The sequence below is a fragment of the Schistocerca gregaria genome, chromosome 11 (genome assembly GCF_023897955.1).
Source record: "Schistocerca gregaria isolate iqSchGreg1 chromosome 11, iqSchGreg1.2, whole genome shotgun sequence".
NCBI lineage: Eukaryota > Metazoa > Arthropoda > Insecta > Orthoptera > Acrididae > Schistocerca > Schistocerca gregaria.
This window is the reverse complement of record NC_064930.1, coordinates 69,804,251-69,876,339: the sequence shown is the minus strand read 5'-3', so window position 1 is coordinate 69,876,339 and position 72,089 is coordinate 69,804,251. Positions and strand designations below refer to the sequence as shown.

The following is a 72,089-nucleotide window of genomic DNA, read 5'->3' as shown; positions in this document are numbered from 1 at the left end:
TATCCTCTCTACTTCGACCATCATCAGTTATTTTGCCCCCCAAATAGCACAACTGCTTTACTACTTCACGTGTCTCATTTTCTAATCTAGTTCACTCAGCATCACCCGACTTAAATCGACTACATTCAATTATCCTCGTTTTGCTTTTGTTGATGTTCATCTTAGACCGTCCTTTCAAGACACTGTCCATTCCGTTCAACTGCTCTTCCAAGTGCTATGCTGTCTCTGACAGAATTACAACGTCATCGGCGAACCTTAAAGTATTTATTTCTTCTCCATGGATTTTAATACCTACTCCGAGTTTTTCTTTTGTTTTCTTTACTGCTTGCTCAATATACAGATTGAATAACAGCGGGGAGAGGCTACAACCCTGTCTCACTTCCTTCGTAACCACTGCTTCCCTTTTGTGCCCCTCGACTCATATAACTGCCATCTGGTTTCAGTACACATTGTAAATAGCCTTTCGCTCCCTGTATTTTACCCCTGCCACCCTCAGAATTTGAAAGAGAATATTCCAGTCAACATTGTCAAAAGCTTTCTCTAAGTCTACAAATGCTAGAAACGTAGGTTTGCCTTTTCTTAATCTAGCTTCTAACATAAGTCGTAGAGTCAGTATTGTCTTACATGTTCCAATATTTCTACGGAATCCAAACTGATCTTCGCGGAGGCCGGCTTCTACCAGTTTTTCCATTCGTCTGTAAAGAATTCGTGTTAATATTTTGCAGGTGTGACTTATTAAACTGATAGTTCGGTAATTTTCACATCTGTCAACACCTGCTTTCTTTGGGATTGGAATTATTATATTCTTCTTGAAGTCTGAGAGTATTTCGCCTGTCTCATACATCTTGCCCACTATAGTGTAAAAAAAAAAAAAAAGAAAAGAAAAGAAACCTTGTTTCTTGTGAGCATTTGACACGTTCCTAATTATAACGGTTTTCCGTGCTATTGATCAATGGAACACGTAGCTAACTAACTAAGCCAGATTTCATCACATTGTCCTAACGGATACATTCATCGCACTTGTCATATCGATTTCTGCGGTTATTTCAAGCACCGTTGTTTGTGTTTCAGCACTGTCAACACTCCATAATCGCCACTGCTCTCGGGGTTAAGTTAGGGCTGTCGGCCTCTGTGTTGCCCGAGGTGAGAGGTAATGTCTAAAATGTCGTATTCTCGGCACGATCTTGACACTGTAGATCTCGGAGTGCTGAATTCCCCAATGACGTCCAAAATGGAATGGCCCATGCGTCTAGCTCCAACGACCATTATGCGACCAAAGTCTGTTTACTGCCGGTTTGCGGCCGTAATCAGTCGTAGAGCTTTTCACATGCATCAGCTGAGGATAAATGACAGCCCTTTTATACCTCGCGTAGGCGATACTACCCCCATGTGTAAATGACCATATCGCAGGCCCATAACTTATGTCACCTCATTGTTTATTCATACACTACTGGCCATTAAAATTGCTACACTAAGAACAAATGCTGATGATAAACCGGTATTCATTGGGCAAATATATTATACTAGAACTGACGTGTGATTACATTTTCACGCCATTTGGGTGCATAGATCCTGAGATATCAGTACCCAGAACAACCACCTCTTGCCGTAATAACGGCCCTGATACGCCTGGCCATTGAGTCAAACAGAGCTCGGATGGCGGGTACAGGTACAGCTGCCCATGCAGCTTCAACACGATACCACAGTTCATTGTGACGAGCCAGTTGCCTGGCCACCATTGACCACATGTTTTCAGTTGGTGAGAGATCTGGAGAATGTGCTGGCCAGGGCAGCAGTCGAACTTTTTCTGTATCTACAAAGGCCCGTACAGGACCTGCGACATGCGGTCGTGCATTATCGTGCTGAAATGTAGGGTTTCGCAGGGATCGAATGAAGGATAGGGCCACGGGTCGTAACACATCTGAAATGTAACGCCCAGTGTTCAAAGTGCCGTCAATGCGAACAAGAGGTGACCGAGACGTGTAACCAATGGCACCCCATACCGTGACGCCGGGTGATTCGCCAGTATGGCGATGACGAATACACGCTTCCAATGTGCGTTCACTGCGATGTCGCCAAACACGGATGCGACCATCGTGATGCTGTAAACAGAACCTAGATTCATCCGAAAAAATGACGTTTTGCCATTCGTGCACCCTGATTCGTCGTCGAGTACTGTCTGTGATGCAGAGTCCAGGGTAACCGCACCCACGGTCTCTGAGCTGATAGTCCGTGCTGCTGCAAACGTCGTCGAACTGTTCGTGCAGATGGTTGTTGTCTTGCAAACGTCCCCATCTGTTGACTCAGGGATCGAGACGTGGCTGCACGATCCGTTACAGCCATGCGGATAAGATGCCTGTCATCTCGACTGCTAGTGATACGAGGCCGTTGGGATCCAGCAGGGCGTTCCGTATTACTCTCCCGAACCCTCTGATTCCACATTCTGCTAACAGTCATTGGATTTCGACCAACGCGAGCAGCAATGTCGCGATACGATAAACCGCAATCGCGATAGGCTACAATCCGACGAAAACGTGATGGTACGCATTTCTCCCCCTTACACGAGGCACCACAACAATGTTTCACCAGGCAACGCCGGTCAACTGCTGTTTGTGTATGAGAAATCGGTTGGAAACTTTCGTCATGTCAGCACGTTGTAGGTGTCGCCACCGGCGCCAACCTTGTGTGAATGCTCTATAAAACTAATCATTTGCATATCACAGCATGTTCTTCCTGTCGCTTAAATTTCGCATCTGTAGCACGTCATCTTCGTGGTGTAGCAAGTTTAATGGCCAGTAGTGTAGAATAGTTTAAAGAAGAGTTTAAACAAGAAAGGAAAAAGAAAGCAAAAATCGTCAGATCAGTGACAAGAATCCAACGGCCTTGGCACAGTGGCAACACCGGTTCCCGTCAGACCACCTATGTTAAGCGCTGTCGGGCTGGGCTAGCACTCGGATGGGTGCCCATCCGGTCTGCCGAGCGCTGTTGGCAAGCGGGGTGCACTCAGCCCTTGTGAGGCAAACTGAGGAGCTACTTGACTGAGAAGTAGCGGCTCCGGTATCGGAAAGTGAGGTACATCCGGTGACGCCTGTGTACTGAGGATGACACGGCGGTCGGTCGGTACCGTTTGATCTTTATGGCCTGTTCGGGAGGGGTGAAAAAAAATATGACAAAGACAGATTAGAAGAAATGGATTCAGGCTTTAAAAGGAACAACATAAGAGACTTTCAAAGAAGTTTTAACAGGATTCCAGTCACAAAGTGTACATATTGGAGATAAAAATGGAAAAATGGTTTTAAACAATAAAGAGAACTGCCAGATTTTACCTGAATACTTTGAAAATCTATTAAATTGTGAAGGACCTAATGACAGGTTACCATTTCAAAAACCACTACATGAAAATGCACCATTGGAATCACCTACAGTGGTTGCGTGCTTATGGAATATCGTGTCAGTTATGTGACTGGATTTGTAATTTCCTGTCAGAGAGGTCACAGTTCGTAGTAAGTGACGGAAAGTAATCGATTAAAACAGAAGTCATTTCTGGCGTTCCCCAAGATGGTTTGCTGTTCCTTATCTACATAAACCATTTGGGAGACAATCTGAGCAGCCGTCTTCGGTTGTTTGCAGATGACGCTGCCGTTTATCGACTAATAAAGTCGTGAGAAGATCAAAACAAACTGCATAACGGTTTAGAAAAGATATCTGAATGGTGCGAAAAGTGGCAGTTGACCCTAAATAACGAAAAGTGTGACGTCATCCACATGAGTGCTAAAAGGAGCTTGTTAAACGCCGGTTACACGGTAAATCAGTCTAATCTAAAAGCCGCAAATTCAACTAAATGCCTAGGAATTACAATTACGAACAACTTAAATTGGAAGAAACACACAGAAAATGTTGTGGGGAAGGCTAGCCAAAGACCGCGTTTTATTGGCAGGACACTAGGAAAATGTAACAGACCTGCTAAGGAGACTGCCTACACTATGCTTGTCCGTCCTCTTTTAGAATACTGCTGCGCGGTGTGGGATCCTTACCAGGTAGGACTGACGGAGTACATCGAAAAAGTTCAAAGAAAGGCAGCACGTTTTGTATTATCGCGAAATATGGGAGAGAGTGTCACAGAAATGATACAGGATTTGGGCTGTATACCATTAAAAGGAAGGTGTCTTTGGTTGCGACGGAATCTTCTCACGAAATTCCAACAACCAAGTTTCTCTTCCGAATGCGAAAATATTTTGTTGACAACGACCTATATAGGAAGGAACGATCACCAAGATAAAATAAGGGAAATCAGATCTCGTACGGAAAGATATAGGCGTTCATTCTTTCCGCGCGCTATACGAGGTTAGAAAATAGAGAATTGTGGAAGTGGTTCTATGAATCCTCTGCCAGCCACTTAAATGTGATTTGCAGAGTATCCATGTAGATGTACAGTAGAAGACATAGAAAAGATTGTCAAAGCACTGAAGAATAACAAAGCACCAAGAGAGGATGGGATAGTAGCAGAAATGTGGAAACTAACTTGCTTCTCCGCATGGCCGAAAATTCTCAAAGTATTTAAAGACATTTGGACCAAAGGAATCATACCCAGTGACTGGTAAGAAGCAATGATCCATTCTCTCCATAAAAGACGAGATAAAACAGACACCAACAACTACACGGGTATATGCTTGTTAGCAGTAACATACAAAATACTGTGTAAAGCACTTTTAAATCGAATAGAGGCACAAGCAGGATCTAATATAGCAGATTACAAGCAGGATTTAGAAAAGGTAGATCATGTGCAGAATAGATTCTTGACTTAAAAACAGTTTTGAGAGTGAGAGCTGTACACAATAAAAATACAGTACTAACTTTCGTAGACTTCAAGAAGGTCTATGACTCAGTTGACAGACAAACACTGTTCCAGATACTTCATGAATCAGTGATAGATGAAAACACCAGAAGACTTGTTGAACAAACGCTCAAAGATACAACACCATGAACTAATTTTCAAGGCGAAATTTCTGAATAAATCAAAATCAAAACAGGAGTTCAACAAGGAGATGGACTGTCTATAATTCTATTTACCTTGGTTTTATATAAAATAGTAAAAACATGGGAAAGCACATTAAAAAACAGAGGCACAAGGGGTATAAGCATGGCGCAAGGAAAGAACAAATTTGAAGTGAAATGTTTAGCCTTTGCGGATGATGTGGCACTGATAACTAAAACCCGAACAGATGGAACAGTTGTGCTTGATCTGTTACAGGAGATTGCTGAAAAGACTAAGCTAAAAATATCCCCTGAAAAACCGAGTACATACAACACAAACATAATACAGAAAAGTTTATGAGAACAAAGTATGGAAAAATTAAAAGAGTTGATAAATTCAAATACTTCAGGGAGTGGGTCCTAGCCAGTGGACTGGGTAAAACAACAAATAAATAAAGAATAAAAAAAGTTAGAATTTGCGTATAAATTAACACAGAACTACTAGAATAAGAAATCAATATCCATACAAGTGAAGATTAGACATTATAATTCAGTTATTAGCACACAAGCAAGATATGGTTCAGAGCGCCTAACATTGAATAGGAAAGGCGAATTAAGAGAACTAGAAAAAAGAGAGAGAAAAATACTAAGAAAAATTCTAGGTCCTGAGAAAAACAATGATAATAGGTGGATTAAAAGGAGAAATGAAGATTTATACAAAAATGTAGAAAAGATCACAGATAAAATGAGGAAGAAATGGCTTAAATTTTATGGATATTTAAAAGAATGAAAGAAACGTGGATTTTTAATTACGATAGTAAGCTGAAAAACTGTGGGATGGATAGAGGCAGTAAAGAAAGATGCCAACAAAATAGGTGTTACAGAAGAAATAATACGTGACAGGAACCACTTCAGGCTACTGATAAAAAACCCAGACTATGAAGAAGATGAGCCAAAACCTCGACCCAAGAGAGTGTGGACAGATGAGCAGAGATGAACAGTTCGAGAGAAAATGAAGAAGTACTGGGAAGAAAGGAAGAAAAAATAACACCACAAGTCTTAAGCTGTATGCGGTACATAGCTGGCCAAGTTCACAAATAAAAGAAAACATAGGATATGATAGTAAGCTTTCTCGGCATAGCGGTCTGCCAGTTCAGTTTCTTCAGCATCTGCGTGACTCTCTCCTATGGGTCAAACTTGTGATCATTCGCGCTGCCCTTCTCTATATACATTCAATATTCCCTGTTTGTCCTATATGGTATGGGGGTCATATCTTGAGCAATATTCTAGGATGGGTTGGAAGACTGATTCATAAGCAGTCCCCTTTGTAGACTGATTCCATTTCCCTAGTATTCTACCAACCAACCAAAGTCTTCCACTTGGTTTACCCACAACAGAACCTACGCGATCGTTCATTTCATTCCGCTGCATTGTGTTGGATCCAGTTATTTGCATGACATGACGTATTTTAGTTGTGATTCATTGATATTACAGTTATTAGTTACAAGGTTTTTTTCATTTTGTGAAGTGTACAATTTTACAGACCTGAACATTTAAAGTAAAATGCCAATGTTTGTATCGCTTTGAGGTGTTATCAAGACCTCACTGAATATTTGTTCATTTTACTTGAGACAGTTTAACATTACAGATAATTAAATCATCTGAGAGAAGTCTGAGTTTATTAATAACATTATCATTTTATTAATAATATTAATATTGTACACATTAGTATAAACACATCAAAAAAGTTTTGCATCACCTCGGATCCGAGAGTTCCGGAACTTTTACAGAAAATTGGAATACGTATCAACATAAACATCATTTCCGCCCTTTTTATTGCTCATAAAGACTACAGATTGCATGTTGTACCACCATACATGGGGTCCTTCAGAGCTGTTGGTCCAGACTGCTGTACACACCGGTAACTCTAATACTCAGTAGCCCGTCCTCTTGCATTGATGCATGCCTGTATTCGTCGTGCCATACTATCCACAAGTTCATCAAGGCACTGTCGGTCCAGGCTGTCCCACTCCTCAATGGCGATTCGGCGTACATCCCTCAGAGTGGTTGGTGGGTCACGTCGTCCATAAACAGCCCTTTTCAATCTATCCCAGGCATGTTCTATAGGGTTCATCTCTGGGGAACATGCCGGCCACTCTAGTCGAGCAACGTCGTTATACTGAAGGAAGTCATTCACACGATGGGGGCGCGAATTGCCGTCCATGAAGACGAATGCTTTGCCAATATGCTGCCGATATGGTTGCACCATCAGTCGGAGGATGGCATTCGCGTATCGTGGAGCCGTTACGGCGCCTTCAATGACCACTATCGGCGCACGGCGGCCCCACATAATGGCACCCCAAAGCAGCAGCGAACCTCCACCGTGCTGCACTCGCTTTACAGTGTGTCTAAGGCGTTCAGACTGACCAGGTTGTGTCCAAACACGTCTCCGACGATTGTCTGGTTGAAGGCATATGCGACACTCATCAGTGAACAAAACATGATGCCAATCCCGAGTCGTGCATTCGGCCTGTTGTTGGGCCCACCTGTACAGCGCTGCATTGTTTCGTGGTTGACAAGATGGACCTCGCCACGGACGTCGGGCGTGAAGTTGCGCATGACGCAGCCTATTGTGTACAGTTTGAGTCATAACACGACGTCCTGTGGCTGCGCGAAAAGCGTTATTCAACATGGTGGCGTTGCTTTCAGAGTTCCTCCGAGCCATAATCTGTAGGTAGCGGTCATCCACTGCGGTTGTAGGTCTTGGACGGTCTGAGCGAGGCATGACATCTGCATTTCCTGTCTCTCTGTACCTCCTCCATGTTCGAAAAACATCGCTTTGGTTCACTCCGAGACGCCTGGACACTTCCCTTGTGGAGAGCCCTTCCTTGCACACACTCACAATACGGATGCGATACAACCGCGGTATTGACCGTCTAAAGTGCGCGTCATTTACGACGGCGGCCGAGTTTAGGTTCGTTCTGCGCATCTGACGTCACAAAACAGTCAGCCAATGAACAGAGAACGACGTTGCCAGAGTTCGACTGCAGTGCAGAGCACGGACGAGTGTCTTCAGTTTTATAAACATTCAGTCATAAATAAAGGAACTGAACGAAAGCAATGTCTTGATAGCAGACTTTCTTTTATAGAAAGTTTGGAAAAAGCACACTTTATACCAATTGCTTCATATTCTATTACGATACCAAGGAAAGGTGTTTGTATAATTCTCACGAACCGCTTTTCTGCAATAAAGAACAGCGGTAATTGTTATTTCCTATTTTACTTCATAATCATACCAACAGTGTCTGTCGATATTTTGCGTGATATTTTAAAGCCCTCTGGGAGATGTATTGAATGACGAGCTGCGTTACCGCAATGGTTAAAGTGTGCCGGCACAATAGCTCAGCGTGTTCAGTCATAGGGCTGGTTGCCCTGTGAAATAAAAAAAAAAAAAACTGGCTTAATGAATCAACAACGAACTGAGACAGGTGTCTTTCGACGTCCGCGCAGAGCAAATACAACGAACTAAAACGAACAAAATGAGACTAAACAAAAAAAGTGTTTGGGCTGCTACGCAAAAGGTTCTGAGTTCAAACCTCGATCAGTGCTTGATATTTTCTTTATTTAAAAGCAATATCGAAGTGTCTTACTTCAAGAATTTTATTCGTTTGAATGTAATTTTTTCAAATTTCAAGTGGCAACTAAAATCGACCAATACGGAAAGTATACGCTATGGACTTTTACCTCTGCAAACTCTTCGAAATTTCGTGCAGTGGTTTACTACATCGAATGATAAAGTGTGTCAAAGTAGTCGAAACACCATGTGTTGTGCGAGCAGTGTAATGATGACAAAATCGCGAACATCGCGGAATGCGGGGAGCACGTCTCTGCAGCAGCGGAAGGGTTAATGCGGCCGTGGTGTCTTTACTTCATAAACTGCGCGATCCCCCGTAAACGTAAGTTTGCGAACTATACTATACGAGGTGCATTCAGGTTCTAAGGCCTCCGATTTTTTTTTCAAATTAACTACTCACCCGAAATCTATGAAACGGGCGTTACTTCTCGACGTAATCGCCCTGCAGACGTACACATTTTTCACAACGCTGACGCCATGATTCCATGGCAGCGGCGAAGGCTTCTTTAGGAGTCTGTTTTGACCACTGGAAAATCACTGAGGCAATAGCAGCACGGCTGGTGAATGTGCGGCCACGGAGAGTGTCTTTCATTGTTGGAAAAAGCCAAAAGTCACTAGGAGCCAGGTCAGGTGAGTAGGGGGCACGAGGAATCACTTCAAAGTTGTTATCACGAAGAAACTGTTGCGTAACGTTAGCTCGATGTGCGGGTGCGTTGTCTCGGTGAAACAGCACACGCGCAGCCCTTCCCGGACGTTTTTGTTGCAGTGCAGGAAGGAATTTGTTCTCCAAAACATTTTCGTAGGATGCACCTGTTACCGTAGTGCCCTTTGGAACGCAATGGGTAAGGATTACGCCCTCGCTGTCCCAGAACATGGACACCATCATTTTTTCAGCACTGGCGGTTACCCGAAATTTTTTCGTTGGCGGTGAATCTGAGTGCTTCCACTGAGCTAACTGGCGCTTTGTTTCTGGATTGAAAAATGGCATCCACGTCTCATCCATTGTCACAACCGACGAAAAGAAAGTCCCATTCGTGCTGTCGTTGCACGTCAACATTGCTTGGCAACGGGCAGCCGTGTGGTCGTCCGTCAGCATTCGTGGCACCCACCTGGATGACACTTTTCGCATTTTCAGGTCGTCATGCAGGATTGTGTGCACAGAACCCACAGAAATGCCAACTCTGGAGGCGATCTGTTCGACAGTCATTCGGCGATCCCCCAAAACAATTCTCTCCACTTTCTCGATCATGTCGTCAGACCGGCTTGTGCGACCCCGAGGTTGTTTCGGTTTGTTGTCACACGATGTTGTGCCTCCATTAAACTGTCGCACCCACGAACACACTTTCGACACATCCGTAACTCCATCACCACATGTCTCCTTCAACTGTCGATGAATTTCAATTGGATTCACATCACGCAATTTCAGAAAACGAATGATTGCACGCTGTTCGAGTAAGGAAAACGTCGCCATTTTAAGTATTTAAAACAGTTCTCATTCTCGCCGCTGGCGGTAAAATTCCATCTGCCGTACGGTGCTGCCATCTCTGGGACGTATTGACAATGAACGTGGCCTCATTTTAAAACAATGCGCATGTTTCTATCTCTTTCCAGTCCGGAGAAAAAAAATCGGAGGCCTTAGAACTTGAATCCACCTCGTACTATGGCACTGCTTCTCTTGGCACGTGCAACTGTCAACGCAGCAATCTCCCGCATCTGGGTGGGCATTCGCCAACCACCAAGATAAAAGAATTCAACTATAGACATGGTTGAACCACTGACAACATGGGCCATGCATCTCCGTCCTGGTGGAATGACTGGAACTAATCGCCTGTCGGACCCCATCTGTCTAATAGGTGCTGCTCTTGCATGGTTGTTTACATCATTGGGCAGGTTTAGTGACATCTCTGAACAGTGAAAGGGACTGACACAATATCTGCAGCCAATGTCTATCTTCATTAGTTCTAGGAAGCGGGGTGATGCAAACCTTTTTTTGATGCGTATATAACAAGAACGGGAAAGGATCCGATACACGGCACACCTGTGGTTACTTCCACATCAGCTGTCTATGACCATGCTTCCAAGACAACTTGCTGGCTCCTACCCATCAAAAAGTCCCCAATCCAGTCACAAATTTCGCTTGATACGCCATATGAGACTAAGTGTTGATATGGTACTGAGTGAAATGATATTCTATCTGTCTGCCTTGATCCATGGTTTTCAGTACGCAGTTTGAGAATGGTGTGATATGGGTTTCACGTGATCGATGTGTTATGAATCCACACTATCGAGCATGGATGAAGTCATTTATTCAAAATATTCCGTCGCGTTTGAGCTCAGAATATATTCAAAGTTTCTACAAAAAATCCACGTCAACGATATCGGACAGTAGTTTTGTGGATCTCTTCTGCCACTCTTGTGAACGTGTTTGACCTGTGTTTTCTTCCGATTTCTGGGCACGGGTTTCTTGTTTGAGGCATCCACGATACATTAGGTACAATTAAAAGAACGGCTAACTCAGTATGTATATGATATTGATTCCATGGCGTCCTTGAATCTTGTTCTGTATCAACGATTTCAGCTGTTTCACAGCGCCACTGACGCTAATACTTACTTCATCCAATACTAGGATTAAATTAAGGCAATGTTCGTGTTAATCTTAGTAAAGGAATATCTGAAGACAGGGTGAAGGATTTCTGCTTTCACTTTGTAACTTTCGATTTCAGTTCCAGTCACGTCCATGAGTGACTGGGCACTAGCTTTGGTGCCACCAACAGCCTTTACAGACGACTTTAATTTCTTTGGGCTTTTGAAAGATCATTCGACAATATTCTGTTACGGCAGTCTTTGAAGGATACACGAATTACTCTCGTGGCAGACAAATACGTTTCATTCAGCATGTGTCTGTCTATTTTTCAGACTTATTGAGCAATAATCTTCGTTTCTTTAGACATTGCTTAACATTGACTGTGAACCATAGAGGGCCCTTCCCATCATGAACTGTTCTCATGGGTACATATGTACCCACTGCATAACCAACTATTCACTTTTACCATAGTTCCTCTACAAGCTCCTGTCATGAGCTCACATTTTCTCGCTGAGATATACAATGTGTCCCACTCAGACCTCCGTGATTTCAAGGGTTCAGGAGCGAAAAGACATGGTAGATACGACAATGAAAAATGCATCACATCGTAGAGCATTTCAAAGAATTTATGTCCCCACGTCAGAAGTGCCAGAGTGCAGCATGGTCGCATGAAGTGAAAATGGCGACCCCACACCAGTGTGCGCAAGCAGTAGTGGGATTTGCAGAAATAAAATCGCTGATTACTTTGCAAAGAAATTATCTTTGGGTGTGTACGAATGTGATCCACCTAATGTGAAAACAAGTAAGGAATGGTATAGGAAGTTTCTGTTCTGAAACATTCTTGCGATGCATGTTACGGAGTTTCAGAAAAGACAGTGTAGGAGATCAGACAAACGTTTCTCAGTAGCTCACATAAGTCAAATCGTCAAGCATCCAGGCAACTTGATGTACCTCGATCAACATTTGCATCGTGTAGTTCACCAGTGTCTTCATATGTGTGTTTACAAAGTGCAAATTCTGCAAGATCTACCACTGAACCACACTGACAACAATTTGCTGTAGATATGCTGCAGTGTATTCACATAGCTGCCAGCTCCTGGAAAGATGTTTATTCTCAGATGAGGCAACCTTTCATCTATCAGGAAGTGTTAATAGGCATAATGTTGGGATTTGGGTTTCGCAAAATCAGTACATGTGAACATGTTCGTGATAGCCCTAAACTAAGTGTCTGGTGCAGGCTAATGCACAACAGGACTGTTGGGCCGTTCTTCTTTGCAGAACAAACAGTGAATGGGTCAGTGTATCTGGACATGATGGAGCAGTTTCTGTACCTTCATATACAAGACTTGCAAGCCAACATCCTTTTTCAACAAGATGGAGCTCCGCTGCATAGGTCACGGCTGTTCGCAAGTTCCTGGATAGGAAATTTCCCAGTCGTTGGATCGGATGCGGTGGACCCATTGCCTGGCCACCACGTTCACCCAACATTACACGGCTTGATTTCTTCATGTGGGGATTCGTGAAGGACCACGTGTATGCGACCAAAGTGGATGATATTCCTATGTTGCGACGTCGTATCACTAATGCGGCTGCAACAATAACAGAGGAAATTTTGGAAAGAACTTGGCAAGAAATTGGATATACACTCGATTTTCTTTGTGTTACAAACGGTTGACATGTAGAGGTGTACTGATGATGAATAAATAAATTCTTTGAGATGCTCTACAGTGTGGTGCATTGTTCACTGTCGTAACTACTGTGTTTCTTTCTTGGTTCTTTGAAATCAGGGAGGTTTGAGTGGGACACACTGTACATCTAATGTAGACTGAGATATTTATCTAGTCTACTGAAGACATAAATTTTTCTACTTGCTTTAGTTTCCCTTTATGCTGGTAACTATTTTTCTTACAACTGCTTTGTAATGCTCATCAGGCATAAGATATCTAACACACTCAATAACCCCCCACACCTTATGCACATCACTGTGGAAAGTAAAACCAGACATGACTGAGCAGAACATATTTGAAGCCCACAGAGAAACTGGACACTCCCATTATGTCATAAACATATGTTTTGTTCCATTAGGAAAATTTTGTGAAAGTCTGCGACTGTGAAAACAATGTTTTTTTTATAAATAGCTTTCCTGATACCAGTCATAGTTTTTTATTTATGTTTTACATGATGCGTTCTGGGAAATAATTCCCATTTTCATCTGCATTATATATATATATATATATATATATATATATATATATATATATATATATATATATGGGCATTTTTCGTTTTTTATGTGTGAGGTGGTAGGTAGCAGAAAAGTTATTTATACAGTAAATAAATCCATGTCATGAACAGTCTATAAAATAAGTGACAACATGCAGAGACAAATATTTTTCTGCATAACAACTGACAGTAATCGTTTCTATCAATTGAAGGGATTTTTTCTAGATTGATAACGTGCATTTGCATTGGAATAGCAGTGAGAGTCCTGAAAACGAGTAATAAACTCTTAACGCTTTGATGAAACGTTCGCAAGAGGCGCCCAGAGATATATTGGACATGAAAGACAAAACTCCCGTCGGATTTTCATCTGGTTTGTCGAGTGAACGTTGCTTGTTGGGCCGGAACCTACGTTGTATCAGCATGCTAGACCTTCATATTCTTTTTTTTGGCAATAATATTTGCTTCATTATTGTCCATTATCATATTACTATTCTTCTTTTTTAAAGGTATCTCGAATATAAATTTCGTTAGTAAGGAAGCGTGTTGCTTCAGTAAATCGTCTGACAGAAATAGATTCGAAACCTTACAGGGGACAGTCATTATTGAAAACGTGGCGCCAATTTCTACGGCAATATCTGTAGATTATTCTCTTTGAACACAAGAACTGCTATTGAAGGGCGTGGATTTTTGTACTTCCCCGAGCTCGCTTCCTTACACATCTGAATTTTGTTCTGGTCTCATGTTATCCACATAATGTTTGTAAAACGAAAGAGGTATCGCTTACTTTTGGATAGAATTATTCTTATTTTGCTAATGAATATAAAATCTTACTAAAATCATAAAGATTTCATGTGAACTCCTGGAATCCCTCATACTAACTAACTATCGAACTTGTATATCGATGTGGTTTCTAAAGAACGCAGCAATATTTGCTATGTAAATGAAGTGTAAATTTAATTCTGTAAAATAAAAACAATGTGCGATTTTAAGAAACAATTTATAGTATAAGAAATGGCCGCTTTCCAAAATTTCCTGTTTAACTGCGTCTTCTTATGAAGGCAAAGATAAACAGCGTGTAGTTCCCCCCTCTGGTTTCGAGAACAGTACTATCTGCGCAGCAGGAACCTTCGATTGTTTTGTAATTCTGCCTACTCGTTGTTTTGTAACTACGCTGAAATGTCTGGAGACGAAGCGTGAGTAGAAAATTGCACATTGTTTCTTCTGTTTTTGGCACGCTCGAATGTATTGCCAAAAATATTTGCGTAGTATTTCTGTACTGTCGTATAGCGTGTAATCTTTTTTCGTTCCTCTGTGCCCCTCTCGCAGTATCCCATCGCACCTGAACTTGAATAGGCGCCATCTTGGCGTTTTCAGTTTTAGTGCAGATCTCGTGTTTATTGATTAGCGAACTTTCTGGAGTGTCGGTGACTGTCACAAGATTTGAGAGCGCTCAGAATTGCTAACCTTTGTGTAGGGTTAACGTCAAACACACAACGTAGTAATACACAAATTCTTTCATAGAGTTTTACTTGTGTTGAACCGGTGTCTGCCCAATTTTTCTATCGCGGGTTAATCGCAAGTATAGTGTACAGAATTTGGCTGGTTGAATTTTTGCATCACACACGATGGTTCAAGACAGCTCGTAAGTATTATGTGGCTTGACGGTATAAATAGTCATGCCATGTGCAAACGACACAATGAGTCTGCAGTAATGGCGGTTTTGGTTTGGCGTGAATGATTCTGTTGTAGTATGGCATGCTTCAGGTTCAGTGGTTGGTTTTACGTAAAAAAAAAAATTAAATCTAAGATCATTTTTGATTTAATATAAATGTTAGGCTTACATAGGGGAGTTAACAGAAAATTCACGTGTTCCGTTTCTACATAATGTCCTGTTATTTTACACTGTTCTAGTAGATGTTCCTTTAGTATTTTTTTTTTGGGGGGGGGGGGGGTCTTAACCAGTAACATTATCTACACTTAAGAGCATTAACTGGTTTTAATTCAACCATGAATCAAGCAGCTACAGGTTACAGTTAATTTATCGTCTGTTACTGCGTCGTAGTATAGGGCGTAAATTTTACTGCAAAGTTACTTGTGTTCAGTTTTGAAATATTCTGTGATTGCAAAATTTTTCTCCTATTTCGTCAGTGAATTTTAGCTTACTAGTGACCTAAGAGCAGTAGTGTCTTTAAATATTATACAAATTATTGGTAGTTTATACTGGTCATGTTCATTGTGAACTAAGGTTTATATATTGAATTAGTTTAAAGCGTTCAGAAAATTTTCCTGTGGGGTATCTCACTTTTCAATTTTCATTGTAACTGTGCGAAACAATGAAGTAATTCATTTGTGGTATGTCGAATCTTTGTCGGAGCAGAACTTATTTTATACTGTCGAGTTAAGCTGCTAAATATATTACACTATGGAAGTGGCCACGGGCACAAAACTATTAAAATTTGCTGAAATCGGCGAGATACATCGTGCTATCTGTGTAGGTACTATGTCTCGTGTACTAAGGAGGGGACAGCATGCATGTGATTCCATTATTTGCCAGTTTCAGCACTTACCTGGGTTGTTGTGAGTGGGGGAAAATTAATTCAATATTTATCACCACTTTATGGCAGTGTAATCTTTGAAATTCGTTGAAATATATTGGTGGTAACTACAGTGTACTTTCATGGTGTATTAAATTAAGGATTCAGCTAATTTTTCAATACTTGGTCAAATAAGTGATATGCCCTACACAGAATTTGCTCAAAGCATGAGAAAGTTTCATAGTTAATGGGCAGTGCTTCATGCTAGCAGTAAGAATATCCTTCAGAGCTTTCCCATGTAGTTGTGACCTGTAATAATTCTGAATCTCAGCCTAAACTGTAAACAGCTATACTACTTACTATTTCACAAATTCTTCACTGCCATCTCCAACCCTGACCTAAGCTGTATTACAGATGACTCATCACAACGAACAGTGTAGGGCACTATCACACTTCATGCAGCGATATCATTGATGCCTTTAGCTCTTTGCATCCCACAATAACTAAACATGCAGATATGTAACAGTTTGTGAAAAATTGTGCTAAACCTTTTCTCCAGCTAACATGCTTATATGAGCAGAATGAAATACTGTTTGCTTGGAGAATCTTTTGTTTTAAATTGGCAGTTGCAGATAAAATTTTTATGGCCACAGGTGTTAGTTTATCCAAAAGTTTCTTGTGGTCAAAGATTAGTTTAATGGTTCCTAAAATTCAAAAAAATCAGTTTAAATTGGTGTAGCCTACTTTTCAGTAAAATACATGTACTGCATAATTATAGCCTTATTTGAGTGTGGTTAGGAATCGGGATTAACTGAAGCTTCCTATACTTGACACCAAACTTGTCTTTCAATGGGATGTAGGCGTCAGGTTAGGCTACAGATAAGTCTGTTGCCATATCCTACTTTCTGAATGCTAAGATAGGCCCAAGGGAAATATTGTCAGTTCTGGTCTTTCTGTGTGAGCACAAGGACTTTGCATGCCACATCCAAAGGTTTAGATGATGTGGATCAAATACCTCCATGAAGGGTCACATAGAATAACCAGTAACGAAGCCACAGCATTCAACTTTTACCTTATTTGCTTGCTTCTTGTAGAGCAAAAATGCTAAACAAAAAGTAGTCTTTTATTTCACACATCCAATGTTCATTTATATACTTGCTGTAGTATTTCCATATTAATCAAATTTTGTTTCTGAAGTTTGTCATTAGAACTGATTTTGGAATTAACTTTGTCACAGACCTGTGCCGCCTCCAGTTATGTGGGCACAACGCCCCGGAGTCGTCTTCCTAACTGTGTGCCTGGAGGACTGCAAAGATCCTGTGATCAATATCGACACTGACAAGGTGTACTTCAAGGGTGTTGGTGGTACTGAAAGGAAGCTGCACGAGGTAAGTGGTCCTGTTGAGCTTTTGGGCAAGGAAAGTAAATGTGTTAACAGAATGGCCTGTTCAACAGTTTTATATTGTTGGTTGGAAATACAATGATCAATTTAGGGACATTGGCATACAGATTATTATTTTAGTTTTGTGCCATTGATGGACAAAAAGGGGAAATTACTTTAATGCACAAGGAAATTAAGTGGAGAGGGATAAAGTGAAAGATGTAAGTTTTAACAATGGGACCTTGGTAGGTAGTCTACAACATAGTGAAATTTGAATGATTATGGGTGGGTAATGTTGGTTGGCATGTTAGATGAACAAGCAAGGAATGTATGAAACATTTATAAATGCGAGTAAATTGTTGAATGTTAAGGATTTAGCTGTTTCATGCAATTTAAAAAAAATCTGTATTTGAGTGCCTTGTTAGACAATTTCTTTGTCCCTTTTTTACATTCTTGGAAGAAATATGACTAAAATCTGAAGGGCATTGTTTTGCCTTTGTTTGTGTGTTAAAGTTCTAGTTTATATTTAATTATATTGTGTACTCACATTTGTTTGTTCTACTGCTTATGACAATTTTGTTGTTTACTGAAATTTGCAAGATGTATTATCAGGAGTGGAATTTCATATATGTTCCATTTGCCTGGTTGAGCATTTGCACGAAGCTTGTTGAGTTTTCAGCTTATATGTTACTGTGAAATACCTGTTGGCTAATGTTCGGAAGCTCTTTATCCAAGATCCTTTCTTCCTTCACATATGCTTCTCATGAATTCTTAGTCTTGGAGAATACTAGGATAAGAGTTTGTGGTAGATTGACGCTTCAAATAAGCAAGTACTATGCTTCAAGGAACATTTGAACATAATACAGAGTGCAAGGGTGTCAACCAGTGCTCGAAGTTCCCAGATAAAACATGAAATGTATATTCACGGTGTCACGATCATCACAAAGCTGTGCAGGTGCTGTAGACAAAGGTGGACAAAGTTTGCAAATTGTTTCTTCGAACCTAGTTAATTCAGTCACAGTGCTAAGTAAACCTTTCGAGCAGCAGTGAACAAAGCATGAATTGTTCCTACTTTCACCAATTCAGATTTGCTGAGCCGAGTACCCTAGTGCAAGAAATTTAATCGCATAAATGTCTGTAGACACTAATTTGAGGGCAGCATCATTTTGTGTTGGTTAAGAAATTTTTCTGTGCGAAAATTAAGTGTAAATCACAGGAAATTCAAATTATATTAACGTAAGTGGGAGCAAGTTAACATTATGAAAGGAGAGAGCTGTAAATGTTGTAAAGAGTAGGTAAATGTTAATTCTGGGAATGTAAAAGTGGGCTTATAGATTTCAACTTGTCAGTTTACCTTCTCTGGATGCATTTGTCTTGACTATATTGAAAGTGTGTGCTGGATAAGAACCCTGTAAAAATGTGGAGTTTAAAGGTGTAAATTGCCGTAACATTGAAAGTACTGTACACAAGCTCCACTGAGTAATTTTACACTACAGTTTGATTCTAGGTCTTTATTGGGGTATCATTAACTGCTAAAAACTACCTGACTAGTAGTTAAGTCTGTGACCAAGTCTGACTGCAGGTTTTCCAGAAATATCTCGTTCCATTTTATCATAAACATAAGTCCCCTATCTAGTCATAGTACTAATAAAAAGGTTGTCTTAGCATGTTGAGTGGTAGAGAGGGAGGGGGCTTCTGATATTCATCACTTGTAACAATTTAGCTGGTGATTTTATTCACTTGCAGCAATTTAGTTCACATCTCGGAAATTTACATTCGGAAAAAATAAACATGATACTCAGTTTTGTCTACTGTAAAGTGTCATCTAGTTGGTTATGACATATGGAAGAGTTGCCAACAGAATCTTACTTTAATAATGAAAAAATACACAAATATGAACAGAAGAGAGCACGGATGGCACAGCTATACTTAAAACTACTCTGGCCCTGCCTCCACCACCCAAATAGCAAATGGAGCATGAACAGCAATATTTTAAAAAAGTATTTAATGTGTGGGACCCATTTGATTGAATTTGGCTTAGAACATATTATAGACTTGACAATGATTGCGAATTGAAATTAGTGTGCTTGATGAGTGAATCAGCAGCTTTAGAAACTATTTTATATTTATAAAAGCCTCTTGTCAGGCAGTGCCTAGGAACGAAGCTTTGATACCAACAAGTGTTACGCAAAATACAAAAGTAAAAATTTCAAAGTTATTGTACAGTGCTTTTTATGCAAAAATACTCTTGTAACAGGTTACAATTCCGTTGTATAAAGAAGTGGACCCTGACAAGTCTGTAACATCTGTAAAAGCACGCAATATTGAGCTTGTACTGAAGAAGAAAGAATCGTCCCAGGGGTATTGGCCTCATCTCTGTTCTGACAAGCAAAAGCGGCACTGGTTGAAGGTGGACTTCAACAAGTGGAAGGATGAGGATGACAGCGACGACGAGACGGGACAGCCGGAGGACCTGGAAGAGGTAAGTCAGTTGGCTGCAGCTATCACCATAAATCTACTGCTGGATAAGTGACCCTAGATGTTCCTCTGGGTTAGCATGTCCCTGTTTCTCCTATCTGTTCTCTAATGCCTACCCACCTTCTATATGGTTCTCATCTTCTTTTCTCCTTTGGAATCCAGTATAAAACTACCCTACAAGGTGCTATCCAAACTTTTCAGGACTGTGCTGCCATTGCCATCTGTTAAAAACATTACCTTTGGACTAATGGTCAGTCACCCTTGAAGTAGTTCCCATCGGCATGTACTCACTGATCCCAGTGATCCCAGTGCTTCTGCCACTGGTCAAATGTGTTCTGGAAGTCCTGGGTGTGTTCTGGAAGTCCTGGGTGTGTTCTGGAAGTCCTGGGTGTGTTTTTTTTTTTTTTTTTTTTTTTTTTTTTTTTTTTTTTTTTTTTTAACACCGCCAGCGATGCTTCTTGAATCCTTGTCGAACGGATGGTCTTTTAACTTGAGGATAGCACGAAGTCGCAAGGTGCCAAACCTGGCATTTATGTTGGGTGGGGTACACCTGTCATCTTTTGCTGAAAAGGTCCTGGTGAGCAAGGTTGCGTAACAGTGCATTGCCGTGGTGCAGCAGCCAGTTCCCTTGATGCCAAAGTTCGGTCTGCCGTCACAGAATCTCACAATAATACACGGAATTTGCTGTTTAGTTGGTTGGGATGAATTCCTTGTGCACAATTCTCTTGATATCAAAGAAAACGATCGTGCTCTTCATCTGTCTTGCTTGTTTGGGTCATGAAGAGCCAGGGCTCTTCCATTGGGATGATTGTTGCTTTGTATCTGGGTCATAACCATAAATCCAGCTCTCTTCGCCGGTGATAACCTGTGTCAAGAAGGTTGGATCATCAGGTGCGGTGTGATGGCAGTCAAGATCCTTGGCACAAATTTTGCAGTGACGCGATGTATGCCCAATTGTTGCAATGTCACATAATCAATACCCACTTTATCCACAAGGTCTTGTATGGTTCAACATTGATCTGTGCGAACAGATTGTTGAAGTTTGGCAACAATGTCTGACATGCAGTTAACGGGCCTTCCAGTGTGAGCATCATCGATGTTTGACAGCTGGCCCTGAACAGTGTGCCACTCACACATGCATATGGCTCATGCTCTGTCCCCCAAACACTTGTTGAACCAAGTGTCTCCGTAGAACTTTCCCAGAGATTCGCGCGGGATTTGATACACACGTACTGTTCTATTTGTGGATCCGTCGTAAAATTGCCACACACCAAACAGTGTTACAGAAATCTCTGTGGACACACAACACGTCCTCTCAGCTGACTGCCACTCCACACACTGACTCATCAGATATGCAGCTCTTCCCACCTAGCAGTGCAAAGATCTTCTACTACTATGTTCAAGATGGCAGCACCAGTCCCAAAAATTTTGGATTCCACATTGTATATTTGTCTGGCCAGATTGTTTGCCCACTTCAAATTCCTTATTGGTCAGTAACAGTTCCTATCACTCAAGATCCTGTTGCTTTTTTTCCCCCTGTTTTTCATAATAATTCTCATTGTGCATATTACATTGTACTGATCAACTCCAGATTTTTAGTTTTCTTTTTCAGTCAAAACGTTACAAATTGTGTGATTTAGTTGTCAGAAGCTCAGGCTGTCCGCAGATGATGCAGTTGTCTGTAAGACAGTTCTAGTGTCAGGAGACTGTAATGAATTGCTGGAAGACGTGCTGAGGATTGGTAAATAGTGCAGGGGCTTACAGTTGACCATAAATACAAACATATTGCTCATACATAGAAGGAATCTAGTGCAAAATTGCTGATGAATTTCTGGAAATATATAAATAATAAAATAAAATACGAAAAGTTGGGTGCTAGGCAGAGATTAGTAAGAATGATCTCAAGGAGATGATTTATCCACAACAGTTGGCTTAAGACACTTCTAAGATGAATTCATCAGGTGTGTGTGTGTGTGTGTGTGTGTGTGTGTGTGTGTGTGTGTGTGTGTGTGTGTGTTTGTGGTTGTGTGTGTGTTTGTGGTTGTGTGTGTGTTTGTGGTTGTGTGTGTGTTTGTGGTTGTGTGTGTGTTTGTGGTTGTGTGTGTGTTTGTGGTTGTGTGTGTGTTTGTGGTTGTGTGTGTGTTTGTGGTTGTGTGTGTGTTTGTGGTTGTGTGTGTGTTTGTGGTTGTGTGTGTGTTTGTGGTTGTGTGTGTGTTTGTGGTTGTGTGTGTGTTTGTGGTTGTGTGTGTGTTTGTGGTTGTGTGTGTGTTTGTGGTTGTGTGTGTGTTTGTGGTTGTGTGTGTGTTTGTGGTTGTGTGTGTGTTTGTGGTTGTGTGTGTGTTTGTGGTTGTGTGTGTGTTTGTGGTTGTGTGTGTGTTTGTGGTTGTGTGTGTGTTTGTGGTTGTGTGTGTGTTTGTGGTTGTGTGTGTGTGTGGTTGTGTGTGTGTGTGGTTGTGTGGTTGTGTGGTTGTGGTTGTGTGGTTGTGTGTGTGGTTGTGTGGTTGTGGTTGTGTGTGTGGTTGTGGTTGTGTGTGTGTTTGTGGTTGTGTGTGTGTTTGTGGTTGTGTGTGTGTTTGTGGTTGTGTTTGTGGTTGTGTTTGTGGTTGTGGTTGTGTTTGTGGTTGTGTTTGTGGTTGTGTGGTTGTGTTTGTGGTTGTGTGGTTGTGTGGTTGTGTGTGTGGTTGTGTGTGTGGTTGTGTGTGTGGTTGTGTGGTTGTGTGTGTGGTTGTGTGTGTGGTTGTGTGTGTGGTTGTGTGTGTGGTTGTGTGTGTGGTTGTGTGTGTGGTTGTGTGTGTGGTTGTGTGTGTGGTTGTGTGTGTGGTTGTGTGTGTGGTTGTGTGTGTGGTTTTGTGTGTGTGGTTTTGTGTGTGTGGTTGTGTGTGGTTTTGTGTGTGTGGTTGTGTGTGGTTTTGTGTGTGTGGTTGTGTGTGGTTTTGTGTGTGTGTGGGGGGGTGTGTGTGTGTGTGGGGGGGTGTGTGTGTGTGGGTTGTGTGTGTGTGGGTTGTGTGTGTGTGTGTGGTTGTGTAACAGATGCCAAAAAACAATGGCAAATGGTAGAAGGTAAATGTTGTTCATTATGTATAGGTTCTGTGTTGAAATTTCTGGGTTAAATGCTTTGGGAAGTTGGGCAGCATTTTACTTCATACCACATACATGAAGTGAAATGAACGCAACCATAAAATTTGAGACACTAGAGCTGATAACCAATGGTCATTCTTCCCATGTGCATATGGAAGAGATAGGGAGACTTACTTAATGGTACTGGAAGGACTCTGATACACTGTCTGGTGGTTTCTTAGGAATAAATGTAGATGTAGACACTAATTTTACACTTCCCTATGCAAAACTTATCTGTAGCATTCTAGTAAATTTTATATTCCTTAATAATGTTGCCCTTGTCATCTTGGACTGAGCTACATACAGCTTGTCAACTGATTCTGTGACATTGTCCCTGTAAACTGTTTAGATTTAGGGCACACATTTCGTAGTATTCTGTTCTGAAGTCATTAATTTGATGGAGGTGGATATAGGATAACATAATTTGATTTACAGGCATGAAAATTGCATTTTATTGAAAACATAACACCTATTCAATAAAACTTGATCAGAAAATAAACATTTTCTTTGTGGTATTTTTCAAACAAGGAGCTTCATAGTCCAATGTAACACACATGAGGAAGATGATTATCTTGATAACTTTTGATGCACAAGCAGTGTACTTTCTTATTGCACTCTGCATCTTTGTAGCTTACACATATGCCAGAAAAGTTTTTCAATAAGATGGAGAGGCTCATTGTGATTTGATTAGCAGCCTCATTTCCCCTATCTCCCATGACTGTGTGGTATGTCAGAACCAGTTTCCTAACTACCTCTGGATTATTTGTGACTTAGTTTTGGACTTGTTGGTACTGGACAGGTGTCTACCCCACACATCCACATGTCGTGCTGATCAGTGTAGACAATTTAACTCAGTCGCAAGTTATTTGTCATGTTGCTACTGTGTACTTCACCACTTTCGTGGGATATTTGTGTTCATCACTACACACCTGGTCATGAAAAGCCATGAAAAAGTATTTTGGATCATTCCAAGCACAATGCTTGGACGACTGCAGTCTTTTCTCACCTAACAGATGCCAAACCACTTACGTTGTAAATATTTTTATAAACCCTCCTGGAGCAGAAGGTGGGGAGAGATGAAATAGATTGGATGAGGCAAGCAGGGTACAGCATTTACCAAAATGAGTAATTTGATAAATTATGGTGTCAAACAAAATAGAATGTAATGCTTTGTGCTAGGGTGTAAAAGTGTCAAAATTTCTACAGATACTGGCCAGTAAAGTGTCATTGTCAGAAACAGTTGAGGGGCTAATCCTCCAGCTTCGGGCAGTGCACTCTTTTAGTGCAGTTATATGTTGCACACATTGGTCTGTAACTTTGGAAGTCACTATTTTCCCATTGATCCTTTCTATTTTATGCTCTGTAATATTGGTAGTTGGATTTTACATTCTCCCCTAAACGTCTGCATGTATAACTTTGCACCACCAGTTTAGTAACCATTTTGTGAGCATTTGTATGGAACATTGCTTAAAGATATACCACAACCAGGAACGTAGCAATAAGTTTCTCCTATGCTTAAAATGTTGAACATGAATTCTGAATTTTGTATGTTGTGTGTATTAAATGCCAATTAAAAATTGCTTCTAAATGCAATTTTGTGCTACATTCTAGCTGCATGGTTCTTATAAGTTTAATTATTGAATAAAATCAGAAAATTGCTTTGTATTACAGCAAGCTGCCCATTTTCTGGGTTAATGTGGACTAGAATACATGGATTATCCAAAATACAATGTTTTACCAGAAATTCCTTTTTCCAGTTAAAAAAATTACATATCAAATTTGAAAGTGCCCTGCAGTGCAAAAGCATTACTCACCAGAAGCTGTAAACTTATTTATAAAATTGTGGAAGTATTTCGTGTCACTTCTCTTCAGTTCTCCTTCGGGAATTTTTTTCTTTCTGTGTTCACGTTTCTCATGAGAGTTGTTAGTTTTCAGTGTCGAAACTTCTGTAGTCAGAATCACTGTGTCCTACATATTCCGATAAATGAATGTTTTGAGTGCATGTATGCACACTACACACATTTGAAATACAGAGCTGAGGGTGACAGGCATAAAAGTTTATAAGCTGATGTGCTCCATAATATACCGGGAGGGGTGTAATGGAGTGCAAAACTTCAATATTCATTTCTTCAAATTGGACCTCTGTGTTCATGCAATGGATGTTAGTCTTGTGAATAGGGATTTTCAGGCATATAGGAGCCCTGTGTATTGTGAAAGTGAGAAAGGTTTCTGTACTTTGATCTGTTGTTAAATGGTACATCAGTCATAAGACAACATAAAAAGTGGCCAGTTATCACTCTGCAGAAGCCATGGACAACCTTTAAGAACCTGTGGACCTAATTCATGTGCTTAAGCTTGCAGGCCACCTGGTCACATCACAAGTCACAACTATAGTGTCAGTGTTAAAATTATATGCCAACACACTGGTATGAATGGTGCTCCTTGCCTGACATCGGTGTTCACAACACCCAACTGTAAACTTCTGGAGATGGGTTGCCAGATCTTGAAATGATCATGGAAAAATAAACACCTATAAAAGCAACTGTTGACAGCTAATTCATTATTAAATAGCTTAGACTTCAAAAGTTGGTGTTATAACATCCACAATGCCTTTTTTTCTAATGTTAATATGAGAAAGAATAGAAAAACATACAGCAGAGAGATAAGTTGTTCTAGTTGACAAACAGTTAAGAGTAATCTTTTGAATTTGTGGGCTGGATTGAAACAAATGGTAGCTTGGATCGAGCCTGTGGGCCACCAGCTACCTAACCTTACTGTACAGCATGCCATTTACGGTGTTAAATGTTCCACAATCATTAACCCATTAAGATATTGCTCTCACCTCCTCAACCCCACTCCCCTCCCATTGAAAAACACCCTATAATGAATGATATCATACGTAGACATTTGGATATAGCTTTAAAGCTTAAATGACTTGGAAGGCTCAACCTTTGAAGATCACAGTATACGCTTGCATGCATTGGACTTTGACTAAAATAACCTTAAACTTGAATGCATTTTTTAGTTTCTGTGTAGATGTGAAGTTCAACCATGTATTTCAAAATTATTTCCTGTGTAAGTATTGGAAGAGCTGGGTGGAGTGCAGTGGGTGTATTTATCTTGTACCACTGAGAAGCACATGTCAAGGACAACTCTTGTCACTTTGTCATGAAGTAACTTAACATTGTTCTCGATTTTCGGAACCACTAAATTTACTGTAAGACTTTGGCATCAAAGTGTGCAGCATATTGTCTATAATCTGTTCATCATAAGAATAAACCTGATGTAAACAGACGCAATGATTGGTCAAGAGCTGTAACACATGTACACTGGTGGTGTTAGCTCTTGGAAGTAGGTCCTATTTAAGCAGTAGATATCTTATTACTAAGCTAAGTTATGTAAAAGTTTGACATTTAATTTATTAACAGCCATCAACATTTTCCTTAATTGAGCTTCAGCTGCATAGTTTTTGTTTAAAACATTAATAGGCTTCTCTTAATGTTTTTCATACCTTTACAAAGGTCATATATGATGCAGTTGATAAACTTACATTGAACTTGTAACGCAGTCAGTAGTGTAATAGAATGTAAAGGCGATTATTCGTGCTTTTGTTCAAATTTCCCCAGTATCATTTTTTCCTTCTCGTTCAATTTGAAATACCTACATCATGTAATTATGAAAATTATCATTATCATTTATGAATAACACAAGTCGCCTTGTTTATAGTTACATATTGGATGCGAAATACATTTCTCCATTTCACATACAAACTTAAATATTAATGTTTTACGAAAGTGTTCATAAAAGTTGTTTAAGGAAACGTAACAATTTTTTTAAGTCAAAAACGAAAACCAAATCCTCTTTATTTGGACTATTTTGATCGTTTTATAACAGAGCTAGATAAGTATTGTAGAAACATGAAAAACAATTATTTTCACAGCATCAAGCCCATCATACAAATGCTGCATTTTTACATTTGCTACTGTACAATTACAATTTGAACCAAACAACTGGTACAGAGTCAAGGTGTGGGATTTGGCCCGAGAAGTAAGGAAACTGTTAAGTGCCAGATGTACTGAACAGACGTACATAGCTTTCGTGCACATCACTGCCAAATTTGGTGGGATATAGAATGGCTAGACATAAAAAGAAAAAATTCTATGCCTGGTTGGCTTTATGGATTCTGTTGTTGATAGGTTCGTTAACCATGTAGCATGTGAGACTTAGAGTTGAAATGTATTTCTCGGATTCAGATAAGGAAAGAGAGTTGAAATGTATTTCTCGGATTCAGATAAGGAAAGAGCTAAGAGATTACCAGATGACTGACTGTAAGACCTTCAGTGGTTTCAGTATTTAACTGTATGGCGGAATCCTTGAATACTCTGTTACACACGGCTTATGTAGAAAAATTGCAATGTGGTTAAGCCAAGAATTTATTATTCTTTTTTGTTACAATAGTAAGTTAGCCAAAGATGTTGTGGTTTTCGTCTAGTTATCTACGGGGGCATATTGTGGGACATCTGCTGTGTATTATTTCATGCTGCCTAAAAATTAAATTACATTTGAAGCCGTATTGTCCCTCTGCTTGTCTCATTTTATATGTGAACTGCAGCTTGCAACATTACTGAAGCTGTATGAGGTGACTGGTCAGTGCTAAGTTAAATGCACTGGTAAAGCTGTTGTTCCCGTATTATCACTAAGCCGATATGCGTGTAATACGCAACACAAAAGTACCCCTGTCATTTGACAGTACTCGTGACAGCTTCTCTGCAGTCCCCTGTGAAACTGAAATTCAATGAGGTTCCAGCAAGTACGGAAGAATACATAGTGCAATGTTCACGTCAGGTTTCATCTTAAGATTAACAGATTATAGCATCCAAAGCTGCATACAGTAAAGACAATAGCTAGTGACAACTACCTCAGCCAAAACACATTTGCGCTACATATGGAGGACTGGATGCTCTCCACAGCCACACTTACTAGGTCTGAAATGAATATAAGCAAAGTTTTATGTTTTCAGAGGTCTGTTCGTAAGTTGGCCTAGTATGTTTGGAATTTGTATGCAAAATAATAAAATGATAAATTAAAATTTTAAGTTATTAATAAGATCATTTTTTGTGCCTCAAGCTAATTAACTTAAAAAAAGATCGGTAAATTGTAGATGGAATGTAGCAAAATTTCGAAAGTAGGTTTCCAATTGTGGTAGACTTTCGGTAGGTTTATCACTGGCGCAATGTGGACATGTACTTAATGAAGAAAACAGATTTTATTGAATTTGTCAATGTTATGGAGGGGTTGAATTTAGTATAACTGTGGTAGATCCATTTGTTCGGGGAAGTCAGCTGGTATCGTCCACTTCTTGGCAAACATCTGGTAGTCCACACACAGTGGATGTAAATGAAATGGGAAAGACTCTTCAACATAATCCTTGTGCTTGCTCCTTAGAAATCTACAAATATTAAGATTTTTTAGTTAGAACGGCAAAACTTTTGCCTTCTGTGTAATTGCTGTCACTCGAATCATGATGAAATAGTGTCAAGCCACTATTACATTTAAAAAAGTTCTTATCACACAGTATTTGGAGTTCATGGTACTTTGTGAAGTACTATTTTGTGATTAGTGTTGGTGGTTTGCATTTCCTTCTTCAAACGTAACAGTCCATTCCGACAAGTTGAAACCTGCCCTGAAACTTTTTATGAAGGGAGAATAAAATGAAAGAAACAACATAAAAAATTTAAGCTACTAAGTCCCATTGCAAGTATTTTTTTAAAAACGTTAAAACTTGTCAAATTCGTAGCTTGCCATGTGGCTGGAGAAGTGTACACCCCTATCCTAGTTGAAGAAGACAGTGTATTACACTGCACGGTAGGTGCATGTCCTTGTTTCACAGCACATCGGTTAACAGATAACGTAGCTCAATGCGATAATTAGTTTTAATTGATAGTGTGTTGGGAACAGCTGTCAGTTTGCTATTTGTTTTAATTTGCAACTCATTTAATATCCATAATTAGCAGTTAAGTTTGTGGTATTACTACATGTTAAAATGGAGACAAAGCTGAATTACTTTTTTTTTCATATATGCTTACCAATAGCATCTGTTTTGGTGCATGTCACAGAGTTCCACAGTAATTTGGAATCAAGTAAATGTTTCCAACTTTGTGAAGATGAGGTATGCAATCAAAATGCTCATAAATACCAGCATGTGTTAAGTTTTAGTTAATTTCTTCGATGTTCATGCAAATCGTGCTGATATTTCATTGTGGAAATATTTTAAGAATCTGGTGATCCTGTGAATTATGGTTTCAGTGATTGTTGTTCTAAATAAAATCCAAAATAAAAAATAGAGGACTTTCCTCAACCAAAGAAAACTTGTCCACTAATAACTTTCAATGACAAAGAAAAGCTTGTAAGTTGTTTGGCTAAATGAAGAACATAAAGTGCTAAAATTTCAGCAGTATGCACAGCCAGATTAGTTCCATAAAATCTGTGTGTGCAAGATACATATGGAATGTAGATTTACATGAAGTATTTGTGAAAATGGTTTGCAGAAGTTTGAGAATGGGGTCTCTGAATTGCAACCGAGATGGAAATTACTATCACACTGCTTTGACCTAGTTAAACAGATTTAGGAAATTAGGTGCTAAAGGAAGTGTCAAATACAGTTTACTTCTAAACATTGTTGTTCATAGTTAGTGTTTAAAGCCAGTCAGCAAGGACAGTGTACAAACTGTGCTTCATTTTGAATGAAGAGTCAGTTATTTGAATGCTATGGTATGTCACACTTTTATGCAACAATGCTAGTGATGTGTAGTGCAAAAGTTAAAGACTGTTCAGTTGGAACAACCTTTTAATCAACAAAGAGATGTCTGGAAAAATGGGGTGAATGATTTTCACTACTAGATCCAAAACATCATCTCACCAGTGATTCATTGCTCTTGTTGGATTTTTATCCTGGACATGACACCTGTTTTCATAATGATAAAAACTATTAATGTAATTCAGATTCCAGTTGGAACTAATAGTTGTTCATAAAGTTTTTAGACAGTGTAAAACATTTTCAGAAATTTGTCACAGTATAGTTTGTTTGTAATCTTCAGGTTTATCAGTGGAATAGTACTGTCAATTTGTCATTTGTGCATTGTCTGTTTACATAACTACTCTTCACAAATTTGGCGAAGTATGCACCACAGTATGCAGAACAAGGCCACAACCATTTCTTACTCCATACAAATTCTGTATAAATAAAATGAGTAATTAGTGTGAAGTTTCTGAAAGCCATTCTTTTGTCAGGTGTGCCTGTTGTAAGGAAAACATTGTCATCCAATACACACTTCCCATTTTGGGTGCATGCTAGGAATAACAAGGAAGTGTTTGATTGTTAAAAAAATTATCTTATTCAGAAATTACCATAGAATTGTGCTACAGAAATTATTATTAAATATTTCATGTAAAAATAGTAAGTCCTAATTTGATGGAAGTCCTCTGTAATGCAGCTTCGTATGCTGCCTTAATTTTGTTTCGTCTGATAGTCTCTTGTGTGACAATTACATGTGAGCTGTTTAGCTAATGAGGTGAATTGCAAGTTATTAAGAAAATTAATCATTTGAGACTTTTCAGTACAGTGTACGTGCTTAAAATTAGTATGTATGCTTGGACTACGCACTGATGTCTCACCAGGGCTGCATCTGCTCATTTGCTGTAGGCAAGAAGGGTTGTACAAACAGCTTCTACTTTGATTTTAGCAAAAATTAGTATTATTTTTAGAAATACTTGCAGTATGTCTTATCAATGCATTTGTTTCAGTGTATTCTTCCAGTGTGAATAATTTCAGGGTAGGATTTAACTTAACCAGATTGAACCGTTACCTTGTTGGTCATGATAATTACAGTGAAAACATTCAATAAATATATTTCCCTTTCTTTTATGAGGAATTATTCATTGTTCAGGGCACTCTGATATGAAAAGAATTTCTAGTTATTTATTTTGCAGTGGGTGGTTTCATTGTATCACATACTATCAATATTTGTTTTAGAATTTCTTGAGGAGAATGAAGGGTGACACAAGAAGAAATTTTGTAATGAGTGACGATAAAGATGTCTGAAATGAGTTACTGTACTATGGGCTATTAATGGGAAACAACTACTTACATATAGGTAGAAGTATAAAGATGGAACAAGTAAATGTTGGATTGATGTAGGGTGATAATTCTGAAGTACACAGGGTGTTTGACCCAGGAGATCTGGGGAAAAACCCAGGAATTGTTTAGAATTCTAGGAATTTCATTGTTTTAGTTTTCAGTTAATTTTTAACTGGTAAGAACCAATACTCGAACAAAGGATATTACTGTATCCTGCTACTGCAGAATAATTCTGCAGCAACAAAACATGAACGAGAGAGAGAAGAAAATGAAAATAAAACTTAAGTCTCAAAGGAAATGGACTGTATACAACAACAAAACGGTGCTCATACAAGTGTCTGCCAACAGCATAGTTTCAAAGCCTTTAGGAAGGCCATGCAATGCTTTATAACAACAAACTGCCTCCGATGAGTGTGACATGACAACTGTTCACATTAGATTTGTTTGAGCTGTTGCTGGTGGGCTCTTGAATATGTGCAGTTGAGTCTGTTTCCTCCTGCTTCTGGTTACAGAAGTGTGGTTAGGTGGCACTACTTAATATTGCCTCTGTTCGGAAATACAGTAAATCTGGGGCTGATGCACAGAGTTGTCAGAGTTGAGGTGGGGTGTGTCCATGTGACCTGTGTTCACATGCAGTGATTTTGTTGTTTCCTCTTTGTTTGTTGCTCTCACGTTAAATGATGAAAAAACGGATTTTTGTGGCCGGGAGCTATCAAATGAATTAAAATACATAAGTACGGAAGGCTAAAATATTACTAGTTTCAGATTTTATTTCCACCTTTCTGACAGAACAATGAAGTTATTTTTGCCGGTTTGGTAAAGAGATTTGGCTTAATGAAATCTTTCCTGCTGAGGCAGTCAATTTTTTTGAAACAAAGTGTTTAATTTCACACTATTGGCTAGTTTAAACTGTTCGCTGCATTTCAAGTGCACGTATGGCATTATGCCATAATAAAGAACCAAACATGAGGTAATATAGTACTGGTACTCCAAGAAAATTTCCATACGAATGTGCATTTTAAGCCAAATTGTGTGTTCTAGTATGGTTCACGAAATTCCTACACTCTTGAAGTATCATCTGATGTCTTGTTTCTTTCGTGTCATACATAAGATCTTTTAATGTTTTACATGTACGAACATACGGGCTTCCTGCATCATCGTAGCTGTGCAAGCGTGGTGATGCTTGTTATTTGGCGCTCTTGCAACTGCTGAAACGAACCTATTTCTTACAAGTTGCGGGAAAGTATTGCAAATGGTGGTTTGAAAAGCGTTACATTCAGAGCAGATTTCCTTTAACGCTAGATGAACTATGTGTGAGAATGAACGGTTAATTTCTTAAGTCACCAAGAGTTTGACTCATTTAAAAATAAACTCTTTGAGGATGACTATTTAGAAGAATTTAGAGCCCAAAAGATCAGACATTTACGTTGTTTTACTGGCACATTTGTGTGATGTATCTTAAAGTGTAACATGCAAGAAAGATCAGTCTTACATGTGGAAGCTTAGCTTCTCTTCCAGCTTATTAGTCTTAGAGGCCAATATTATATGTGACTGCTGTGTGTATTAATTTAAAACGTTAACTTCTTGTAGCCGGCCGTTGTGGTCGAGTGGTTCTAGGCGCTTCAGTCCGGAACCGCACTGCTGCTATGGTCGCAGTGTCTTGGGCATGGATGTGTGTGATGTCGTTGGGTTAGTTATGTTTAAGTCTTGGGGACTGATGACCTCGGATGTTAAGTCCCATCATGCTCAGAGCCATTTTTGAGCCAACTTTTCTTATTTGTGTGTTCGCACTACTTAAGTGATTTTGCTATTGGCTCAATACAGGTGTCCTATGCTGCCATCAGCTGGCAAGAACATGTGGGAGGAGCTATGACTGTCTTACAAAAGCGTATCTCAATTTCAATGTTTCAGAAAGTAATATGTGGTGGAATTCAAATTTCTACCTTCGTAATACGAGCGTACATGTTGCTGCACATCAAAGGTTTTTCAAAACGTGTTTTCCCCCCTCTAAGTTTCGTTTTCTAAAGTGCCGGGAAATTCTACTCAAGCGCATAAAACCATAGGACTGAGGAGTTTTACAGTGCCAAGGAAGAGTATACTGTAACTTAACATGGAGAAAGTGTATTTTTAACCAGGAAATCTGGGAAAAATCTGGTCCTTTTTTCCTTGTTCACATATGCACCCTGAGTACAAGAATAAATTAATTTACAACTGTTTAAAATTGTGTTCAAAGTAACTTAGGTGAACTATTTCCTTGCTTTTTTTCTGATACTCGCTCCTAGAGTTCAATGGTAAAGTGGTCTCACTAAGTGTCAGATTTGTCAGAAGTACCAGAAGTATTAGGTAATGGAAATGATTATACGTGGAAGAACCCTGGAGATACTTAATGTATCAGATTATATAATGGTAAGACAGAGATTTAGGAACCCGGTTTTAAATTGTAAGACATTTCCAGGGGCATATATGGACTCTGACCACAATCTATTGGTTATGACCTGTAGATTAAAACTGAAGAAACTGCAAAAAGGTGGGAATTTAAGGAGATGGGACCTGGATAAACTGAAAGAACCACAGGTTGTACAATTTCAGGGAGAGCACAAGGGAACAATTGTCAGGAATGGGGGAAAGAAATGAAGAAGAAGAAGAAGAAGAATGGGTAGCTTTGAGGGATGAAGTAGTGAAGGTAGCAGAGGATCAAGTAGGTAAAAAGACGAGGGCTAGTAGAAATCCTTGGGTGACAGAAGAAATATTGAATATTGAATTTAATTGATGAAAGGAGAAAATATAAAAATGCAATAAATGAAGCAGGCAAAAAGGAATACAAATGCCTCAAATGAGATTGACAGGAAGTGAAAATGGCTAAGCAGGGATGGGTAGAGGACAAATGTAAGGATGTAGAGGCATATGTCACTCGGAATACGATACATACTGCCTACAGGAAAACTAAAGAGACCTTTGGAGATAGGAGAACCACTTGTATGAACATTAAGAGCTCAGATGGAAACACAGTTCTAAGCAAAGAGGGGAAAGCAGAAAGGTGGAAGGAGTATATAGAGGGTCTATACAAGGGCGATGTACTTGAGGACAATATTATGGAAATAGAAGAGGATGTAGATGAAGATGAAATGGGAGATACGGTACTGCGTGAAGAGTTCGACACAGCACTGAAAGACGTGTCGAAACAAGGCCCCCGGAGTAGACAACATTCCATTGGAACTACTGACGGCCTTGGTAGAGCCAGTCCTGACAAACCTCTACCATCTGGTGAGCAAGATATATGAAACAGGCGAAATACCCTCAGACTTCAAGAAGAATATAATAATTCCAATCCCAAAGAAAGACGATGTTGACAGATGTGAAAATTACCGAACAATCAGTTTCATAAGTCACAGCTGCAAAATACTAACACGAATTCTTTACGGACGAATGGAAAAACTAGTAGAAGCCGACCTCGGGGAAGATCAGTTTGGATTCCATAGAAATACTGGAACATGTGAGGCAATACTGACCTTACGGCTTATCTTAGAAGGAAGATTAAGGAAAGGCAAACCTATGTTTCTAGCATTTGTAGACTTGGAGAAAGCTTTTGACAATGTTGACTGGAATAGTCTCTTTCAAATTCTGAAGGTGGCAGGAGTAAAATACAAGGAGTGAAAGGCTATTTACAATTTGTACAGAAACCAGATGGCAGTTCGAAGAGTCGAGGGGCATGAAACGGAAGCAGTGGTTGGGAAGGTAGTGAGACAGGGTTGTAGCCTCTCCCTGATGTTATTCAATCTGTATATTGAGCAAGCAGTAAAGGAAACAAAAGAAAAATTCGGAGTAGGTATTAAAATCCATGGAGAAGAAATAAAAACTTTGAGGTTTGCCGATGACATTGTAATTCTGTCAGAGACAGCAAAGGACTTGGAAGAGCAGTTGAATGGAATGGATAGCGTCTTGAAAGGAGGATATAAGATGAACATCAACAAAAGCAAAAAGAGGATAATGGAATATAGTCGATTAAATCGGGTGATGCTGAGGGAATTAGATTGGGAAATGACACTTAAGGTAGTATACGAGTTTTGCTATTTGGGGAGCAAAATAACTGATGATGGTCGAAGTAGAGAGGATATAAAATGTAGACTGGCAATGGCAAGGAAAGCGTTTCTGAAGAGAAATTTGTTAACATAGAGTATAGATTTGTGTCAGGAAGTCATTTCTGAAAGTATTTGTATGGAGTATAGCCATGTATGGAAGTGAAACATGGACGATAAATAGACAAGAAGAGAATAGAAGCTTTCAAAATGTTGTGCTACAGAAGAATGCTGAAGATTAGATGGGTAGATCACATAACTAATGAGGAGGTATTGAATAGGATTGGGGAGAAGAGAAGTTTACGGCACAACTTGACCAGAAGGATTGGTTGGTAGGGCATGTTCTGAGGCATCAAGGGATCACCAATTTAGTATTGGAGGGCAGCGTGGAGGGTAAAAATCGTAGAGGGAGACCAAGAGATGAATACACTAAGCAGATTCAGAAGGATGTAGGTTGCAGCAGGTACTGGGAGATGAAGAAACTTGTACAGGATAGAGTAGCATGGGGAGCTGCATCAAACCAGCCTCAGGACTGAAGACCACAACAACATGACTTGGTTGTTTATAATTCCTTATTTTGCCACTTAAATTAAGGCTAATTAACAAGCAAACTTCTGCCAATAGTATTGGAGGCACTAAAATGTGAAGTTATATTTTTATGTGTATGGACTCTCGATTGCACTAAGTTTATTGCAATATTACTTTCCAGATGATGCGGCAGATGGGAGGCCTGGGCGGTGGTGGTGATTCGAAGCCCGTCTTTGACGACCTCGACGCCGAGTCGGACTCGGACGACGAAGAGCTTCCAGACCTCGAATAAAGTGAAGCAGATGTGTTTGTCCAGGCTGTCACCAGGACTTGAGGGGAGCCACCGATGCAACCACCAAACTAGGGGGGAGGGTTGCACTCTCGTGCAGAGTTGTATTGTACACCAACCTGCCCCACCCCTCTTGACTGATAATGGGATCATTTAACATTAATCAGTGGTAGATGCAGCGTTATGCAGAAGTGAAGACATGTTTTCCTTGCAATAAGTAACTAACTTGAAAATCATTTACTGTTAAGAGACCTGAATGCATCGTTGATTGATAACAGTAACACCACATTCTTAAAGTGCTTTAGGATTTGGAATTTATATCTAATGTTTCGTGTTAATTTGCTGGTAGATAATAGCAAAAACTCTCAGATGGCTGCAGTTTTCCTTGTTCGACTTGCTTTCCTCTGTTTGCACACTGTAATAAAACATTGTGTTCAACTACAGCATGAAGGTTTGCAAATGGGGGAAAACAGTGTTTTCATTTTGGAAAGCAAGAGTTTCTGTGGACATTCTAATGCCAATTTACTGTAGTGGTTGGATGAAAGTGTTAGAAATTGCTGCGGAGGATTTATTCCATATATTTAAATTCATACTGTGCACTTAACTAGATTTTTTGAGGCCTCAAAATGTTTTTATTTGAAAATCTTGCCTGCTGCACTGAAATAAAAAGTACTTCTTAATGTGTTATTTTTATTGTTTAGATTGGTGGCAGGAAGAAAATTACAGTTTGCAGTTTGTGTTAAATGTTCCAGGACTTGATTTGTGGGGACGGTGGCATAACCCTGTTCGTTTAGTTTCTCTTTATATTCCATGTTCTTTCATTTTTGTATATGTATAGAAGCTGGCCAATGTAAGTCTTTCCTTAGCTGTACTTTGTCAGTGTCCTGTGGATCAGGAATGTCTTTGTATGTACTGTGCATCGAGCTGTGGATTATGTAATGTTTCGGAGGAGAGCCAGCCGTTTGCCATAATCATCCAAAGTTTCAGTGACAATTCCTCATTCATTACCTTAATGGTGAACTGCAGTTTGTTTATTGTAAACGTTAAGAAACCTGCTTATTCAAGAAATGAAATAATGTAATTGTTGTTAAATAAATTTCTTAACTGGACTTAGAGACACCAGTTTCCCCCATGGTCAATTTTCAGTTCCCAGTGATAGTCCCATCCAAACCACACTTACCCTTATCTGGATCCAAAACTAATTCCGTTTTCTAACATAAAAGTAATTAAAGGTAGTTAATGTTGCTGCAAAGATTATAGAAAAAGAATGTGGAGATGGGCAGAAGACTTCATGATTAACTATCCCCCTCAGCCATGTGGAGAAGGCAGAAGGGTATTATTTAAAACTGCATTTGTCAGTTTTTATGTTCCAGTCTTTCCTTAGTTGCTTTAAATTAGTGGAAGTATATTCTGTCTGTGCAATGGAAGGCAGTTGTCATACACATTTCACTTATTTGGGAAGCATCTTCAGTGACAATTTCCAGCACTGTTTACTCGTATGTTGATCACAAAATGGAAAGTGCAAGTGATATATGTGATGTAACAAATGTGGGTGAAAGAGCAGTAGATATCAGCCAGCTGGAGTACGGAAACTAATGAATGCATCTCCAGGACCACAAGAGTTGGAAACTAACACTAAAGATGCTTCCCAAATAAGAGGTGAAATGCTTATGGCAATAAACTCTCTTCAATTAATTGCATAGATGAAATATGCCTCCACCAACTAAAACTGCATTTATTGTTTTACTTTCACATGAGAAGGAAACTGCTAGTGTCGCAAGAATATAAATTATAAATTTCTCCCACGTCTGGCACTGCTTAGTAGAGAAAGGGGAGTGAAATCTGATTCTCATTGAGATTCAGTGAATGCTTTATAAGTAAATTTATCATGCAACAGCCAAATTATTGATAGTCTGATAAAATCTGTTGAGGAGTAAGCTGTGCTTGTCCTCTTGACTGATCATACAAATCGGTGTCTACTCCTAAAGGCCCAGGTCATACAGGAATTGCATGGTACAGATGTCTGGTGCAGACATGGAGACCACATCCATGTTAACAAATTGAGCACTTCACATAGAGATGGCTTGTCAGACATGTTGCTTTGTGGTCTGTGCCATGTCACCACGAGTGGTGCACTGAAGGGACATGGTTTTCATTAATGTGAAGTCATCCAATGTGCCTTAAAATTTGTTTTTATGTAGACGAAGCAAAGCTACATACATATGTTGATAGTTTCTCAGTAAAACTTATTTTTGCATAAAAAGTTAAACCACTGTTTTGAAGTTTGTGGATTATGAGCTTTAGTTTGTCATTCAATCTTGAGGAAAAGAGTTGTTTGACATCTTATGGCCTACATTAAAACTTATTTTCATTACTGGCAATAGGTATTAAGATACTTCTCAAGTAAGTATACTAGTGGACATAGCTGTGAAGAATGTAGTCGCTCCAGTTTACATTTGGTGGCTTTAGGACAAGTTGCAGCATATGAAATGTAGCTAACATATCAAAATGGTTTTTGTGTACGAGTGAGTGAGTCCCAAGTAAATAAGTGATACTATGATGTAGGCCTGCAAGGTAACACACACAAACCTTTTTCTTACAGCACTAAGTGAATTTGTGACTTGTTTCTGTTTAGTTTGTGATCTAATCTACACTAATAGCTTCATACACAACATCCAGTAACTGTTACCATTGGCATATTGTCGAACAAATGGTGTGTGTTCCAGTGAGCAAAGAATGAGAAGAGAGATTTCTCTGCTGGTCTACTTGTAAATAAAATGTTCTGTTCAGGATGGCCTTTTGATGCAGGTAATGCATATTGGGTAACATGCTGTTGTGGATATTTTTGTGTTTTACTTAGCGCCCCCCCCTTTTTTGCGCAGATGAACAGTCGAATGTGTGCAGTTATAAAGACACTCGGGTTTTTCTGTGGTTGTTACCCTAGGAATAGAAACCTTACTTTGAGAAAACACAGCAGAGGTCAAGACACATCTACAGCAATACAAATCTGCACAAGCAGCATCAGAAGATAGGAAAAAATTTAACTATTCCTATCGCAGTTACACACACATGTCCAGTCAGCATTAAATTTTCTGTCATCAGTGTGTTTTGCCAGATGTGAAAGTCCACTGTTCAGTTGGTACTTTTTCTCATAGAAATTATATTTCTCAGCTTGGATATGCTGTTACATATCAAGTAAAGATTTATTCTTAGCACTTCTTGTGGACAGCATTTTCTCTCATAATATAGGGAAAACTATTATCTAGCAGCAGATGTCTTATTCCAGTACTACTCAGCTTTTCAGTGCTTTGCCTAGTCCATGGTTGCTGCTGTTAGGGCTTTGCGACTCAAGCTTGCAAATGTAGTAGATCTTAAGATGGAATGTGTAGCCAGATATAGTATTTTGAAAGAGCATCTGTGCAGCAGTTGGTCTAGTGTGACAAGATCCCTGAAATCATCTGTTTCCACTGTGCACAGGATGATGTGCTGCCTGTGGTGGTGGCAATGACTGACCCAGCCATCTGGGTGAAAGGACATTAGTCCCTCTGTATAAGGACAAAATAGCACATGGCAAGAAACTGGTCTACAGTGAAATATTTACAGATCAGATTTTGGACAATTGTCCTAATAATTTGAACATCTCGCGAAGTCTGCAATATTTAGGCTTCTTAAAATGGAAAATAGGAGTTATGCTCAAATTTCCAGTTTTGTTGCTTTTCAGAATGCTGTATTTCACCTTATCTAAAGCTACACACTTCTGAGACATCTGCCAAAAAAATCAACCATATTGGCTGTACACAAAATATTCTTCACTGTTAAACATTTGCATGTTACGAAGGATTCAGTGCATCAATATCTTTGTCTGATGACTTTGTATTCTCATCCATCCGTAACACGACTGTCCTGCATATCTCTAGTGCTACTTGATTGTGAATTGCTCACATCATAGCCCTACCAAACCATTTCTGTGTGGAATGGGCCCAAGAGTGCTGTTATCAAGTTAACGTTTCACTTCTTATATAGAGCTGCATATTGACAAGTAAAATGTGGTCATAGTTTTGAAAGTGTGTATACTGTGTTTGTGGTTTGTATACGGTTGAATGCTGGAATGTCTGTACTGTGTTCATGTGGAAGTCAGTTAACTTACAAGAAAATGACATAGAACTAAACAGTCTCATTGATATTTAGCAGTTTCCCATTTTATTCGCTCTTGCGTAGCATGTGCTGAGTGATTGTCCATATAAGTTGTAGAAAAGAACAAAAGTCAACAGAAGTTTTTGTTATGGTCAGAAATATATAATAAAAGAAAATTTATTCACCTCTATGAATTTTTTCCTTAACGTGTGCGCCCGCCTGTACGTACACCTGTCCTTCCCCCCTGTTGCAGTTGATGGCCTTCCAATTTTTGGGTTGACATCAGTGTTTACCCAACCTGCATAAAAACGAGCAGACCACCATCATATTGTACTATGATCCACTACACTGTTCCCACATGCCTCTCCAAAGCATTGTAAATTTTCGCTGTGTCTTTCCACAAAGGGATTCAGTTTTGACATAAGAATGCTGGTCACTACATGTAATCTGACCTGACTTCGCTTCTTTTTTTAAACTGGATTACCCGTGAAACAGTGATGCGAACGAGCAAACACACGTACTACCGTCACATCTAATCTTGCTTGCAACTGACATGAATTTCAACCTGATTATACCGTCGTAATGATCGTGCAGTGTGCAGGACTTTTGAAACGACCCTCCTACAAACTAAACTAAATGACACTAGCAACTAAAATCACACAAACAGAATAAATGTAAATTAACACATACTGTGCTACACTTAGATGATAATGGGCAACTGATTTTTGGTGCCCCTGTAGGGCAGTTGCGTAGTTCTGGGAAAGGATACTTCCCTCCACCAAGAGCACCACTCACTTGTAGGTTTACCAACCGATTACAAATGCTACTTAGTTACAAGGAATTTTATAAATTCCAGGCTCACTTTCCTTTACTGTGTGCAGCATCTGTCTTATTTTCTTGGGTGGTCAGAAAATAGCTTGAATGCTGTGTCTGCTTAGGACTGTGCCTACTTTATTTGTTGTATGTCCAAAGAAAAGAACTGCTATAAGCTTACAATCTTCTTTTGAATATCTCTGTATTTGTTTCTTAGAGATGGCTATCTTAACATCTTGTTGCCACATTTCTTGGATATCCGATCTCAGAATGCAGTGGTCTTTGTCAGAAACATTCGTAGCTCTATGTGCCGTCGTGTTAAAAACTGCTTCTTTTTCAGTAGATGTTGAAAGCTTTGTGCATTTAGATAAATGTCACAATGTATTGACACTTGGTAAACCGAGTGGCCTAGCTGGCCATTTGATTTTCTTTAAAGAAGAATGTCTAAAAATGGTTATCTTCCTTCTCGGTCTATCTCAGCAGTAAATTTCATATTTGGGTGCATGCTATTCATATGATCAATGAACAGGGGGAGCTTCGATTCCATGTAACCAGATTGCAAAGATGTCATCAACATAGTGAAAGAAGCAAGAGTGGTAAAGAGGGACTGAATTTAGCAAATGTTTTTCCAAATGCTCCTTAAAGAAATAAGCCACTGTCAGAGACAATGGAGAATCAATGGCTTGTCCAGCCATTTCATAAAATTTATCACCATACAGAAAGTAGGTGGTTATCAATGATGCCAAGTTTTGATAGTCATGTGTGGGATGTGGTCTACTAATAATATTTTTACTGGGTTTGGGCCACCTACTGGTGCATAAATAATTACTTCTGATTTAACTTCCAGATTTTTTAATAACCCTTCAGTTGATCAGAGTACGGTTGTGTCTGACTGCTTTGCTCATACTTTCTTTTTAGTTTTCTCTGTAGGTGGGAATCCAAAACCTTTTGAAACATATCTCTGTTTATAACTTCAGGTTCTTCATGTCTTTTTGATCACTTCTGATTTCTTGATGCCACTTGCATAATCTGTTTTCATTCATCCAAACGATGTTGCCATAGGATGTCAATCTATATTTTCTCGTATTTAGTTGTTAAGTTTTCTCATTCAGATTTTAAGTTTCCTCATTCATATTTTCATTACTCCTATACCTGTATTCACCATTACATAAAATTGTCAATATTTTAAAGTTTTTCTTTGATGTATCTTCCACATAGGCTTTTTGTGAATGAAGAGACCATATCCAGACTGACCATAATTGCATATGGCTAAGTTCTCGTGTGTTTAGTTATGTCAACAAACATTTGGGAATTTTTAATATGATGCCCGCAAAGACCAACTATTGATGCTCGTAATTTGATTAGATATTTCACTAACCTGTAGGTTGGAGAATCATAACTGTAAAAGATAGGTTACAGTGGAATGCCTTCTTTCCAGATTTGAGGCACACCATACAGCTTTGCTGACCTAAGAGATCACACTCACAGATTCTCTATTACAATGTTATTCTGTTAAATCATACAGTATAATCATGTTTCATAGTTTTGTATTCACTGCCTTCCAAAAGTAACATCACTTTAAGACAGTGCGCTGTTGCATTACAGAGGACTGTGGTATTTCCCTTGTCAATAGGAAAAATAAGTAGATATTCATCTCCTCGCAAAACATGGAGGCATCTTCTCTCTGCTCTACCAGTGTTTGATGTAGGTGGCTTGGCTGTTGCTATGTGACTTGCAGTAAGCCTTACTTCATTGGCGACTGTCTAAGTAATGCCACACTGCCTGGTTGACTCCACTCATATCTGTAATAGGTAGCATGTGTAGTGTTACGTGGCTTTATGATTAATTACAGACTTACTATTTTATCAGTTGATTTGTTTTCACCACGTAACACCCGCTGTTTACGACCTCCTTCATTGCTGAGCGATGTATCACTTTTCATTATGACGCCGCAACTCTTCCTATCCTGTATCTTTACTACTTTTTATCTATATAAATGATGAACTATTGGTTTTGCCGTTTAACACTTTCTAATAACTGTGGAAGTATTATACGCATCGGGTCTCACCTAATGTGTCAGCCATCTCTATGTTTTACACGAATCTTTCAAGACCCGATTGATCTGTTTACAAAGAGAAGGCAGAATATCTCTTCCTTTGACGTTGTCCAACAACTACCTAGGAATCTCGACACCCTCGCGGCCCAGGCTCTTCTGTGGCTTGCGGTAGTTTGCAGCATTCGTTTTATACCTTGCCCACTTGCCACTACGCCAAACTTTCGTGGTGATCATTGGATAACGTCTTCCACGTTATCTGCAACATAAAAATAAACTTTCTTCCCACAGTATTTCTGAAACCCCCAAAACAAACTTAAAGAACATAATAATAATAACTGTCTTTAAATTATTCGTGTAAGTCTTGGTCGATTTAATGAGGGGTGGGACAGGCCTAAGCCTTCTGACACCACAACTGCATTTTGTAGAAAGAAGTTCAAAGATTTGTTCAGCTATGAGATGATTCCGTCATCAAGAATCTTGTTTGGCACATTCTGGATCGTGTGTGCTATCTTGCTGGGTGAAGCAAGGTATGTCAGTTTTAGTTTGTTTTGCAACAATATTAGGAAAGTTACTACTCACCACACAGCGGAGATGCTGAGTAGCAGATAGGGACAGCAAAAAGACTGTTCCAAACAAAGCTTTTGGCTCGTAAGGCCTTTGTAAAAAATATAAAAAACACACGCGCAACTCAAGTCTAAGGCAACTGTAGCCATACAGTGTGGCCACAGTTGCCTTAGACTGCTGCCGTGTGTGTGTGTGAGATACATTTTCGGTGAAGGCCTTACGGGCCGAAACCTTTGAAAACTTTATTTGGAACAGTTTTTTTTTGTTGTGCCTATCCGCTACTCAGCATCTCCGCTATATGGTGAGTAGCAACTTTCCTAATATTGTTACATTCCATCCTGGAATATCCATTGTCTAGTCTGTTTTGCAATAATTTTGCTGAGATTACCTCTTTGGAGGGCTATAGATTCTCAGTCATACAGTCTTGCAAAATAACCAACAAAGTTACTTAAGCACACTGTTGGTCACTGTGAAAATCACATTAAAAACTATCAAATATTCATAGATATAACTAAAAAAATTAGAATCAATCTGTACTAAATTATGTTCTGTTTGGATGTGAGCTATATGTTCACAAAAGTTCGTGTGGAATATGCTAACGGCCTCTTCCGAGACTATCAAAATGTTTTGTCATACTTTTACAAACACCTTTCTTTTTGTCTAGTGTTAAATTTTATTAAATAACTGGTGGAATACTCATTGTCTCCAGAGTGACCAATTGCTGCATTGTGAAGAACATTGTTAAATTCAGTTCCTGTTTGTCCATATTGCGTCTTTCACTACGTTGCTGGAATCCTAATGATGTGGCTGCATAGAATCAAAACGCTTCACCCATTCATTGATCATATGAAGACTACTCCCACCATGAACCATAGACCTTGCCTTTGGTGGGGAGGCTCACGTGCCTCAGCGATGCAAATAGCCATACCGTAGGTGCAACCACAATGGAGGGGTATCTGTTGAGAGGCCAGACAAACGTGTGGTTCCTGAAGAAAGGCAGCCGCCTTTTCAGTAGTTGCAGGGGCAACAGTCTGGATCATTGACTGATCTGGCCTTGTAACAATAACCAAAACGGCCTTGCTGTGCTGGTACTGTGAACGGCTGAAAGCAAAGGGAAACTACGGCCGTAATTTTTCCAGAGGGCATGCAGCTTTACTGTATGGTTAAATGATGATGGCGTCCTCTTGGGTAAAATATTCCGGAGGTAAAATAATCCCCCATTCGGATCTCCGGGCGGGGACTACTCAAGAGGACGTCGTTATAAGGAGAAAAAAAAACTGGCGTTCTACGGATCGGAGCGTGGAATGTCAGATCCCTTAATCGGGCAGTTAGGTTAGAAAATTTAAAAAGGGAAATGGATAGGATAAAGTTAGATATAGTGGGAATTAGCGAAGTTCGGTGGCAGGAAGAACAAGACTTGCTCAGGTGAATACAGGGTTATAAATACAAAATCAAACAGGGGTAATGCAGGAATAGGTTTAATAATGAACAAAAAAATAGGAGTGCAGGTAAGCTACTACAAACAGCAGAGTGAATGCATTATTGTGGCCAAAATCGACACAAAGCCCACGTCTACTACAGTAGCACAAGTTTATATGCCAACTAGCTCTGCAGGTGACGAAGAAGTTGAAGAAATGTATGATGAGATGAAAGAGATTATTCAGATAGTGAAGGGAAACGAAAATTTAATATTTATTGGTGACTGTAATTCGACAGTAGGAAAAGGAAGAGAAGGAAACGTAGTAGGTGAATATGGATTGGGGGGAAGAAGGAAAGAGGAAGCCGCTTGGTAGAATTTTGCACAGAGCACAATTTAATCATAGCTAACACTAGGTTCAAGAGACATAAAAGAAGGCTGTATACACGGAAGAAGCCTGGAGATACTGACAGGTTTCAGATAGATTATATAATGGTAAGACAGAGATTTAGGAACCAGGTTTTAAATTGTAAGACATTTCCAGGGGCAGATGTGGACTCTGACCACAATCTATTGGTTATGAACCTTAGGTTAAAACTGTAGAAACTGCAAAAGGTGTAGGAATTTAAGGAGATGGTACCTGGATAAACTGAAAGAACCAGAGGTTGTACAGAGTTTCAGGAAGAGCATAAGGGAACAATTGACAGGAATGGGGGAAAGAAATACAGTAGAAGAAGAATGGGTAGCTTTGGGGAATGAAATAGTGAAGGCAGCAGAGGATTAAGTAGGTAAAAAGACGAGGGCTAGTAGAAATCCTTGGGTGACAGAAGAAACATTGAATTTAATTTATGAAAGGAGAAAATATAAAAATGCAGTAAATACTGCCTATAGGAAAATTGAAGAGACCTTTGGAGAAAAGAGAACCACTTGCATGAATATCAAGAGCTCAGATGGAAACCCAGTTCTAAGCAAAGAAGGAAAAAGTAGAAAGGTGGAAGGAGTATATAGAGGGTGTATGAAAGGGCGATGTACTTGAAGACAATACTATGGAAATGGAAGAGGATGTAGATGAAGATGAAATGGGAGATATGATACTGAGTGAAGAGTTTGACAGAGCACTGAAAAACCTGAGTCGAAACAAGGCCTGGGAGTAGACACCATTCCATTAGAACTACTGACAGCCTTGGGAGAGCCAGTCCTGACAAAACTCTACCATCTGGTGAGCAAGATGTATGAGACAGGGGAAATACCTTCCGACTTCAAGAAGAATATAATAATTCCAATCCCAAAGAAAGCAGTTGTTGACAGATGTGAAAATTACCAAACTATCAGTTTAATAAATCACAGCTGCAAAATACTAACGCGAATTGTTTACAGACGAATGGAAAAAAGGGTAGAAGCTGACCTCGGGGAAGATCAGTTAGGATTCCGTAGAAATATTGGAACACGTGAGGCAATACTGACCCTACGACTTATCTTAGAAGAAAGTTTAAGGAAATGCAAACCTACGTTTCTAGCATTTGTAGACTTAGAGAAAGCATTTGACAATGTTGACTGGAATAACCTCCTCCAAATTCTGTAGGTGGCAGGTAGCGAAAGGCTATTTACAATTTGTACAGAAAGTAGATGGCAATTATAAGAGCCAAAAGCCATGGAAGGGAAGCTGTGGTTGGGAAGGGAGTGAAGACAGGGTTGTAGTCTCTCCGCGATGTTATTCAATCTGTATATCAAACAAACAGTAAATGAGACAAAAGAAAAATTTGGAGTAGGTATTAAAATCCATGGAGAAGAAATAAAAACTTTGAGGTTCACTGATGACATTGTAATTCTGTCGGAGATTGCAAAGGACTTGGAAGAGCAGTTGAACGGAATGGATAGTGTCTTGAAAGGAGGATATAAGATGAACATCAACTAAAGCAAAACAAGGATAATGGAATGTAGTCGAATTAAATTGGGTGATGCTTAGGGAATTAGATTAGGAAATGAGACGCTTAAAGTAGTAAAGGAGTTTTGCTATTTGGGGAGCAAAATAACTGATGATGGTGAAACTAGAGAGAATATAAAATGTAGACTGGCAATGACAATGAAAGCGTTTCTGAAGAAGAGGAATTTGTTAACATAGTGTGTTGATTTAATTGTAAGGAAGTCATTTCTGAAAGTACTTGTATGGAGTGTAGCCATATATGGGAGTGAAACATAGACGGTAAATAGTTTGTACAAGAAGAGAATAGAAGCTTTCGAATTGTGGTGCTACAGAAGAATGATGAAAATTAGATGGGTATATCACATAACTAATGAGGAAGTATTGAATAGAATTGGGGAGAAGGGGGATTTGTGGCATAACTTGACTAGAAGAAGGGATCAGTTGGTAGGACATGTTCTGAGGCATCAAGGGATCACAAATTTAGCATTGGAAGGCAGCATGGAGGGTAAAAATCTTAGAGGCAGACCGAGAGATGAATACGCTTAGCAGATTCAGAAGGATGTAGGCAGCAGTAGGTACTGGGAGATGAAGAAGCTTGCACAGGATAGAGTAGCATGGAGAATTGCATCAAACCAGTCTCAGGACTCAAGACCACAACAACAACAACATGTAGACTACACATACTAATATTGGGTACTGGAAGGCAACACATTCTGACTGTGCCTTAGTGCACAAACTTTTCATCATCCAGTCAGGAAGAAAGCAGTTTTAAATAATATGATATATATAGCTAAAACTGTTTCTGGCAAGGACCACTTTGATTTGAAGATCAAATGTATAATAAACATATTCAAGAAAAATGGCCATAGTGAATGAGATATTAATTTACCACTCACCATATAGCGGAGATGCTGAGCCGCAGATAGGCACAACAAAACAACCGTCACAAATATAGCTTACAGCCAGTAAAGCCTTCATCAAAATTAACACACATTCGCACAAACGCAATTTGCACATGCATGACTGCAGTTTCAGGCATCTGAGGCCTCATTCCGTCCTGGATTTTTCAGTGTTGGATATTAACTTAGCCATCTCCGTGAAACAAAAACACAGATATAGTGAATCATCAAAAGATGATTGGCATATAGCTCTCCTTCCTTACTTTAAAACTACACGAAATAAAATAGTCAGAGTTACAGACAGACATGTGGTACTCAGTCCATTTTACTATGGCCCAAGAGAATTCAAGAGATCTGTGTCCGGCGAAAGACAGCCCTGATCTCAATGCATGCTGGAATTTATGAAATTTCTTGTAAACATCAAATTTTGGCAAATCGGCTGTTGGCAAACGCCCTCATGACCAAGCATATGATTATTCTTCTAATAGTTTCCGGGTATGCAGCCGGATCCCGTCGACATTCTGCCACGATATTTCGGCCCAGAGATGTCCGGCCATCATCAGGTGAGTACACAACTACTGAAGAGCCCAGGTGCAGTCGCGGTATTTATGCCGAATCTCGCGCATGGGAAATGTACTGGCATCCTACAGCGCATGCGTCACGTGTTGACATGCACGGCATAGCCGAGTTGTACGTGCTGCCCTCGGTGGTGAAAGTAAAAGATCATCTAGTCATTGAGTATCGAATGACACTGTCTATTCCGCCGTGATTGTATAATTTTAATAACAGGATTCCAAATTTTATCCAGTTGAAAGCCGTTGTCACGATTTATAAGATTATCGGCAAGACATATTTCCACTGATTCCTTGATTATGGAATCCGGAAACCGGAGCTAAAATTTTTGTTCCATTGTATTCCATTGAATGTCCCAATGAAATACACTCTGCTACTGCTGATTTTGACGGTTGCCGCAGACGGGTGTATCTTTCATGTTCTGTACATCGTTCATGGACAGTTCTTGTCGTCTGGCCAATATATGCAGAGCCACATTCACAGGGAATTTTGTAGACGCCTGCTTCTTCAGTTGTAAATCGTCTGGGCTCTTCAGTAGTTGTGCACTCACCTGATGATGGCCGGACGTCTCTGGGCCGAAATATCGTGGCAGAATGTCAACGGGATCCGGCTGCATACCCGGAAATTATTAGAACAAATACGCCGGGAAAATTTCTGAAGTCACATATGACTATGTTTGATGAAATGGAAATTGAATTCCATGCATAGACCTACCAGGATTTGTCATCAAAGAAGCTATTGTGATCATAATGTGCAATGGCAACTTTAATTGGACCCTTAGCGGTGCATGGAAATGAGCTTTTGATGTTGAAAGGCAACTTAATAAAATTGAGATTGCTACCAATGTTCTTCCATCACATACATTGACATAATATCTAGTGGCATGTGGAAGGTCTGTGAGTTTGTGACATCTCCATGGCATAATTATGGCAATTATAAGAGTACCAAGTGGACTACAGATAACTCCTGATGATGATAACAACTGATTAGACTGGAAACAAATCTGATTTGGAAATAAATCTGTGAGACATTTATTCAGTAGTGATAGTTTTGAGGTGAAATAGTCTTTAAGTTAACACCCAGTTCAGAGAATAACCAGTTAACAGTTGGTCAGTTCGGTGATGTAAAGGTTTCCGACTGATAATGCAATATATGATCACACAAACTCAGTTTTATTAGAGCTAAGTGATTAAAGTGACACGGCATTTGTTTCTTTGGTGTAATCAAGACATTTGATTGTATAGGTCATAAAATTCTGTTAAGAAGCTTAAATTGTATGGCATTAGACGTCTTCCCCCTTGTGTGGATGAATTTATATTCCAACAGTAGAAAACAAACAAATAGTCACAGAAGCAAATGATTAGATGGCAATATTAAATTCAGATTGAGGTGACAGTAAATATGGTGTGCCACATGGTTTCGTGCTTGAGCCCATTCCTGTTCCTGGTTTATATGATTGAGTTTCCAGGAACACTAGAAGGCTATTCAGAAGCCATAATGTTATCTGATGACGCAAGTACAGGGTGGTTATAATTAAACTTTTGGTGCTAGAGTCAGTGTATATGGAAAACTATTTACTGTATGGGTACCCAGCTGTATAGGAACGATGTTCAGGCTGCGTGCTGCAGGATTTGTGTCATTAGTAGTGTCAGTGTCACGACTTTCTGTTAGACGCAGGTATAGGTACGGCAACAGGGTTGAAAAACAGGCATCAGCATTCGCTGCAGCTGCAGACAAGGTGAGACGAGCTTTACTCTTAAAGCTGTTTTATCAAAACAACAGTAATAGTGCTGCTGCTCTTCTCAAATACCGACACATTAAAGGAATACAGAGAGGTCCTCTTCCCAGACGGGGTTTGAAGAACAAGGTTTGGAAATTTAAATTTACTGCCGATTTGGGATTTGCCACAAATTGTTGAAGAAGTTACTTTTGCCATGGCTAAGAGTGTTAGACACAAGCTTTATCATGACAGCTGAACATTTCGTGGTCCACTGTTCGGAAATTGCTATGAACAATTGTGAAACGGAAGCTCTAGTGCGGTTACAGGCTATTGTGGATGGATATGGTCGTCACACTGAGCAACATTTGTAACCTGGAATGTAAATGTGGTGTGCAGTTAACGAATGTTACCCACTCGTGGTAATTAAAATGTGTTTCTTTCAATTGTTTATTATTTCTCTTCTGCACGTGCTCACAAATGTTGCGACAAGGTTGCATTGTTCTACAGTCACTTGTTTTTCATAAAGGCCCTATCGGGTAGAACACGTTTAGTTGTAACCTCCCTGTATAGAGTTAAAAAGTCAAAACACATCTGTAACAGGCACAACCAGGAGAAAAACGGTACAGACTTACAACTGGTTCACAGCCAACACCTTAGCCTTTAATCTTGCAAAAACTCATTTGCATGTTTGTAGTTCCTGGACATACTGATGGTTAATAAACTAAGGTGCAGCAGCACATGGGTTAGTTAAACAAAAGCCCTGTTATGCCCACTTTGCATCCAGAAATCACCCTCACTTTGTTGACCTGCAGACTGGACTGCTGGCACACTTTCGCTATAAATAAAATAAATAAATAAATATTCTGTTGAATGGCACAATCTTCTCGGGCAATGCCGCTGAGGCAAAGAAAGTCATTCTACAGAAGAGAGCAATAAGAATATTGTGTAAAGTTAATAACTGAACTTCTTGCAGGAGCCTCTTGAGAGACCTAAAGATTCTTACTCCTACATGTCAATACAAATACTCTCTGATGGTATGTGTAACTAATAACAGGACTGAATTTTGGACGAACTCAGCATTTGACAACCACAGTACTAGAAGTAAAAATAATTTCCACGTAGAGAATGCATCCTTATACAGGCTTCAGAATGGAGTTTTGTATTCTGATCCAAAAGTCTATACCAAGCTGCTGGTGGATATCAGACAGGAAATTTAAACTACTCAAATATTTTGGAATAGCAAAGTGATACCTCGTTAATCACTTCTTCCACAATTTATCAGAATGCTTGGACTCACGGGACTCTAATACTTGCACTTGACTTTCAAAATATACAGACAGCTAATAGTGCTCTATGTTAAGTTAGATAAAAATCTGTTGAAAGTATTAGATGAAAACAGCAGCTGAGTAGTACAATGACTTTTTTTTCCCAAGGTAGCTGATTTTCTCTAAGCACACTTGCATAGAAGCAATTCCCACAATTATCGTTGTGAGTAGATTAGCGCCAGTCATAATTTGTTGCCAGTGCACTCTAAAAGAGTAGCTAGCAGTGGGTGCCAGTGTCTGTTATATAACTTCACTTAAGAAGGAACTTGCAAACTTCGATTAGGGTTCCATATTGGCTGTAGAATATTTCAGAACAAATGAAAATTTACACCAGACTGGGACTCGAACCCGGATTTACCCTCTCGTCACGAGCGGTCACCTTAACCACTTCAGCTATCCAAGCAGGCTCCAGGAGCAGCCCACATCTCCATTTTCCTGGTCTCCACTCTCCCCTTGTGATCTCACTATACCGTATTATTGTGATTCCTGCTCAGTGAGAGACACTGTTTTGTCTCGCCATTGTTTTGTGATGGAATGAAATGCTGCAGTCCAGTGTCCGAGACATTGCGTTGACGTTCAACAGCCGCATTTGATTAAGAATACAGGAGAAGAGTAGAAATTAGGACAAGTGAAAATTGGGGCCACTGCTGGAAGTGTGCTCGGATAGCCAAAGTACTTATGGTGACTGTTGACAAAAAGCGGTTAATGTAGGTTAGAGTCCTGGTCTGGCACAAATTTTCATTTGTTCTGAAATATCCTACAGATGATGCGGTAACGTGTCCACAGTCTGCAAGTTCATTCTTAATTGAATGCTGCTGTTGATCACCACCGCAAAGACTCGCACACTATACTGCAATATTTTATGCCATAAGAAGGGAATGATGAGAGAAACAGTCTCTCACCCTGTGTGGGAATTACGGTAATGTGGTGCGTGCACAAAGGAAGAGTAGACACCAGGACAATGGACATTTGGGTTACTCCTGGATGCGTGCTCAGAGCCAAAGTGGCTAAGGTGACCCTTCACAACAAGCAGCTGTAACTTGGCTTTTTATAATTTTAAAATTTGTGGCTTTTTGTCTGAAATTCGCACAGCCGTCTCTTTGTCTTTCCTAACTTTACAGACTAAGGTTACATTTATTTAAAAATTTCACAATTAGTTTTAAAATTAATATATGACATACACTACTGCTCATTAATTTCAAATGACATCTAGTTCTCTGTAGATAAGGTCTAACATTGTCGGTACAGTTGAGGATGCAAAGGAACGGTACAATAGTTGTACACATGTCATATTTTTTGTTTGTGGTCATTGAGATACAATAGTATCCAACAAACAATGTTGTGTACATAAACATTGTGTACCTATCTAATGTGATTGTTTACCTATTTGCCGACAGATGCCACATTTGGTGCACCTGTGTTGTTCCCTGTAGTGATTTGATGTCTGCAGCGAATGGCAAGCATTGCTACAGTACATGACATGTCACTCCTGCACGTCAGTTCCTTCGTTACAGTTTTAGTGTGTACATCGCTAGTACGGCTCCACGAGTGGAGATATCCATAGAAAAACATGCTGCAATTGTAGCACTTAGCCAGGAAGGTTTATCTATTCGCCAAATTGCGAAACGGTGTAGCATGTCTGTATGGGGAGAGCAATACACCCTTCACCGCCAGAAGACAACAGGTAGCAATAAGGACATAACACAAACAGGACGACCTCGTAAAACAACTAAAAGTGATGATAAATAAATCAGAATTACCAGTAAGAGAAACAGATTCAAAACAGCGCCCCAAATTCATGAAGAATTGATAGAAATGAACACGATAACAATATCTGTTGCAAAGTAAAAAGGAGACTGAAGCCGGCTTGAAAGGATGTGTCACAGCAAGATAACCCCTTCTAAGGCCCATAAGTAAACAGAAGAAATTTGAGTAGGCTAGAAAACATTGCAATTAGACATGGGAAGAGTGGACGAGGGTATTATGGTGAATCGAAGTTTGAGATTTTTGAAACCAGAAGGAGAATATTTGTTCGCCAAATTGTAGGAGAAAGGGTAGCCCAGCAGTGTGTTCTACGTACAGTTAAACATGGTGGAGGTTCTGTTATGGTTTGGGGATATTATGCCAGAGTTGGTGACATTGTGAAAATAGAAGGGTGTATGCATCAGAAGCAGTACCACCACATACTTCAGTATCGTGCAATACGAAGTGGATTGCGCTTAATAGGGAAAGGGTTCACCTTACAACAGGATAATGACCCAAAACGTCGGTCGGGACACTGTACGAACTACATTGCATCAAAGGAAAAACAGAAAGTACTGAATGGTATGGTATGGCCATCCCAAAGCTCTGATTGTAATCTCATTGAAATGGTCTGGGGCGAAGTGGACAGACGTATCAGGGAAGTTAATATATCCGGCAAGGAACATCTCTGGAATATTGTTAAGGATGTGAGGAATCGTATAAATTCACGACACCTACAAAAACTGATTGACTGCATACCTCGAGTCTGTGAGGTAGTCATTATATCCAGAGGAGGATACTTTGATGAAAGTAAAAGATAATGATTGTGATTGGATTATATATGTGGAAGTTAATATAATCATATTTTTGTGAGAGATAACATTTGATTTGTGTTGTAAATCTGAAATACCAGTGTGTATTGGAATTAATGAGCGGTAGTGTAGAAGAATCATCTCAAATGTGTATTCGGTGAAGATGACTAGAGTGTGATCCATGATTAAAACTCATGTTAATTATGGAAATTTTTAGTCACCTTAATTGTATCGAACAGGGCTTCAAGGGAGGAATGGTTGGCTGTATTTGTCCAAATTATAATGCATATCACAGCTTGATATTCACCTTCCCTTTGGCGCCCAATCTAGTTTTAGCAATTTATTAAAAAATGTGTTCTTGTATTCAAAACAAAGATTCCAAGACTTACCAAGCGGGAAAGCGCCGGTAGACAGGCACATGAACAAAACACACAAACACACACACAGAATTACGAGCTTTCGCAACTGGCAGTTGCTTCGTCAGGAAAGAGGGAGGAAGAGGGAAAAATGAAAGGATGTGGGTTTTAAGGGAGAGGGTAAGGAGTCATTCCAATCCCGGGAGCGGAAAGACTTCCCTTAGGAGAAAAAAAGGACAGGTGTACACTCGCACACACACACACATATCCATCCGCTTGTATTCAACTGGACTAAGGAAAAGTGAACAGAAATGTGCCAGCAAACATCTGGGGGCCCAAACTACAAGCAACAGACAGATTACACTAGTGGTATTTTTCCATACGAGCAGTGGCTGACAACCTGCTAGCACTCTGTAGAGTATTGCTTCAGTTGGTGTTGACAACACTGATGATGATGAGGTCCCACACTCCAAGGAGCGTCGGGGACGATGCGAGAGAGGCGAGGCGAGGTGCTAGCGGAAGTGGTTTGCCATTGCCTTCCTCGGACCATAATGAGGATGAATGATGAAGACGACACAACAACACCCAGTCATCTCGAGGTAGGAAAAACCCCTGAGCCTGCCGGGAATCGAAACCGGGACCCCGTGCGCGGGAAGCGAGAATGCTGTCGCAAGACCACCAGCTGTGGACTGACAACAGTAGGCTCTTCTGCAAACAATCCATTAAGCTTTTTTGTATGTTTGTGACATGAAGTGTTACAGTTCAAGTAAACTGCTAATAGAAAGTGACTTGGACATTACAATTGTGTACATCATTTATCTGTACAGTGCAAGTTAGTTCCTCTTCGTCTAACCTGTGCTTGCGTTAATTAAAACTTTTTGCTGGTTTTTCTTGTATCAGCTGTTCTTAAGTGTTTACATTATGTTAAAACTGTGACAACTAGAAAGACATTATATTTAAGTGATCGTTAAAAGAGAAAATTGAAAGCCTGCTGAGACAAACAAGTTAAAAAGACAGTGGAGATAGACAGAATCTGCCAGGGATCAGTAAGACTCCCAGAGCAGATGTGTACTAAAATTACAACAGAAAGTGAAGTTATTGGAGAAAAGTCTGGTGATTTAGCCCTTTCAGAGTGAATTTTTTTCTGGAGGAAGGAAAATTTTTGTTGGAGTGGTAATGCTCAGGTAATTTTTTTAATTACTTTAGATGCAAGGTTTTTACAAAAATGTGTACGCATTTTCAAAACATATTTCGTAAACTTCTGCAAACAATCCATTAAGCTTTTTTGTACGTTTGTGACATGCAGTGTTACAGTTCAAGTAAACTGCTAATAGAAAGTGACTTGGACATTACAAATGTGTACATCATTTATCTGTACAATGAAAGTTATTTCCTCTTCATCTAACCTGTGCTTGCACTAGTCAAAACTTGTTGCTGGTTTTTCATGTATCAGCTGTTCTTTAATGTTTACATTAAGTTAAAACCACGACGACTAGAAATACATCATATTTAAGTTATGGTTAAAAGAGAAAATTGAAAGCCTGCTGAGAAGAACAAGTTAAAAAAACAGTGGAGATAGATCTTCCAGCTATCAGCAAGACTCCCAGAACAGATGTGCACTAAAATTACTACCGAAAGTGAAGTTATTGGAGAAAAGTCTGGTGATTTAGCCCTTTCAGAGTGAATTTTTTTCTGGAAGAAGGAAAATTTTTGTTGGAGTGGTAATGCTCAGGTAATTTTTTTAATTACTTTAGATGCAAGGTTTTTACAAAAATGTGTACGCATTTTCAAAACATATTTCGTAAACTTCTGCAAACAATCCATTAAGCTTTTTTGTACGTTTGTGACATGCAGTGTTACAGTTCAAGTAAACTGCTAATAGAAAGTGACTTGGACATTACAAATGTGTACATCATTTATCTGTACAATGAAAGTTATTTCCTCTTCATCTAACCTGTGCTTGCACTAGTCAAAACTTGTTGCTGGTTTTTCATGTATCAGCTGTTCTTTAATGTTTACATTAAGTTAAAACCACGACGACTAGAAATACATCATATTTAAGTTATGGTTAAAAGAGAAAATTGAAAGCCTGCTGAGAAGAACAAGTCAAAAAAACAGTGGAGATAGATCTTCCAGCTATCAGCAAGACTCCCAGAACAGATGTGCACTAAAATTACTACCGAAAGTGAAGTTATTGGAGAAAAGTCGGGTGATTTAACCCTTTTGGACAGAATTTTTTCTGGAGGAAGGAAAATTTTTCTTTAAGTAGTAATGCTCTTAGGTGATTTTTAATGGTTTTAGATGCAAGGTTTTTCCAAAAATGTGTACACATTTTCAAAACATACTTTGTACACTTGGCTTCAATTTATGGACTAGAATAACTAATTAAAAAGTATTCTCTGTTATAATAAATAGTAAAATGATCACTTAATAATTACCATACAAAATAACAATAACAGCATTCAGTTCTACAGTGGAATACAGGGAGGCAAACACATCTGTGTATTCTGGTGATAACAAGCTGCTGTGCACCGCTACATTGACTTGCTGATATTGTCATCATGATGCTCAACAATTGGCAGCACTTGAAAAGATTGAACATTCACAAATGTGTGTACCTCGTGTTTCCATTGGGAAAAAATACTTATGTTGCAGCTAAGACACAATAATCATTCATCTACACAATCTTAGCCAGAGATCGGATGCATATTCTGATGATACACAATATGTAAACTGATCTCCCGCAATAGATGCCAATTCAGCACCAACGTATTTTTCTTTTCAACTTCAAGATTATCAGCAAATTACATCATATAACACTGATACAGATAAACTAAATGAAGGGACTAAGATAAAAATTGAAAACAGCAAGCCATGCAAAACTCAGGGTTCTTCCATGAAGACACAAAGACAAAAACATTGCTTAGCTGAGCTTTTTAATAAAATTATATTAAAACAGGTCAGGAAATTGAATGATTCTAGATATGCAATTCCCCAACTTTAAATGCTGTATATGGTGTAGCGTGCTGGTTATTCGGAGATGGAGAAAACATATGGCGTGATTGACAAGTCAATGATTGGCCAAGTCTGTGCTACGTATTTGAATGTGTGATTTATTTACAGAATATGGGAACATGAAAGAACCATGAAAACACTTTTCAATGAAAGGTGTTACCAAATGCAATTTGTAATTTCTAGTATACTGGATATAACAAGGACATTAGCTCTGTGTCAAACTGTTTTACGCAGACATGGTGGATCTGGAATGGAGGAACAGAGTGGCAATTTTTTAATTATAATAGTCCTCCTCTCCACATATGATCCTGGATGCTGGGGATCAGTGAAACAAGATGGCAGCACCCTTGCAGTTTACACCAGTGTGGAGATGTAGAGTATCATTAGATTTGTGTCAGCCGATTGTTTGAAACCAGTCAAAATTTACCATTGCATGGCAGTGCAATATGGTGAAAGTTATTTGAGTCAAACACAGGTGTACAAGGCATATTACAGTGAGCAGTGATATATACACATACACACACACAGAATTTCTAGCTTTCGCGATCGACGGTTGCTTCTTCAGGAAAGAGGGAAGGAGAGGGAAAAATGAAAGGATGTGGGTTTTAAGGGAGAGGGTAAGGCGTCATTCCAATCCCAGGAGTGGAAAGACTTACCTTAGGGGGAAAAAAGGACAGGTGTACACTCGCACACACACACATATCCATCCACACATATACAGACACAAGCAGACATATTTAAAGGCAAAGAGTTCGGGCAGAGACGTCAGCCGAGGCGGAACTACAGAGGCAAAGAAGTTGTTGAAAGACAGGTGAGGTATGAGCGGCTGAAACTTGAAATTAGCGGAGGTTGAGGCCTGGCGGATATCGAGAAGAGAGGATATACTGGAGGGCGAGTTCCCGTCTCCGGAGTTCGGATAGGTTGGTGTTGGTGGGAAGTATCCAGATAACCCGGATGGTGTAACACTGTGCCAAGATGTGCTGGCCGTGCACCAAGGCATGTTTAGCCACAGGGTGATCCTCATTACCAACAAACACTGTCTGCCTGTGTCCATTCATGCGAATGGACAGTTTGTTGCTGGTCATTCCCACATAGAAAGCATCACAGTGTAGGCAGGTCAGTTGGTAAATCACGTGGGTGCTTTCACACGTGGCTCTGCCTTTGATCATATACACCTTCCGGGTTACAGGACTGGAGTAGCTGGTAGTGGGAGGGTGCATAGGACAGGTTTTACACCGGGGGTGGTTGCAAGGGTAGGAGCCAGAGGGTAGGGAAGGTGGTTTGGGGATTTCATAGGGACGAACTGAGAGGTTACGAAGGTTAGGTGGACGGCGGAAAGACACTCTTGGTGGAGTGGGGAGGATTTTGTGAAGGATGGATCTCATTTCGGGGCAGGATTTTAGGAAGTCGTATCCCTGCTGGAGAGCCACATTCAGAGTCTGATCCAGTCCCGGGAAGTATCCTGTCACAAGTGGGGCACTTTTGGGGTTCTTCTGTGAGAGGTTCTGGGTAGAGAGAGAGAGAGAGAGAGAGAGAGAGAGAGAGAGAGAGAGAGAGAGAGAGAGAGGGGGGGGGGGGGGGGGGGGGAACATTCCACGTGGGAAAAATATATTAAAAACAAAGATTCCAAGACTTACCAAGCGGGAAACCGCCAGTAGACAGGCACAATAAATAAAACACACAATATATATTTAAAAAAAAAAACTGCTCCTGCTGAGGATGCACTGCTCCTGAGACATCATAGATTCTCCAAGACTTGATCCCTAGATCAAGTATAGATCAAGCCCCATAATACGTTATGGACAATGAAGTCACCCAGAAGGAGAAATGGAGAGCCTCAAAGTCTATCGCATCCTGCAGAGGTAAGTACAGTGGGCAACTGGTCTTCTTGGCCCAACGTGAACTACAATGGCTACTGCTTGTACGTCAGTAACTGAGGAGAGAGCAGAAGAGCTCCCTTCGCTCTTTCCCCAGAAATGTCATCCTTTTGGTGGAAGGTATGCCTCTATAGCACTGAGGCATCAGTGGTTTTAAAACGCATTTCTTGGAAACACAAGCACAGGGCACGTGCCTGTGCCAGGAGATTCAGTTCCTCCACATGTTCCACTGTAGTATGGGAGCCGTTTATCGTGGGGGTTGCACTCTCACCATGTCTCTCCACTAAGGAGGGGAGCCCGCACAATCGCAGGTTCAGCCTCGGGGCAAGATGGTTGCCCAGTTGACTTCACGTTCTGTTAGCTCCAAAGCAGAAGCAGCAGAACCGTCAGGTTGCATGACATCGACATAGTGTGACGGTCTACTTCCTGCTTTCGCCTCTGGTGGAAGCTTCCCATTTGCTTTCTTCTCCTCAGAGGGCTTTGTGGGAAATACTGCAGGAGGAGCGGTAGAGGCAGTGGTGGATTTTTTACCACAATCTGCCTTTGCTGGTCCCAGGAGCTGCACAGACGTGACAACTGCGGCTTTCTCTGGTATTCTGGGTGGGGGCTACGGGCTCTTGAACAACTGCAGCCTAACAAGTGTACCGATAACAAATGTAGTGTCGCTGGTTTTCTCAACTGGCTGTTGAGGAGCTCTAGTAAAGGAGACAGCGAACGTGGGGACCGCATGGTCTTGTTGTAAACCTTTTTGGCCTCACCGTACAGGGAGCACTTTTTTGAATTTGATTTATTGATCCATTTTCATCTACAGCTGCACAATGTGCAAGAGATATTTGGATTTTTTATATTAACAGTCTTACATATAACACACCTTTTTACATAATAACACATATTAATATACCGATTAATGATGAATACTTAAATAAATGTTGTTACGCTATATACAGAGAGATAAAATACAAATGTTCTTCTGAATGAGACTACATTCGGTAAACACATTTAGTTTTATAGGTATTTATTTACTGTGTAAAAACAGTGAGACTTCAGTTTAGATTTGAAGTGACCAATATTTTGTATGAGTTTAATGGTATCTGGTAAAGCATTGTATAGTTTGATACTAGGATGGATAAGGCTGTTTTGAAATAACTTTGTGTTGATTCTTTAAACATGTGCATCAAATTTTTGTCTTGTATCATAGCTGTGTATTGTGTGATTTTGAGTGATGAGTGGTCTTTTTGTATGTAAGTTTTGCCTTAAATACATTATATTTTCAAGGATATGTATGCAAGGAAGTGGCAGGATCATCCTTTTTTTTTGAAACAATGGCCTACATGATTTCCGATTATCTACCCCTTCCATTATTCTTATAATTTTTTTAAAAATTTTGAATGTTTTGATGGCATTTCCAGAATTCTTAATCTCCTGTCTCTTCCTTTCTTCAAGGAAGACACTGCGATCCCTACTCTACACAGGACGATCCACAGAGCAATGACCACTTTCCAAAGGAGATGAACAACCATCTCCTTCGCAGGTGGCTCTGTCACATGTGGCTTCATTCTTATATCCTAACGTTGTGCGAACAAAACGCTGGAATTTAAAATGGAGTATTGGGTTGTGGACATAGAGCCACACGCTTAAGTGAAGAAAACTTGTCTTGGCATACTCTGAAACTATTGTCCTGCTGGAAGTAAGGATAAATGAGTCTCATTTGACCAGATCGCCATCCATCCTTTTCATTACCACATCCACAATACCTTCTTAGGCCCACTCGGCTTTCTTTTTCTCCTTAGGAATATCTACAAGATCCCTGTGTCACACAACATCCTTGCTATTGTTCGAAGTGTTGCGTAGCTCTATTTCTATGGTATATTCCCAGAGACACCAGGCTTTTTGGAGGTTCATTGCTTGCTGGGAAGTAGAAATTTTTCACCAACTGCATCTCCTGCTTCTGTTTTTAATACAGTATTTTCCAACATTTTAAATGAGCACCACAAGTACGAGGGGTGTTTGAAAAGTCCATGCAAAAATAAGAACTACTTATGTGTTTTGGGTAAACCTTTTTTATTTTTCAACATAACCTCCTTTTAGACGTATACACTTCATCCAATGCTGAGCTAATTTGTTGATCCCCTCCAAATAATGGGAATTTTCCTAGTCTGCAAAATAGCTATTAGTTGCTGCAATCACCTTGTCGTTTGAATAAAATCATTGTCCCACCAGCCATTTCTTTAAAATAGGGGAACAAACAGTAGTCAGAGGGAGCCAAGTCTGGAGAATAGGGGGGATGTGAAACGAGTTGGAATCCTATTTCCATTAATTTTGCGACCACAACTGCTGTGGTGTGTGTTGGTGCATTGTCGTGATGGAAAAGGACTTTTTTTGCGATCCAATTGCCGGCATTTTTCTTGCAGCTCAGTTTTCAGATGGTCCAATAACGATGAATAATATGCACCTGTAATAGTTTCACCCTCTTCCAGATAGCCGATGAGGATTATCCCTTGCAAATCCTAAAAGACAGTCACCATAACCTTTCCAGCCAAAGGAATGGTCTTCGCCTTCTCCCTTGGTAACCCATTGTTTAAATTGTTGTTTGGTCTCAGGAGTATAGTAATGTATCCATGTTTCATCCGCTGTGACAAAACGACATAAAGTCATGCGGATTCTTCCCGAACAGCTGCAAACCATCCTTGCAACACTTCACACAATTCCATATTTGGTAAAGCATGAGCAATCGTGGAACCCATCATGCAGATAGCTTTCTCATGTCCAAGTGTTTTTGCAAAATATTATGTACTCATTCATTTGAGGTGCCCATAGCACTAGCAATCTCACGCACCTTAACTCTTCTGTTGTCCATCACCATATCATGGATTTCATCAACGCTCCACAGGGCGTCCAGAACGTTCAGCATCATTTGTGCCCATATGGCCACTCCGAAAATTTCGAAACCACTTACAAACTGTACTAATTGAAGGTGCAGAGTCACTGTAATGTTTATCAAGCTTCTCTTTAGTCTCCTGAGCCGTTTTGCCTTTCATAAAGTAATGTTTAATCACCACATGAAATTCTTTTTCGCCCATTTTCTGACAATCACTCGACTTCCTCAATTCAAATGAATGGCAAACACAAAGAAATAGATTTTAAACATGGCTGAAACAACAACTGTTGAAATTCTTCATGGTAAATGCTGTATGTGTACACACACACACACACACACACACACACACACTCTCTCTCTCTCTCTCTCTCTCTCTCTCTCTCTCTCTCTCTGTCCATAATTATGTTGCATAAATGGAGATGATGTTTTAACTACTGACGACACATTTGGCACTATTGTTTTATGTATCTCCAATGCAGGATGTGATTTTAGTGTATTTTACTTCTGATGAAGGTATATTTAGATATACCAAAACCGTGGTCAAGAATTTTAATAATCTTTATCCTGCAACTGTTTGGCTGTTATCATTTACTGTGAACAGAGGAATAGACCAATATGGCTGAAACTTGGTGTGCATTCTTTCCAAAGATGCTACTAACTAAACATTACCTCAATACACTCCGATGGTGCCATCTCTCGAACTTTGCACTGACTATCCAAACAGCCCTCGTACATAGCTGTATTCACCGATGGATCTAAACAGGGGTACTCCGTTGTCTGCCCTGTTGTTTTCTTGTATTTTTTCCTCAAGATTTGGTTGTCTTCAGAGTTCACTGTATTTGATGGCAAATTATCTGTGATCTTGAGGGTGGTGGAGCAGATGAGGTGTGCCACTAATGCTAACATCTGTTCCAACTTCCTAAGTGCCATTAAGTGGCTTCAACATAAGTATCAAGCCAATAGACTTGTCAAGGATATCCAGGACACCCTTATGCACTTACAACAGATGAGGAAGGAGCTATCTTTCTGCTGGGTGCCAGGGCACATGTGTATTTCAGGGAATGAAATCCCAAGAATAGCAGCCAAGCGGGCATGTTGTGATCCTCAGTTCAGTATGCCTTCCTCCTGCATGCTATCATCTCACAGTGGAGGTGCAGAGTCATGTGTCAGTGGGAAGACAATTAGCTGGAAGTGACTGCTAAGCTGCATCTAATAAATCCCAATATGCAGCTGTGGCAGACTTCCTTCCAGCTGTGCATGTCAGGATGTGGCTGAAGTGGAAGTGGGGTCTAAAAAAGGACAAGTGTTAATTTTTCAACTCCGGTCGGCAAACTGCCTCCCGTTTATTGAGAAAACATTTACCGATTGACCTAGCCGGGGTACATTATGTGAGTTTAGCAGTCCTAAGGTGCAAACAGATCGAGCTGGGGCTCGAAAAGTGCACGGAGGCAACCGGCCAATGCGTCTGATCTCGTCGGGGGCCCGTCAGTAAAAGAGGGTGATCCACACGCCTCGTTCGTGCAGCTCGGTGGGGTAGGCACTCACACGTGATCTCCTGGACCTTTCTGATTGGCTGCTGTAGGAGCTCTGCCACGGCAAGTGGCACTTTCCTAAGCGTCACCCCGCCAGCAGAAAGGTAGTCTGTTCGTCGAGCACGTGAACAAGCCGTGGGATAGCGGCACATACTGGAAAAATCTTACGTGTCGCCAACCCAGGGCCCGTGAACGGCTTTGTGAAGATCCATTGCCTTCCGTAGCTCACGCATTGTAAAAAAATTCCCTTTTCTTTTATTGAAAATAAAGGACTCCCGTACTCAATCTGTCGGTACCTGTACACAGCCATGCAGACAGAATAGTGTTCTACTTGCTCAGCTTCACATAGGCCACAGTCCTCTGATGTACAGCTTCTTGCTCCAGTGAGAGGACCCTCCAATGTGAGGTGCTTCCAGCATACAGATCACCATGGGTCATGTTTTATTAGACTGTGTTTTATTTTCTGTGCAGTGGGGTGCAGCAGATTTGCCAACAGACCTGTCCTCTGTTTTAAGTAATGTCAAAACGAATGTGGAGTTTGTGATTTGTCGAGCTTGTTTCCTGAAGTTTTAGGAAGATGTTCTTAATGTGTTAACAAGATGATGAGCTCACCCATGTTTTCTGTAAGTGGTCAGCCCATCAGATTTCCCTGCACTGCTACATTAGCTCCCCTGCCATGTTCTTTATGTTTCAGTCCCAGGTATAGCACCTTTCACCCTTTATTGTCTTAAGGTGTGCGATATAGAGTGATTGTGGGGGTCATTCTGAATGAGGTTGGAGTGACTGAATAAGCCTGTCATTTTATAGGTTACCTCCTCATTGTGTGACAACAATTTCATTCATTTTATCCACATTCGTAACCATGGACCTTGCCGTTGGTGGGGAGGCTTGCGTGCCTCAGCGATACAGATAGCCGTACCGTAGGTGCAACCACAACGGAGAGGTATCTGTTGAGAGGCCAGACAAACGTGTGGTTCCTGAAGAGGGGCAGCAGCCTTTTCAGTAGTTGCAGGGGCAACAGTCTGGATGATTGACTGATCTGGCCTTGTAACACTAACCAAAACGGCCTTGCTGTGCTGGTACTGCGAACGGCTGAAAGCGAGGGGAAACTACAGCCGTAATTTTTCCCGAGGACATGCAGCTTTACTGTATGATTAAATGGTGATGGCGTCCTCTTGGGTAAAATATTCCGGAGGTAAAATAGTCCCCCATTCATATCTCCGGCCAGGGACTTCTCAGGAGGACGTTGTTATCAGGAGAAAGAAAACTTGCGTTCTATGGGTTGGAGTGTGGAATGTCACATTCCTTAATGGGGCAGGTAGGTTGGAAAATTTAAAAAGGGAAATAGATAGGTTAAAATTAGATAAGAGAATAGAAGCTTTCGAAATGTGGTGCTACAGAAGAATGCTGAAGATTAGATGGGTAGATCACATAACTAATGAGGAGGTACTGAATAGAATTGGTGAGAAGAGAAATTTGTGGCACAACATGACTAGAAGAGGGGATTGGTTGGTAGGACATGTTCTGAGACATCGAGGGATCAGCGATTTAGTATTGGAGGGCAGTGTGGAGGGTCAAAATCGTAGAGGGAGACCAAGAGATGAATACACTGAGCAGATTCAGAAGGATGTAGTTTGCAGTAGGTACTGGGAGATGAAGAAGCTTGCACAGGATAGAGTAGCATGGAGAGCTGCATCAAACCAGTCGCAGGGCTGAAGACCACAACAACATCTCTTAATATGTGTATGGGTGCTGATAACCTGACTGTTGAGAGCCTGTAAGCTCCAAACTTACTTACAAACACACACACACACACCGAATTACTTTCTCCAAGGCCAAATTAAAAAGCAGTGGTGAAATATCATCTTGTCTCACACCTGTTCTTTGATAGCTCCCCCTATATTTCACTTTGGCTTTTGTCTCCACCGTGCACACTTTCTCCAAGCTAATTACCTTCCTTGATATGCAGAGCTCATTCAAGATGTTGTGTACATGCTTAAACCTGTGTATACTATCATCTAAATTTAATTGAGTAAATTACTAAAGAGGCTGTTGGTTTCAAAATAGCGGCACCTTCTCAGTTTCACTAAAACACTGACAGAATTCATACGACAGCGATAAATACACATTCTATCAAGTACACAAGGTATAAAAGGGCAGTGGGTGAATTGGTGGAGCTGTCATTTGCACTTAGGTGATTCATGTGAAAAGATTTCCAACATGACAGGAATTAACTGTCTTTGAATAAGGAATGGTAGTTGGAGCTAAATGCATGGGACGTTCTATTTCGGAAATCATTAGGGAATTCGATATTCTCATATCTACAGTGTCAAGAGTCTGCTGAGAATAACAAATTTCAGGCATTACATATCACATCTGACAATGCAGTGGCCGACAGCCTTCATTTAATGACTGAGAGCATCAGTTTTTGCGTAGAGCTGTCACTGCTAATAGACAAGAAACAATATGAAATAACCATGGAAATCAATGTCATGTGTAAAATTGACATATCCATTAGGACACTGCAGCAATGCTGGGCATTAATGGGGTTATGGCAGCAAATGAGCGACGTGAGTGCTAACAGCATGACATCACCTGCAGAAACTCTCCTGGGCCTGTGACCATATCAGCTGGACCCTAAACGGCCGGAAAATTGTTGACTGGTCAGATGTGTTCCAATTTCAGTAGGTAAGAGCTGACGGCACGTTTTGGGTGTGGTGCAGATCTCACAATCCCGTGGACCTAGGTTGTCAACAAGGTACTGTGCAATTTGTTGATGGCTGTACAATGGTGTGGACTATGTCTCCATTCAATAGACTGAGTACTCTGATCCCACTGAACCGACCACTGATTGGGAATCATTATGTCTGGCTATTTGCAGGCAATTTGCACCCATTCATGAACTTGATGTTTCCAAACAACGATGGAATTTTCATGGATTACAGTGCACCATGCTACTAGGTCATAATTATTTGTGATTAGTCTGAAGAACAATCTGGGCAATTTGAGTGAATGATTTGGCCACCCAGATCATCTTATACTACTGGCCATTAAAATTTCTACACCAAGAAGAAATGCAGATGATATATGGGTATTCATTCGACAAATATATTATACTAGAACTGACATGTGATTACATTCTCACGCAATCTGTGTGCATAGATGCTGAGAAATCAGTACTCAAAACAACCACCTCTGGCCATAATGACAGCCTTGATATGCCTGGGTATTGAGTCAAACAGAGCTCGGATGGCGTGTACAGGTTCAGCTGCCCATGCAGCTTCAACGCAATACCACAGTTCATCAAGAGTAGTGACTGGCGTATTGTGATGAGCCAGTTGCTCGGCCACCATTGACCGGACGTTTTCAGTTGGTGAGAGATCTGGAGAATGTGCTGGCCAGGGCAGCAGGCGAACATTTTCTGTATCCAGAAAGGCCCGCACAGAACCTGCAAGATGCGGTCATGCATTATCCTGCTGAAATGTAGGGTTTCGCAGGACAGAGCCACGGGTTGTAAACCATCTAAAATGTAACGTCCACTGTTCAAAGTGCCATCAATGCAAACATGAGGTGACCGAGACGTGTAACCGATGGCACCCCATACCATCACGCCAGGTGATATGCCAGTATGGCGATGACGAATACACGCTTCCAATGTGCGTTCACCGCAATGTCGCAAATCACGGATGCTACCATCTTGATGCTGTAAACAGAACTGGGATTCATCCGAAAAAATGTCGTTTTGCCATTCGTGCACCCAGGTTCGTCATCGAGTACACCATCACAGGCACTCCTGTCTGTGATGCAGCGTCGAGGGTAACCGTAGCCACGGTCTCTGAGCTGATAGTCCGTGCTGCTGCAAACATCGTCCAACTGTTCATGCGGATGGTTGTCGTCTTGCAAACGTCCCCGTCTGTTGACTCAGGGATCGAGACGTGGCTGCACGATCCATTACAGCTGTGCGGATAACATGCCTGTCATCTCGACTGCTAGTGATACGAGGCCATTGGGATCCAGCACGGCGTTCCGTATTACCCTCCTGAATCCACCGATTCCATATTCTGCTAACAGTCATTGGATCTCAACCAACGCGAGCAGCAATGTCACGATATGATAAACCACAATCGCCATAGGCTACAATCCGACCTTTATCAAAGTCGGAAACGTGATGGTACGCATTCTTCCTCCTTACACGAGGCATCACAACAACGTTTCACCAGGCAACACTCGTCAACTGGTGTTTGTGTATGAGAAATCGGTTGGTATTGGCACTGGAGCAAACCATGTGTGAATGCTCTGAGAAGCTAATCATTTGCATATCACAGCATGTTCTTCCTGTGGGTTAAATTTCGCGTCTGTAGCACGTCATCTTCGTGGTGTAGCAATTTTAATGGCCAGTAGTGTACATGGAGACCATCAAACATTTTTGGTACATAACTGAGAGATTGTTCATGCACCAGATTGTCCACAGGCAACACTTTCACAATTATGGATGACTATAGTGGCTGCGTGACTCAGTGTTCCTGCAGGGGGCTTTCAATGACATGTTGAGTCCATGTTGTATCGAGTTACTACACTGCACTGGACAAAAGGAGGTCAGCACGATATTAGGACTTATCCCGCGACTTTAGTCACCTCAGTATGGAGCTGCTGTTTACCTGCTATTAGTAGCTTAAAAATTACATGATTATAATAGCATTTTTCAAAGAAAATATTTTTTAGATATATAAATACTGATTCATATTGTAATTTTACCCTCCCACACATCACTATTAAATCCACTGTCTTAGTATCTTCAGTAGTTTCAAAAGCTTTGAGAGGAGTAGATTAAAAGGAACAACTTTTTTTATTTATCTTAATTATCTTGTTGATGTTGATGGCTCAAAGTTTTGTTTAGAAGTACATTTTTGCTGCTGAAAATTTTGATTTGACTTTAAGGGTTCCTGCTGTACTAAACAACTGTTGAAGATTTGCCTGTTGCTTTAAATGTCTTTTTATTTGATCCCTTTCTTCTAAATCACACCAACTTCATAATTGCCACATTTAGAAAAACAATAATTACGTTATTGTTGACAAGTTTAGCAAAATACATGAATTTTCATCTGAGGCATGCCCACCACTACTTACATTCTGCACTACTCACTATTTTTCAAAGACTTTGCAAATTAAAAGAGTTTACAAACCAAAAGATGAATCATCGCTAAAATATATCATTGTTTTATAAATTAATTCAGAAATAAATTTAAGAATTATTGTTAGATTGTGCAATGAATAATATGAATTTTAAGTGTGCCACAAATTTTGTAATTTCAAATATTTTTAAAACAAGAGTAATTTTAACTGTTAGTACATATCAGTTGCAACACATTAATTTCTTTTTTACAAATTTTAGCCTGAAATGTAATACATTGTATACAAAATCATATGAATTCTTTATGTTAGGGGAGGATGATTCATTACAATATGTACAGTACATTATTGTTTATCATACAGTTTTCTAACAAACATTGCTCCTTGTCACGTAAATAACATGAATTTCTAATCCTTGAGTTTACATAATTGGCTGATTTATAGGAGTGGCTAACCAGGTATGACTTTCCTCTGGAATGGTAACAGTTCCTAATTTATTGTTTATGTTACCTGGGAATGTGTTATACAGGGTGTTACAAAAAGGTACGGCCAGACTTTCAGGAAACATTCTTCACACACAAAGAAAGATAATATGTTATGTGGACATGTGTCCGGAAACACTTACTTTCCATGCTAGAGCTCATTTTATTACTTCTCTTCAAATCACATTAATCATGGAATGGAAACACACAGCAACAGAACATACCAGTGTGACATCAAACACTTTGTTATAGGAATTGTTCAAAATGTCCTCCGTTAGCGAGGATACGTGCATCCACCCTCCGTCGCATGGAATCCCCGATGCGCTGATGCAGCCCTGGAGAATGGCGTATTGTATCACAGCCGTCCACAATACGAGCACAAAGAGTCTCTACATTTGGTACCGGGGTTGCGTAGACGAGAGCTTTCAAATGCCCCCATAAATGAAAGTCAAGGGGGTTGAGGTCAGGAGAGCGTGGAGGCCACAGAATTGGTCCGCCTCTATCAACCCGTCGGTCACAGAATCTGTTGTTGGGAAGCGTACGAACACTTGGACTGAAATGTGCAGGAGCTCCATCTTGCACGAACCACATGTTGTGTCGTACTTGTAAAGGCACATGTTCTAGCAGCACAGGTAGAGAATCCCGTATGAAATCATGGCGGTGAATCGAGGAAGTACAGTACATACTGACGAAACTAAAATGAGCTCTAACATGGAAATTAAGTGTTTCTGGACACATGTCCACATAACATCTTTTCTTTATTTGTGTGTGAGGAATGTTTGCTAAAAGTTTGGCCGTACCTTTTGTAACACCCTGTATATTTTACCACCAGAGTCCATACCTACATTCTGATCCATGTACAAGGAGGCAAAATCTACATCAAAATTATTTTTGTTCCTCATACTGTGACTGTGTACATCACACTTTAGCGGAAACCGATTTTCATTAGCAATAACAAATACACATCTAAGTAGTAAATGTGTTGGGAACTGAGTATAAGAATTTGTATTCTTGAAAAGGCTTCTGCAAGATCCACATTACACAGTAGCCGTATTGCTCACTTTTGCTTAGTAAACAATTTATTTTCACTGCCTCTTCCCTTAATTCTCTTGCCATCTGAACCAGATCTTGCTCATTCTGTGATATTAAAATAACATCATCCATATAGGCTGTGGTGTTGATCCTTCTACACAGGCAAATTCCTGTGTTTAAGGTTGTTACATTTTCCAGTACGTTTTCCAGAACCAGAACAACAGAATGGTGGAGAGGTAGTTCATTGTGAATGTTGTCTCTTGCGTACAGTGAATGATAATAACTGAATGCTCTGATCTTTGTGGTAACACAGTGAGCATAACACAATGAACTCAATATTTTTTAGAACATTACTGGAGGTATCAGCAGTCAAAAAATAATCTATGAAATTAATTATAACAGTATAGCTCACAAGGCATTACTAGTAGGTGACCAACTGGTATCAAGCATCTTCAGACCAACACCCATAGTATTGGACAATGGCTGTGCATGGAGCAGAATCCGCTGAATTACAGTAGTCAAGTCATTTAACTATTTTAGCTCAGCAGTTCCTGCTTTATGCTCAGCCATTGTCCATCAGTATGGCTGTATATCTGAAGACAATCATGTGATGATCGAAACTGAGCGCCTTTTAATAAACGTGCCTTGTGACCTAGACTGTTATAATTAATTTCAAACACTGAACTCAGTTTTTTGATTAGTTTAGCCATGCATTGACCCTATATTAACTAGTTAGCCAGCTGGATCCCAAGGAACTTCACACACTGTACTTCATTCATTTGGTGACCATTAACATCTATTTCTTTTTGGCAAATCCCTGTCATCCTTGGGTCTCCGTGATTTGCTCCCCCTCCCACTGCCACCCACATCTAATATTGCAAAACCTGTCCCGCTTTCCATGAAGAGTTTCAAAAGCTAGGAACCGTTATTTCTATACGACATGTCTTCTGCTAGTAATACCATGAAGGCCATACTGCCATCAGACACATTAAAAATATGTCGGGAAGAAAAGAGAATGAAGAAGAGCAAATGGTTCAATGAGACATGCCTGAAGGCTACAGAAAAGGGAAGAAAGGTGAGAGAAAAGTGGTTGGCTGACAAGGCAAATGAGCAGGAAAGGGAATATTTTCTCAACATCAAAAAGGAGATAGAGTGAGTCCTGCGAGCAGAGAAGAGAATATACACTATGTGGTCAAAAGTATCTGGACACCCCTCAAAAACATACATTTTTCACTTTAGGTGCATTGTACTGCCTCCTACTGCCAGGTACTACGTATCAGCAACCTCAGTAGTCACGAGACATCGTGAGAGAGCAGAATGGGGCTCTCCGTGGAATTCACGGACTTCGAACCTGGTCAGGCGATTGGGTGTCATGTGTGTCATACGTCTGTATGCGAGATTTCCACACTCCTAAACATCCCTAGGTCCACAGTTTCCAATGTGATAGTGAAGTGGAAACGTGAAGGGACACGTACAGCACAAAAGCGTACAGGCCGACTGACAGAGACCGCCGTCAGTTGAAGAGGCTCGTTATGTGTGATAGGCAGACATCTATCCAGACCATCACACAGGAATTCCAAACTGCATCAGGATCCACTGCAAGTACTGTGACAGTCAGGCGGGAGGTGAGAAAACTTGGATTTCATGGTCGAGTGGCTGGCCTTGCCTGATGTAAGGAGTGTAAACACTGGACGATTGGACAGTGGAAAAAATGTTGTGTGGAGTGATGAATGACGGTACACAATGTGGCGATCCAATGGCAGGGTGTGGGTATGGTGAATGCCTGGTGAACGTCATCTGCCAGCGCGTGTAGTGCCAACAGTAAAATTCGGAGGCGGTGGTGTTACTGTGT

The 72,089-nt window shown here is 40.1% G+C and overlaps 1 protein-coding gene across 2 annotated transcripts; it reads left to right on the top strand.

Annotated features, from left to right (window-relative positions):
* The first annotated feature begins 14,496 nt into the window (after nucleotides 1–14,496).
* Nucleotides 14,497–37,064, top strand: LOC126295215 (prostaglandin E synthase 3). 2 transcript variants are annotated; one of them, XM_049987558.1, is made up of 4 exons: nucleotides 14,497–14,608; nucleotides 17,187–17,337; nucleotides 19,588–19,812; nucleotides 35,848–37,064. In XM_049987558.1, exons 1-4 carry the CDS (start codon nucleotides 14,592–14,594, stop codon nucleotides 35,956–35,958), a joined length of 504 nt encoding a protein of 167 aa, XP_049843515.1. In that variant the 5' UTR covers nucleotides 14,497–14,591; the 3' UTR covers nucleotides 35,959–37,064. The 2 variants fall into 2 exon arrangements, with proteins under 2 accessions (XP_049843515.1, XP_049843514.1); XM_049987557.1 differs by having other exon boundaries at nucleotides 14,533–15,057.
* Nucleotides 37,065–72,089: the final 35,025 nt, after the last annotated feature.

Bases quoted from the DNA above. Each gene is read 5' to 3' on its own strand.
- LOC126295215 (XM_049987558.1), top strand. The intron at 17,338-19,587 runs GTAAGTGGTCCT...CTCTTGTAACAG, and splicing joins CTGAAAGGAAGCTGCACGAG to GTTACAATTCCGTTGTATAA. The intron at 19,813-35,847 runs GTAAGTCAGTTG...ATTACTTTCCAG, and splicing joins AGCCGGAGGACCTGGAAGAG to ATGATGCGGCAGATGGGAGG.